General features: G+C 36.5%; 1 protein-coding gene across 1 annotated transcript; it reads left to right on the top strand.

The window, feature by feature from the left end:
- Positions 1 to 27,695: 27,695 nt before the first annotated feature.
- LOC150098426 (putative palmitoyltransferase ZDHHC24) lies at positions 27,696 to 68,593 on the top strand. Its single transcript, XM_090405305.1, has 2 exons — positions 27,696 to 27,778; positions 67,403 to 68,593. The coding sequence occupies exon 2, from the start codon at positions 67,445 to 67,447 to the stop codon at positions 68,285 to 68,287; it is 843 nt and encodes a 280-aa protein (XP_090261431.1). The 5' UTR covers positions 27,696 to 27,778; positions 67,403 to 67,444; the 3' UTR covers positions 68,288 to 68,593.
- Positions 68,594 to 72,089: the final 3,496 nt, after the last annotated feature.

Below are 72,089 nucleotides of genomic sequence, written 5' to 3'. Positions count from 1 at the left end.
GCCTAGTGGATATAAGGAAGAGGTGAGACATAAGTTGGTAAGGGGTAATTACCAGATGAACATGAATGAGATTTTTCATAGACTATCTGAAGATGGGAAGAACAAGAGGCCATCCCTGGAAGCTGTATAAAGTGAGTGTGAGCAGGGGGGGGGTAATTTTTTGCATGGAGAGTGGTGGGTGATTGGAATGCATTGTGAGAGTGGGACTTCTCACGATGAGTCTCCACGGAGGTCAGTCAATAATAATAATAACAATTTCCGTAGAGTCAGGAGAATAAACTGCATGGAAGTTAAATGGAAAGACTTTGAAGGGACATATGCATAAAAAAAAACAATTCTAGGATCCAATACTAAGAAAATTATGAACAAGTCCAGGAGCAATATTTAAAGAGCAGGCTACAAGAGTAACAGTTAAGGTAAGGCGAAATCAGACTGAAAAGAAGTTAGGCTTACAAAGGGAGGTCTTATAGAATTTTATTCCTATATGGCAAGTTAAAGGAAAAATGACCATAGAAAAACAACCATAAATGTGAAGGAAAGTGTGTTAAGAGCGTGTTGAAAAAAAAGTTCGGATGCTTTAGAAATAGCTGGGTTGTTGAATGATCACTTTAGAGAAGTATACATCACCAATAGGCTTATTATTTTTCTAGATAATGAGGTAAAACTGTATGACAGGATAGAAGTAGATGAACTTAAAGTATTAAAGTTGTTGCAAAAGGCTGATTCAAAAATGGCAGTCAGATTCGATCAAATATCTACAGTAGTGCTGAAGGAATGTGCAAGAAAATTAGCTAGACCTTGAACTTTGTTATTGAAATTAAGTCTCAACACAACCACAGTCCCTAATGAGTAGAAGGAAGACAAGATAATTCTCTTATACAAGCAACCAATTATAGATTAATCAGTATCTCAGAGTGGTCATTAAGATGTTGGAGAAGCTAACTTGTCCATATCCAGAGGCAATTAGCATCTTTATTGTCTCTAGACAGACAGCATAGCTTTGCTAAAGGTAGGCTTGCTTTCATAGTTTGCTCACATTTTATAGTAAAGTAACTATAGAGTTGGATAAGTAAAATGGATTTATCACAATAGTTTTGGATTTTGCCAAAGCACTTAGCAGGATTCCACATGGGAAGTTGTAATGTAAACTCAAAAGGATGTGAATTCGAAATAAGCTTGTGACATAGATATATCACAGAGTTTTGTACTTAGGCCATTGTCGTTTAACTAGCATTTTAATGATATTGAATATGCTCTGGATAGTAATAATAATAATTTTGGATAGAGCACAGTGTAAGTGGAATATTATATTAATGATGATTTGCTACAGAGTTAGGGCCACACTGCCAAAGTGGGTAAGTCATCACATCAAATAACTGGAATGTTGAAGAGAATGGGAAAAAATAGAAGCTAATCTTCCGCTCTACAACACTTAAGATCATGTGCTCAGATATGATCATCTGGATTTCGAGGTGATGAGGAAACAATGATCCAGCAGAGGGTAACCAAAATATCTGTCCTATGAAAAAAATTGTACATATGACAATAGGCTGAAAGAAATGATCTTTAAATTTTGAATAATAGAAAAGAGGAGATAAAAACATATCCCAAAAACTGAGTAAGGATATAGTTAAGAAGAATATGAGATAAGGTTCAAGTTATTCTTATGGTGTGTAATGAGTGTGTATGGAATAGATTACCAGTGGATGTTGCTGGTGGATCATTGGTGGAACCCACACAGAGGTGTGCTGGAGCTGGCTCACATGAGCCAATTGTAAAATTTTCAAGGATTTTGTGAACCGACTGTTAAACAGTCTATAAATTGTACAGTGGCATGCACTTCAATCCACAATGGCTAGTATCATTTGTATGATGATCTTGTATATATGACAAGGAAAATCCAGCCAGGACATGCTTATTTTTGTACCCCTCCCCTCTTCCCTATGTAACAGCTTGTGTAGAAATTATGTCCACTAGAAATTTTATAGGAATATTATTTTTTAAGAAACATCCACTTAATTTTGTCTTGAAGACTTCTTAAGATTCACGTTTTCTTAAAATTGTTAGCATTCTATTGCTCAGCGTTTGTCAAATATTTCAATTTTTTCTACACTTGATTAGTTTCTTGAAACTAATGAAATCATTGCCAGATTAAGCAGATATTTTCTGATGATAATGGAATTCATTTATACTTTCAAGGAGTTGTAATTTCCACAGAGGTTGTTAAAATTTTACCAGCACACCCTTGAGCCTACAAAATCTAGCCTGCAAAATTCCTATAAAATTTCTAGTGGACATAATTTCTACACAAGCTGTTACATAGGGAAGAGGGGAGGGGTACAAAAATCTATTCTTTTCTGTCTATAAGATCAAGAAACATTTTAAAGATTTTATATAATATTTTCCATAGTTTTATATAATAAAACTATGGAAATCCTGCACATCATGATATTAATTCCTATAATTTTAAATTGATTTTGTGCTATGCTCAGAAATTAGTTATTTTTGAAAATTAGTATTTGATACTGGATAATGTTAAAAGAACAGTGATGAGTGTAATTATGGAAACTCAAATTAATAAGTTTATTTTTTCTTTAAAAAAAATAAAAATAATTGTGTTTTAGGTACTAGTAAATAATGGTGTCACAGGCTTTTTTTTTTTTTTTTGATTCATCAGTAGAAGGCATGATAACCAGTCATATTAATACTCATGTATATATTGAATGCATATTATGTTATCCCTGATTGTTCTTCCTTTTTGATGCTTATAGGTTTGTTTTGGACTTAGCGTTTTTGTCTATATACAAATATTTTTGAGAGAAGTCTCTTTCAGTTTTTCTTGCTTTGTTTTTGTGATTGAAAAAAGGTCAAATTTGAAATTGCAATTGTATGTACTTTATCTATTTGTATCCATATACATTTAAACATGTGTTAAATGTAATGTAATTTTATTTTAAAGAAAGTGCACTTGCAAATGCTACTAGTTTTTCTTTGCCCATACTTTAAAACAGATTGAGAAAATATTAATGAGACACTTGGGGAAAAAAAAACATTTTCTATGATTCCTCTAAATCTAATTGCAATAAGGGGATTGCAGTACCAATGAGTTATGTTAGTAGTGCTTAGTAAGTTTTAATAAAATAATGGCAATCAGAAAGAAAACCATTATACAGCACAGTCCTTTATATTACATCACCAAACAGATGCTCCCAAACAAGAAGCCAAGGTGTGTGTAAGGGGTGGGGGGGTTGGAAAGACCTCTAACTATAGAAATGGCATTCCATCAAATTCAGATCACAGCTTTTTTTATGAGTGAACACCAATGTTTAATTATCCTAGATTTCATCAGCTTTTTTTTTAAGTTGCAAAATAACTTTCCAATCCTTCAATTAAACTTTCAACAGTTACCAGTTTCTGCATTCTGTGGCTATATTTGAAGCATAAATCTAGTGCAGCATTATAGAAAATGAATAACATGACAGCAACATATATTTCTGTGAGAGCCATCATCTGTGCCAGTTTCAACAAACCCTTTGGTTGGAAAGATCTAGGTTCAAGCCTAATTGAGGATGCGAAAACCTTTATTAGGACTTTTCAAATGAAGGGAAGTTACCTAGTCTCATACAGAGGGAGGTTTCCTCCATGCAGAAAGCCAGGTTTTTCAGCCCATAAAACAAACCAGCCAAGAGAACACATATGCAATCTGCATATAAAAACTACATTCATTTAGGCATAACACTACCTACCTTATTCTAATATGGTTATGAAAGCCATTCTGAGCATGTAAGGGACAGTAAGTACTGCAGATTATAAGGGTAGTATTATTATAAAGTATTAGAAAGATCAGTACCACTAGTCCTAAGCTCCAGCCTCAATTTATTGCAAAATTTCATGGAAATTTTACAGTAAATTGAAAATTTCAGGGTGATTTTGGAGAAAGTGCATGGTAGGTAACAGGTAATACCAGAATTACACAATGTTGGCTGGGCTAATGGAGTGTATTGCAAAGCTTGGTGATTAAATGGAAAACAGAGAATATAATTTAGATAGTAATATAGATAGAGATTTTATAAGATATCAAGGAGAAAGAATGAGGAATCATCTCTGGGAAATGTGTTGTTATCAAGGTAGGGAGGAGAAAATTTTTCTCTTGGTAAATGTAACATTTTTCTGGTAGAAATACAGAATACATAGACAGTGAATGAGTTTAAAAAAAAATTATGATAAACATAATGTAGTCTGAAGTAGGTTGCCTAAAAGGAGTCTAAACTTCATGCAACTCCATAATAACGAATGGAAAGATCTCTAATCTAACAAGATAAATGGATATTTGTCACTATTATTGGGACCCTATTTTATTACTCAGACTTTTTTTAAAATAAAGAATTCTTGGTGCATCACTTTTTATTCCTTATTTTTCTATATATCATATTTTTTAAAAAAAGCTAGTAATATAAGAAACAATGGAGTAGAATTTATTGCCTTAGTCAGTACATTGGGACCTCAGATTGCAGGCATTAGTGAGACCTGGCTACAGAGGTTGACATACCAACTGGTATTGAGTGTAACAGGTACAGTATTTTTAGGAAAGAAGGATAGGAGAGGAGGGATGTGCTGATAGTGATATTAAATTACTTTAATCCTGTTAGAGTTATGACCTATGATTGCAGGTAATAGTTTTGCAGTTTATTATTATTATTCAGGCCTCCAAGGAGTCAAAAGACTCTTCGAGGGAGGTCCTTCCTAAGACATAAAGTCTGTCAAGACTCATCGAGGGGAGGTCCCCCCCTGAGAAACACAAAGTCTATCATACCACTCTTTAAACTCACTGACCGTTCTCGCTCCCACCACTCCATCAGGCAATGCATTCCACAGTTCAACCACCCTCCACACAAAGAAACCACTCCTTACCCTCTTGCTCACAGTTTCCTTTCGTAACTTCCAGGGATGGCCTCTTGTTATCACACCTTCCCGCTGTTCAAGCAAGCGAAAGAACTCCCCAGTGTCAACCCTGTAACCACCTCTCAACAGTTTAAAAGTCTCAATCATATCACCTCTCCTTCTATCCACCAAACTCTGCAGTCCACATTCTCTCAGCCGATCCTCATAACTATCCTTGTACAGTCCTGAAACATATTTTCATCCGTCTTTGTATCCTTTCCACAGTTAATTTATCCCCTTCAAATCCTGGGGACCAAATCTGAGAACAATAGTCCAAGTGTGGTCTGATCAGACTTATACAACGGAATGATAACCCTCTTATCTCTGCAGGTCAGTGTCCTTCTCATAATAGCAGCAATCCTCTGTGTTACCTTCACCACCTTTGCAATATGTTCCCTAAACTTCAGGTTTCTATCAATCATCAACCCCAGATCTCTTGTCTCCCCTACTTCCTCCAGTATAACTCCTTCCATAGAGTATGCAGCATCCCATCGATGTTTCCCAAACCTCAAGACCTTACATTTTGCTGCATTAAACTGACACCCCCATTCATTTGCCCATCTATCTAACTTATTTAAATCCTCTTGCAGGGCTACCACATCTGCACTATTACTAATAATCCTTCCCAGCTTCGCATCATCCGCAAACAACTGAATATCCCCCTGCAATCCACTGGCTATGTCATTGATATAAAGGTTAAACAATATAGGTCCTAGTACTGAGCCCTGTGGGACCCCACTTGTAACCCTCTGCCTCCTGGAAACTGCTCCACCATACACAACTCTCTGATACCTATCAGACAGCCAATCCTGAATCCAGTTGACCAATCTGACATCCAGACCCATGTGCTGCAACTTAAATATCACCTTATCATGTGGCACCCTGTCAAATGCCTTTGCCAAGTCTAAGAAAATTGCAGTATATGCCTTTCCCTCATCTAATGTTCTTGTAACTTTATTATAAAAGGCTAGCATCTTGCTAAAACAAGAGCGTCCTTTCATAAATCCATGTTGATTCTCACAGATAACATTACCCTCATCTGCCCAATGCTGTATACGGTCCCTCACTACTTTCACCAAGATCTTAACAACTACTGATGACACACAGACTGGCCTATAATTAGACACTTCCAGTCTGTTACCACCCTTATGCAATGACACTATCTTACCTTCCTTCCATTCCCTGGGCACCTTTGCCAAAGCCAGACTTTCATTGAAAAGCCACGTTAAAGGTACTGTCAATTCCCTAGCACATTCTCTCAAAACTCGTGGTGAACTACCATCCAGTCCCACAGCTTTACTGACATCCAGAGAAATTTTATTATTATTATTCCTGATACCTCCAAGGAGTCCGAAGACTCATCGTGGGAGGACATCTACAACTGTCTCTACACCTGACCTCTACTACGAATCATCTCCATCAACGCTATCTACCGCCCAACTCCAACACCACCACAACTAGTAATTTTTGTCTGTAAATTGCGTGTGTTCTGAAGGGCCGATTTGTATGTATGCAGGAGAAAAAACCCTGCTACCTCCGTATGAGATCGGCTATCACCTTCTATTGAAATCGACCAGATAAAGATTCTTCCCGTCGCGACGAGAATCGAACTTAGGCCTATTTTAATCGAAGGGCGCAATGTACCGTCGTTCTTCCAATTGCGCTACGGAGGCGCTCATCGTCATCAACAATCCTATACAATTCTCTTATTTAGTAAAATAAATAATAAAAATCCATCTTGTAGCACTTAGGACGCTAGCAGCACAGTGTTTACCACAGTGTCATATTGCTACGCGCACAAGCATACATACATATAGTGAGATGCGAGCTATTAGCGTAATGCGGCACTGTCCGTCGCGCAGTTCCACTGTTGTTTATATGCAGTTTGCGCCAGTAGTAGTTTTCGTAGTGCTTATCGTGTTTACTCCGTCTCTTTAAATATTTGGACATAACATTTGTTATAGTTTTTATTTTAGAACATTATTGGAGTTGTGGTAATGGATTTTATTTTTAAGTAATTTTGAATTATATTAAACTATAATTTTATCGATAATAAACAATATTTTTCATGAAACAAAACAAGAAGAATATATTTTATTTTTAATTAATTTTGAATTCTACAAAACTATATAATTTTATCAATAATAAACAATATTTTTAATGTTTAATGGTTGTTTTTTTTTTTTTTTTACTATAATTTTGATATTTTATCCAACCACCCACGATTTCAAGCCACAAGCCGCCACTGTACACACACACACACACACACACACACACACACACACACAGGAGTTATCTAAAATGTCAGTTACGTTGATATCTTCGAGCTTAGACAAGAAGAAAATGTTTGCAACTGAGGCAGTAATTCATTACTCTCACTTAGTGTCTTAATTACATCACACACAACTTGAAAGTGATTTGAAATTATTTCCGTGACTGATTTCATATTTTCTTTAGCATTCTTTTTAATTTTCGCTATAATTTTGAATGCTTTGAGCATGGATTCCAGTTTCAATAAAAGTTGATCTTTTCATATTTCGTAGGAAAAATATTGAAAATGACCTCTCAAAACGAAAATAAACCTGTGTTCAAACCCACTTTTTATCATTTATTTTTTTTTTATGTTGCTCCCACCAACGAAAGGTTATTTTGTTATCCTATAGTAGTCTGGAAACCTTGCTCTAGAGGCCAGTGAAACTTTATCAAGCCACTTCAAGATAGCTGTTAAGATAGCTGTTGTTCTGGCTATTCTAATTTTTACCTCCTTTTTTGGGTTCAAGTCATGTGGCATGCAAGATATGTGAAGTGTTCCACATTTTCCAGTTGAAATCCTTCCATGGTAACTTTGTTCAGTAACTCCTGTTGTCTGAATATCATTGTTTTCTGTTATCTATCTATAAAATGCAACGGAAGAATCAATTCTGTTATCCATTATCCAGTCATGTTTAATGTATCACCTTCAATAAAAATTCTTCCCAAATAGCTAAAATATTTTGCTTATTCTACAGGTTCACCATTCAGGATACAGTTGATAACTTCAATTCTTCTGCCTATTTCAATATCCTTTATCTTTTTATTGCTGATTTTCATACCACATTTATAACAACAGTTATTTAATTCACTCAGGGATACTCTTGCAGACTTGTACTGGATTTATTCAGAAGTATGACATCATATGCATAAATAAGTAAGATTAACATCGCCAATTTTGACATCAGGCTTAACACCACTTTCCTTCATACTGTGATCCATATTGACAATGAATAACAGCGGAAAGAAAATGCTTTTAGGTCGCACACCTGATATATACCATCAAAGCATCTTCCTCTACCCCTTCAATTCAAACTGCTTGCTTACGGCTAATGAAAATCTTAAATAAATATTAATTATAAATATTATAAAATTATATTACTGATGATCTCTATTTGGCATGAATCCAGTTTCCTCTTCACCAGGCTTCTGTTCCACAATTTATTTTACTCGTTCTCAAGTATACTTGCATCAATCTTAAAAGGAATAATCAACACAGACACATCTATGTAATTTGCAAATTCAGTTTAATTTCCCTTCTTATAGATGTATACTATAAGTCTTCTGCTCCAGTCATCTCGAATACGATCCTATGACAAGTCCTGAATTGTACAGTGTTGAATGAATTCATCAATTCATTCTGCGTTCAGGAATGTGTTAGACTTCATGTGTACAGTCTAACACATTCATCAATGTGTTAGCAGAGCAAATCTCAGATGAGAAGGTTATTTAAAGTTCATGTTGGAGGATATGTTGAGGAGTATGCTGGATTCTGCGCCATGATCAGTTATCGTTTCGTTGGAGATTAACGAAACATCTTCAGGTAAGAGACTCAGAGGAAGACCAAAATGTAGGGGGGGGGGAGATTGACATAGATTAGAAGAGAGATATGTCTGATAACGTTCTAATCTTCATTGACAACACATTAATTTTAAGGAAAGTTGTTGCTCGGAAGTTTGTAATGTGTGGCTTTTTCATGTATTACTACCATAATATCCTTTATACCCCACCTGAGGGTAAATAGCAGGAATATCAAGATGATGATGATAACGTTATAAAGATAAAAAAAACAAAACTGACATTTTCTTGTGGAAAAGGAAGCATTCGACATGCAGAAATTGTCCAATTTTGACTGAACCAACTTCATTCTTATTATCTTTGCAGTTCATTTTATCGAAGTGAAATATTTAATATAATTATTATTAGCGAAGGAAGATGTATAAAGTATACTGTGTATGATCTCGATTTAGAAGAAAACATATTTCTCTAATTATAAAACAAACCAAGTATTTTTGCGAGTTGCTAGCCTTGTTACAATTACTGAACACACAGGACTTTCATTAAGATTTCAATATCCATTTTTAACATCATCACTAAATAACGCGAATAAAATTATTAAATTTCGAAGAGAATACATACCACTTACCCTCATTTAACACCAGTCAACAATTCTTAAAATTGATATTGATGTATTGTATCAAGTGAAAAGATGATATGATTATTATTTCCAGCAATTGTCTCTGATGCCAATAGCTGGCAACTCCACAAACACAAGCCTCTCCACCATTCCCTGTCATCACCTCCATTCTAGTTAGCAAAAAGACATTGCAGAAGATAGATCAGTCATCACATCCCACTCTTTAACAAATGTCAACGATCGTTTCTATCACTGATATTGTATCTAGTGAAAAGTTGATATGAATAATATGTCCTGTAATTTTCTTTGTCAATCTACGTCAACGATCCCTTCAGTACCATCGACAGGGTGTAGCATAGAGGCAGCCTGCCTCACGGCGCGGCTTAATAAAGGCGCTCGTTCAGTCATATTGCAGTAGGTGCGGTCGCTGCGCTAACAATTCCTTTAGTGTAGCAAGTGTGGAAAGAAGTTTTTCCAAGCTTAAATTGATTAAAATTTATTTGCGAAAAGCAATGACCCAAGAAAGATTGGTTGGTCTAGCAACTATATCGAATAGAGGCAGACATAGCTTATAATTTAAATTTCAAGTGCTTTTATAAACAGTTTTATTGTGCGATACCCCGTAGCCATTTAGTTAATATTATGATGTAATCAGAGGCCTGTGTAGCTCAATGGAAGTGGCGCTTGCGTCCTATGCCTTGGTCGGTCTAATTCAGACTTAAGGTCAAGTCTAGTTGCCGATTGGAGGAACTTTCTCGAGGCCTTTCTTCGACCAATTCGAGAGTTAGTCGATCTCTGGCATGGGCAAGCGGATTTTTTCTCCCCGAAACTCGGTTTTTTATCCCGTAAATCAGTGATGACCGGTGAAACTTTTAGGTGGAGGGTGCTGCATATACAAATTTTAAAAAATAAAAATTTAAAAAAATTATTTTTTTCCTAATCAGTAACCAATTTATTAATAAATAAATTTCAATATTAAAAAATTGCTTTATTAAAAATACTTCACCCTCACCACGAACACGCACCAATAATAAAAGTTTCGTATCTCATAGAAATTATGCGCCAAGGATACGATACACTGCTCAAACGAGCAGTGTCGGAATGACTTGTAACGTGCAATCACAAGCGCAAACGAATATCGGCGAGACTGGCTATGATTGGTCGAACGTGATAATATCGACACTGTGTTAGATAGCAGTGTATTTGTTTCGTAATCTAAAGCATCAATCGAACAATTCCAATTATTAACTATTCAATCACTATCGAAACATAAGCTGTAACCTTAAAAATGTTGTATTGCATTTATATAATGTAAGTATTATTATTTATAAACACAGACAAAATTTTAAATATTCATTTTTTTCCTTGGGGGTACTGCGGTGTCACAGTGCTTATGTACGGGCCGCAGTGGCGGCCCGTACATAAACTCAAAAAAAATCGATCGTACTACCCACATTATTTCAGACAGCGGTGGAGATTGAACTCTCCACTCAGTCTCCAAAATCTAGATAAGGCCTCGCCTTCTCCCTATAAGGGAATAAAAGGCGTTAGCTGATTTTCTTTATTATTTAATAGTTTTGCATTAATGGTTCTCTTGTAATAAAATCAAAATAGCAATTGAAGATTTTCTTCTATATTGTCTCATCTGGGGTGATATTTAATTGTTTGCCTCAGGGTGCGATCTAATCTGGCAATGGCCCTGGATCCCATAAATCACATCTAATTCATGTACAGGTGAAAAGAAGACATCATTATGATTAATATTTCAAGCAATTTTCTCTGATGCCAATAGCTGGCAACTCTGCTAACAGAAGACTCTCCACCATCCCCTGTGATCACCCCAATTCTAGTTAGCAGAAAAACATTAGTACATAGATCACTCACCATATACTCTTTGTAAGCATTCTCATGCAAATGTCTTTAAGACATGTGGTGTTCCTGATGTTAAACTTAGAATATGTTATTGGATTAAGAGGGAAATAATCATCTCATTAGTTGTTTGCATCTGCAGCGATAGAGCAAATATAAAGGAATGTTGTATTCGGTTCAATTTCTAATTAGAGGAACGTGTCTTAAATCTTTCTTCAACGTGTTTTAGGTTCAAATTAGTCGATATCTGTGACGTGGGCAAGTAGCGTTTTCTGACTCTCGAAATCCTGTTTTTTATTCCTTGTTACAAGAAAATGGATCCTAGATCTGTCTATTACTGAAGAATACAAGTAACTTTATCCATGAGATTCAAACATTGCCTGTCGAGTCAGGGGCACGCCAGTAGTGTCCGGCGCCTGTGTGCAAAACTTTAGTTGGCACCCCTATCCCCCCTCCAATAAAAAAAATCACTTAAAAAAAAACTTTTTTTTTTAAGTATTTCCTCCTCTTTGGCGTCTGTGTGCATCGCACACATTGCACATATGGCTGGCGCGCCCCTGCCTGTAGTAATCTTTAATCTCTATCTATCTTTTCACATTGGTCTAGGAGGTGGAGTTTAAATGTAGCCGCTTTGGTCTCTCTCTCTCTCCCTCTTTCTCTCTCGCTCGCATGTGTGTAACCTTATATCGTTATACCTTTATACTCTTTATAAGTATAAGGTCTAATGATATTTCCATAGATAGACTCATGGAGTTCCTTTTCGAGTTCCGTGTAACCGGCGCTAAACTATCGAGTTTATTACAGGACAGTTTATCTGATCGAAGTAGTGATTGTGTTGTGATCAAAGCAGTTAACTTTGTGTTGTACTCGTTATGAATATTGCCAGTTTTACAGCTATAGAGCCAATATAGGATAGAGACTTGAAAAGTTACCTTCCATGTCCTAGGAGGTGTGTTAATTGCATTGGTTGGCAAGTAATCTAAAGATGGTGCATTTATTATAGAGAAATATACGACTTCTGCATTAGTTCATCCTTGATATCTTAGTGGGTTTAATCCCACTGAATATACCTCCATAAAGGTAGAAGCAATCTGGGTATTAATCCTTCCTTGAAGCATAGCATTATGCACTTTTGAAAGAAGATCTGTTTTGCATTATAAGATAATAAGCAAATATAAAAACAACTTAGTGGTAAAGATACCTCACGAACAAACTAAACTTTCTCGGTTTAATTTTTTAACTTTAGCTAAAAAATCAGAGATAGCTGACCCATATCTATCACTAATTATAGGCGGCCACCGATGAAGAGGCTGGCAAACAAGTACTGCCATCTCTCAGTACCTAACCATAACAGGATATGTTATTGTCTGAAATAATGTGGGTATAGGAAGCCCACAGATTCGAGACCCTTCAACACTTCTGTGCATGTCAACAGGAGGAGAATCCATTCTGATAATAGGATAATCACTCCGTATTGTGGGATGAGTTGTTTATTATTAAACGTCGGAAAATTAACTTCTCTTTTATAATCATTGCAGTTAACTATGTTTCTTGTATAACAGTTGGAAAATTTTACCTATAAAGCACGTGATTTCGCGTATTGAAGACCAATTCGTACGTCTTTCATTTCTTTCTCCCCTTCAGCTTGAATCCACTATTCTTGGCAAGTCGCCAAGCAGAGATCTACAAACTGTGGGCGTACTTTACTACGGTCGATTTTCTTGAGTTTACGGCAGGAAAAACCCGCTTTCCCGTACCAGAGATCGACTAACTCGGGAACTGGTCGAAAATAGGCTTAGAAAAAGTTCCTCCAGTCGGCGACTAGTCTTGAACCTAAATCTACTTTCAAGCGCCACTTCTACTGAGCTACACAGGCCTCTGATTGGCTACCGGTGGAGATTGAACTACCCACTCTGTTTCCAAAAGCTAGATAGGGTATAAAAGCCTTGCTTACTCCCTATAAGGAAATAAAAGGCGTTAGCTTATTTATTTTATTTTTATAGTTAAATAATTAAACCGAGATTTAACTTTAGTTTTAGTTAAAGAATTAAACAGGAATGTTAACGTAAAACAGAAGTATGTTTTTCAAGAATATTTTAAGTCTCGTTATATGAAACATTTTTGGGTTTCATTTAAATACGTGATGATTCTGCCTGCTGTTGGTTATATTGCTCATTCCGCAAAGACCTTGGAAATAGCTGAGAAATATTTGGATGATCCATTCAGAAAACTTTTCACTCTGAACTTTAAAGCGTAGTTTGCTCCCTACGTATATCAGTTCCTTGATGGAAAGGACATTAGAAACACTAATATTGGAAAATTCGAAGAACAGATAGGGCAGAACTGCAATGGATCTGAAATATTACTAAAAATATTATCAACAAAAAAAGAAGAAAAACAATACTAATAGGGCTATAATAAAATCTACCAATTTTCTCTCGAATTTTTTGCCGTTTGTCCAACTTAAGTCACAACGACAATAATTTGGAAACTACAAAGAAAATCAGAAGAGTAACAAATATTGATAAGAGAGAGAGGTTTGGATATGAATGAAAAGTGGTTCTGCAATCTAAACATAACTCAATTGAATCCTCACGATTTGCTACTAGTATCGATGAATAAATGAGTGAAGCAAACAAATGAGAAAAATAAACTCAACAAATGATGCCTTTGTTTTGAGCTGTCATATTAGTGTACACAACAGCCATATTAATATTATCTCTCCGGTGGAACTAGAAATCGTAGTTTGTGAGGAAAATGTGCTGAAGCTGTATAAGAATTCGGCAATGGGGGTGGCTGAATATCCATTTCCTAGTTGATGAATAAGGATAGAGATAGCTTGCATCCTTATATCCATCTAAATTTAGTTTACACTTGGAGCAATTACTGCTCGTGGTGAGATTAGATTATCATTGAGAAATACTAGAGTAAGACAGACACGGATAATTTGAATTTTGATACGATTTTCAAGACAGCCATATAATACGCACAGAAATCGGAAAAAGTAATCATTTCAGAAATTATTATTTTTCCGGACTGAACCAAAGAAAGGTTGAAATAACGCGTTTTATTTACTTATTATGCACAGATAATTATACAATCCGCGAATTCTCTGGCAGAAAATAGGACCTTCAGTAGATCGTCAACACTGTTTCCCACTGTAAATAGGGCAAAAAAAACTAGGTAAATCGAGGTAATTCCCTCGAATTACCTAGAAAACTAAAAAAATCATCAGATGATCGAAGACAACAAAGTACTGTCACCGGGATTGTTGAAAGTAAGAACTATATCAAAAGATGTGTGGTTGAATAGAGCAAACCCTCCAAAGGAAGCAAGATGGATAAGGAATTATCTCGAAGAGCGGTAATTCCTTATTCATGGATGGATCTAATCTTATTTATCTTACTTGCAAAAGAGGTAAAATGGATTAGATCAGATACATAAAGGATTGCCTCCAAAGGTGGTAATTCTTTATGGATCTTTCCCTTTATGAACGTTATAAGCAGCAGGCTAGAATAGTCACAACTCATGTACGACAAGCAAAGTCTGAGTATGAAAAGAAACTGGTTCTGCGTACTAAAGATGACCCACAAGAATTCTATCGATATGCTGTAAGTAAAAAAAGAATGAATATGAAAGAATAGCTCTTCTAAATCCAGAGGCATAGCATGAGGGTTTCATATACAGAAGAGGTTGTTTAGTTAATGAGTGCCCATTTTATTAAAAGCTATCAACCTGGTGAACACAACATTGAGCTCACTGTTACCTCTTCACTAGATGAAGAAACACAGGTATATGTGGCCGATGTATTAGAGCGGTTGCACAAATTGAATAAGAATTCAGCAATAGGGACTGATGGAATAGCAGCACGTGTGCTAAAAGAGTGTTCAGCTGAACTGACCATTCCTTTGACTAGGCTGTTTAATATGAGTTTCAGAACAGGGAAGATTCCACAGGAATGTATGGTAATTCCATTGCACAACGGTGGTGCAAAGACCAATGTATCCAACCATCAACCACTTATTATCTCAGCAGTGGTGGTGAAGATTTTGGAAAAATTGGTTAAGGCATTCAGAAATGGGCTGACAGTGAATCCCTACTTTGTAATGAACAACATGGGTTTACTAAGGGGAGGTCATGTTTAAGCAACTTGCTCACATTCTATAACAATGTTGCCATTGAACTAGGCAAGGGGAATGGATACACACCATGATACTTTCGGGTTTTGCTAATGCTTTTGACAGAATACAGCATGGTAGACTGCTGCATAAATTGGAGAAAATGGGTTTGGGTTATAGAATATTAGCATGGATAAGGAAATGGGTGACTGACAGATATTAAAAAGTGGCATACGGGGGATCTGAGTCTGCAAGGCTTAAAGTAATAAGTGGTGAACTACAAGGATCAGTGCTTGGTCCGGTCCACTGTTATTCAGTGGACCAAGCACTGATAATTAATTATATTGAGAAGGATTTGACAGGCGACATACAGCTATTCGGTGAGGATGCAAACATAGTTAGGGTAATCAGGAATGATGCTGATGTGCAGTACTTGCAGAATGATTTGAATAGGCAATGGAAAATCGGTGTCAGTTCATTGTGAGTAAATATAAAGTCATTCACTTTGGCATGATTAGATATCCAAAGTCGTATTATATTGGTGGGATTAGCCTAGAAGAAACTGATGAGGCTAGGAATCTTGGAGTGTTACTCGATAGGAAGTTGAAGTTCAGTGTCCATGTAGCAAAGATTGCAAATACAACTTAAAAGATAATTGCAATGCTGAAACGACGTTCATATGTAAAAATAAGGATGTTATTTTGCCTCTTTACAAGGTCTTGATAAGACCTCACTTGGACTATTGTGCGCATGTCTTGTCTCCTGGTTTTCGTTGTGATTCTAATATATTGGAGAGAGTACAAAGAAGAGTGTTTAAAATGATATCAGGATTGTGGAATACTGATTATCAAAACAGGTTGAGAATTTGTAGACTGCAGACACTAGCAAAGAAAAGAAAGAGAGGTGATGTGATTGAGACTTACAAACTTCTCAACCTGTTTTGATAATCAGTATTCCACAATCCTGATAATCAGTATTCCACAAGGTCTTGATAAGACCTCACTTGGATTTCAATTGATTGAATTTTTCAACTTATGGAGAGTGGAATGGAATTTCAACTTATGGAGGGAGGGTGGAAAGGTGGGGAATGGACGCATCCTTGGAAGCTGAGAATAAAGGTTGCCATGAAGGGTATGAGGACTAGACTTTTTTTCTCAGAGGGTGTTGCATGATTGGAATAGATTGCCTTTGGATGTTGTGAGTGCAAGCAGTGTGAATGAATTCAAGAATAAGTATGATAGCTGGTGTGTGTAGTATGTGGCCTCCCTCAATGAGCCTCTGACTCCCTGGAGGTCTCTCTTCATAATAGTAACAATAATAATAATTCCTTATAGATATGACTTGGAAGAGAAGAAGATGCTCCACTCATCGTCTATCTAGCAAAATCTATTCCGAACGCTTACTCTTTGGACAGAGACTTTCAGTTTAATAAAGAGAATCCAGGCGGTATACTGTTACTCAGAAAGAAGACTGCTGTCCTTCAAATACCCTTTCCATTGAATGACATTCTGATAATTTTTATTAAAAGCTTATGTTTATAATGAGTGAAAAGAAGTTGAGTGAAATGTTCCGACTTTTAGGTGAAGGAACTGAATTGTACGACTTTTAACTTCTTCCACTGGATGGTAACTGGGAAGGTTACAGCCTAAGACATGAGGTAGTACAAGAGTATTGTACTACCCAGAGAGAGAGAGAGAGAGATGTTCTAACATAAGGGCTGCATGCTAAATATAAATTAGCATTACACCTGGGTGAACTAAGGGACTGATACTCCAATAACTGTTCCAGAGGCCATGCATAGAACTATATGCAGAAGTTTAGATTGTGGTTTCACACTCTAAGCAATGAAATTTATCTAAATTATACAAGACGAGAAATTATATTCATATCTTTATCCTTGACCCGAGGGTGAGAAACAAACGAATATTTGCACTTGATGTAATGACTTGGTCACATGCATTTGGAGATTGTTCACTGAACATCAAATTGCATCATTATCCCATAATGTACAATAGACACTTCTTTGGGAACGTGTATGCCATGAATTATGGGAAGAGTTACGACCTGGACTGGTTTCCTTCCTCTATTGAAATGCGCTCAGTGATAACTTAACCTTGAAAATATTAAGAGCTAAATCAGTATAGAAATCACATTTTCAATAATTCAGTAGCAGAATTGTGTATTACTATAAACATCAGTTTCCTAATATGTACCAGCAAGAGATGTACAGGTTACTTATGACAGTATTATATATATGTTTGTGCTTACACTATGACTAATTGATCAATAATTTTATGTCAAATTAGTCTGTTATTTATCAGCACTCTGATATTATTATATCTAATATTTCAGTCTTCTAGGGCGCTTATGACTGAATTAATTTATCAAGATCTTGATGTTTCCCTGATCAGTTTTCTACTATCTGTCATCAAACATCTAGTTTGATGATCTTTCCTCTTCCATTCTGTTTACATAACCATAATACATTAGATTTGCATTGCGCACATATTCTTGAATGCTAACAATCATCATTTATAATATGATTCTGCCATTGATAGCATTTGTTTAGACCAGTGTTTCTTAACGTCGGGTGTACGCCCCACAGGGGGGTAAATTTGAATATTTGGGGGGGAAATTAGAAAATGATGTTGCATTCTTCACTCATTACTGATATACTCAAAAAACTCACCATTGTAGGCGAAGGGTACATCAATATTTTTGAGGCGTTGAGGTGGGGGCATGATCCAAAAAACGTTGGGAAACACAGGATTAGACCCTTAATTTTTCTCATACACTTCGGATCAGTGTTCTCTAATCTCTGATGAAGTCTCCATATGCTTTATTTCTAACTCGACTCTCAGATAACTTTAAATTTTTTGATTATATAAAGAAACCTGTGGAGAATTCATGACTATATGACTAAAATACCTGTCTGCCCATAGTACGACAGTTTACAAGAGCATGGTACCTCGTACACGCCAGGTAGTAACAGAGGTGGGAGTTTGTCTTTAGGCGAAGGTAACAAGTTGTAGATCTGGTTGATGGGTTTGTAGGTCGCAGCAAGATTGTATTTTTTCATAATTTTTGAGCGTAGCTCTGAGATGCCTTTGACATAAGGTATGGGAATCCTATGGGCTTGTTCTTGTCTAGGTTGATGTGTGGAGAAGTGGCTGATGATTTTTTGAGTAACTTTAGAATTTTATTCATTTAGAATGGCTGTGTTTTTGATTATTTCCAATTCTTGTTTGAGAGATTCCTCAGAGGAGTAAAATCTATGTGCTATGGTTACCAGTGATTTCATGATGCCAAATTTTTGAGAAGGATGATGAGCAAAAGAATTGTGGATGTAGTGACCTGAAAAGGTCGGATTTTGATAGACAGAACTTTAAATTTGTTTGAATACTGTCAAACGTTGGCTAATTTCTCTTATTATTATTATTATTATTATTATTATTATTATTATTATTATTATTATTATTATTATTATTATTATTATTATTATTATTATTATTATTATTATTATGTTAAGTATGTTAAGTCTGTAGTCTGCGCAGACTACAGACTTAACAGGCTACAATGGTTGCAAGATAAAATGATAAAACTGATATTCTGGGAACAACCCACTCTTATGCAGGAACCACGGACAAAACACAAAATATTTAAGGTGAAACACTTACGCCACTACACAGTCATGTTAAAACACTACTACAGCCCAACATATAGAGTAACCAGAACAACATATCAAATAACAAGACCACAGTCAACAAACTACATAACATATAAGTACAACAATCACCACGGCAAGGCCACCCGAAACTTCTACGTACCTGACATGATAAACAAACTGCCGTTCGACAACAGAAACCTAGGAACATACAGAGAGCTGAAACAGGCACTATATAAATATTATAGCGAGAATGAAAATTAGAGCAATTCCTGTTTCTCTCTCCCCCACCACACATACACACACACACCTATGACAATCCCCCCCTCTCAAAAACTATCACTACAAGAACACAAAGAAACAAACACACCATGTCTAAATCCAACCCTATTTGCACAAAACTGTAATAGCAGTCGAAGTCTTTCAAGCACGTACCAACAAACAGTAAAATCAACACCTGGCTTGTGACCAGTATAGGAACACAACCATGAAACCACCACCCTCTGTCATCTATTATCTTCCTCAGATAAGCTCTGCTAAGCTTCGAGGAAGAAAATTACTAAGTTGCAAGTATCTGTTATACACACTTGTAATGCGTTATAAATATTATATATATATAATTACTACAGCAACTATGTATGCAATTCATCTGAGACATACAAAAAAAAAAAAATCAGCTAACGCCTTTTTATTCCCGTATATACGGGAGTAGGCGAGGCCATTTAGCCCTATCTAACTTTTTGGAGACTGAGTGGGCAGTTCAATCTCCACTGGTACCCAATCAGAGACAGATGGCCCAAGGCTATCACTAATTAAGCGGTACGCAGTGAAGAGAGACGGCTCAAATGTGCCGCCATCTCGTGGTCTCTAACCCTAACACAATATATTTTAATGTCTGAAATAATGTGGGTTCTACGGTCGATTTTCTTGAGTTTACAGGACGAAAAACCCGAGTTTCCAGGAGAAAAAACCTGCTTGCCCGTGCCAGAGATCGACTAACTCGGGATCCGGTCGAAAAAAGGTTTAGAAAAATTTCCTCTAGTCGCCGACTAGACTCGAAACCAAGACTTCCTTCGTGCGGCCTAGCGCGATGGTGTGCAAACGCCACATCCACTGAGCTACACATACAAAAAAAAAAAAAATTCTGTATAATCCTTATTGTAAATACTGTAAATATTATTATTGTATGTAACTTATACTGAGACATAATAAAATGTTTTAAAAAAAAAAAAAATTATTATTATTATTATTACGTGTAACTCCAAGGACTCATCGAGGTAGGCCCTAAACATCATATCAAGAACAACTATTCGGCATTCGCACAGTATCTATCATACTTTGCTTTGAACTCATTTACAGTCATGGCACTTATAACAAACTCTGGCAGCTTATTCCATTCATTCACCACTCTCCTGTTAAAAACCTAGTTCTAACACCCTTGCTAACTACACTCTTGCTCAGTTTCCATGAATAGCTCTGTAATATTTTCTCTACTGCTGCATCTCGCCTTTGTAATATCTTTCTATTAATGTATATTGTAATATATCTTCTCTATTAACAGTTCTCTATTATATTATTATTATTATCCTCTACTCTTTATCCTCTACTACTTATATTAATTTTTCTACTCTACTACGTTATCTTTACTTTCTCCATCTTCTATGTTTCTCTTACTTTATCCTTCTATATCCTTTATTAACTCTACTCTACGCATTAGTAACTTTCCGATACCAAGAGAATTCTGGAAGTTTATTTAGATTTTATCGACTGCGCCACCAGTATTCTCCTAATGGTATTAGATATAATTATACTTCCAGTAGAGTATCTTCTGAAACTATCCTAAAGCTTAATTAAACAGTCGCGGCTAATAGTTAAGTATTTCTAATCCGGTATTTATTTGGAAACAGCATTGCATAAAGATCAGGTGGCACACTTTATAAACAAAACAAACATGTTTATTTAAACTAAACTGCAATTATATTATATCATACATTAAAAAGGGGTTCTCTCTCAACATTACTCTAAACATAAAATTTCAGCAATTAAACATTAGTATATGCACAGAGTCATGCAACATACTATATTGACACTCAAAGAAAACTATCAGCGCTTCTGATTTCTAGGATTATCATGCTTTATAATTTGTAACAAGTATTTCCAACTATATTAGTGAACAATTTATTCTTAGATTAATTTTCCAGTCCTGAAGTATAAACAATATTAAGCACAATAAATGTCCCGTGGACTCTTGGACAATTTCACATATCTTAAGCAATCCCCACAAACTGCTGTACTCACATATCTTCTTTAACGTTACTTTACACCCGTTCCTAGGTTCCTAGAAACATAGAAGGTTTCGTAGGTTCCTTTGGTTTCTATCCGTTTCAGGTTTTGAAATGCACGCAAAGATTCCGTCGACTCACGTGGATGACTCCCGAGGCTTGAAGCACAATTTTACCGGTGTTACTGAATCGACCGAAGGGGTACGACGTTCGAGGAACTTAGCAGACAGTCCTACTGTCAATGCATGCTGGTCCTGCTTGTCTTCTGCTTCGGTGGCTTCACGGATCCCGTGACTATTCCTCGCTGCTTCAACGGGCCGACGACGCACGGCGAATGGACTGGATCTCAAGCTCTCTCTCTCTTCTCTTCTTTTCCTCCTCTCTTCCCTTCTTTTTCTTAGATGACCTCCTTTTTACGATTTCACGGTACCCTAAACTGAGGGTCGAGGCCCCCGAACATTCCCGCGCAAACGACCTTGACCTTCACTTTGATGTTCACTTTTAGTTCTAATGGGATACAAACACATAATCATTTTCAAAAAGCAGAACTGCTTCAGAACTAAACCGCCTTTTCCTTGCATCTGGTATCTGTCAGGTCCTGAGCATGTCCAAAATTACTTACATTGCATACTATTCCTACATAAATACTATGCCGATTTCTAAGGCTTTGCCCTTGAATCTTAAAATCTAAACATTTACTGTTTTACACAAACTTGTATGAAAATTTCTTGGAGTTAAATACATGGGCTTTTATAATATTTACAATGTTAATACAAAAATTGTTTAGCTTGTTTACGAGTTGCGATCTCTGTAAAAGCCATGCAAAAAGAGGAAAAATCCTACTGCATCGAATTTCACAGTCCCTAGTTGTCCCATCACCTGACCTTCTGAAAAATTTCCTCTGAATTAATCTTGTAAAAACTCTTCACTAATTTCAGTGTCTCAATCATATCATCCCTTTTCAGCCTATCAACCAATTTCTGTAAACCAAAGATCTTCAACCTGTTCTTGTAATAGACCAGCTATCATCTTGGTCACTAGCATCTGGATCCTCTCAATCTCCTCCTCATCAAGAAGAAACCCAGGGCCCAGATCTTGGCACAGTAGTCAGGATGGGGTCTTATCAAGGCTTGATAAAGAGGAACAATAACTTGCTTATCTCTGCTCGTCAAAGTATTCTTCAGTAACCAAGTGATCTGATAAGCTGTTTTAGCCAATTTTGCTATGTGGCCGCAAAACTTCAACTCCCTCTCCACCAACACACCCAAATATCTGACTTCGTCAACCTCCTGGATTAGAATTCTGCCAATGTGATATGCTGCTGCTATTTTTTTCACCCCAAAATGCATAACCGTACACTTTGCTACATTATATTGACATCCATTCTCATTAGCCCAGACTGCCAATGTCCAAATCATCCTGCAAAATTGTGACATCATGTCATTCACTATTTCTCTACCCAACTTTGCATCATTAGCAAATAAATGAACAGTTCCTCTCAGATCCTTTCCTATATCATTAATGAACAAATTAAATAGCAGTGGTCCAAGAATAGAACCCTGTGGCACACCACTAGTAACAGGCCTTCTTTTGGACTCCACTCCTGAAAAAACTATTCTCTGATATCTCCCCATCAACCAACCTCCTATCCATCTCACCAACCCTATATCTATCCCCATGTCTGCAGTTTACTGATTAGAATTCCATGTGGTATCCTGTAAAAGGCCTTAGCAAAGTCCAGCAGTATCACTGTAAATCCATTACCCTTATCCAGTTCAGCCATCACTGTATTATAAAATAGTGAGCAAGTCACTGAGGCATGATCTATCCTTTACAAAACCATGCTGTCCTTCATACAGTGATGAAAATGGATATGAAGTGTCCTTCATATCCATTTTCATCTATCCATTCCTGTATTTTGCCCTTTACTAATATCTCCAAATCCTTGACAACGATTCCTGATATGCTGATCAGTCGGTAATTTGCAACAGCATTCTTGAACCTCCTTTCTGCAATGGAACTATTTTCCTCTCTTTCCACCCCCTCGGGACTAACCCAGAGCTGAGACTTAACAAATATGATCAAGGAACTGACACTTCCTTTGCCGCTTCACGTAAGACTCAAGCTGGTATACCATCCAATCCCACAGATGTATTTACATGAAGGTTCTGTAATATACTATTCACTTCCATTTCATTCACTTTAATTCCTGTATCAGCCATTCGTTCTCTCATTCCTGCAATGCCACAGCCTAGATGATTTACTCTTGCAAAGTGTTCACTTAGTAATTCTACTGTTTCAGCTGATTCAATTGCCTCCCTGCCATCGGCATTCCTTAGAATTATTTTGCTGTATAAATTTTTTCTTTTACTTGCAGCATTACAGCGCTTGACCGCACGAAGAAAGGGTTTGGTGGTTCAAATCTAGTCGCCGACTAGAGGAAATTTTTCTAAGCCTTTTTTCGACCGGTTCCCGAGTTAGTCGATCTCTGGCACGGGCAAGCGGGTTTTTCCTCCCGGAAACTCGGGTTTTTCGTCCCGTAAACTCAAGAAAATCGGCCGTAGAACCCACATTATTTTCAGAGATTAAATATATTCTGTTAAGGTTAGGGACCACGAGATGGCGGCACATTTGAGCCGTCTCTCTTCACTGTGTACCGCTTAATTAGTGATAGCCTTGGGCCATCTATCTCCGATTGGTACCAGTGGAGATTGAACTGCCCACTCAGTCTCCAAAAGTTAGATAGGGCTAAATGGCCTCGCCTACTCCCGTATACGGGAATAAAAAGGCGTTAGCTAATTTTTTTTTTTTTTTAATATCGAGAGAACTGTTTGGAATTCACTTTAGCTTGCATTGCTAATTTCCTTTCATAATCTGCTTTTGCTTTTGACCACACTAGTTATCTTTCTTACCTGTGCTATTACTGTTCGTGTGCCTGCAGGTAACCTTTTTCCTTAAATTTCATCTACAATTATTTCTTTTTTTGCAGCTCAACCTTAATGGTGTTATTCATCCATTTAACTCCCACTTGTTTTACTCTCTGGAGTCTAGGTATGCAGTCAGCCATTTCCTCCCTAAAACGCTCGTTAACCATTTCCCACACACTCAACATCCAGCCCTTGCAGTTTAACATGCCATGACACTGAATCAAGCAATCTCTTAAGCTTGTCATACTTACCAGCCGTGTAATTCCACATGCACCCTGTCTTAATTGAAAATTCCACACATTTAGCCACTTCCCAGGTCAAGACCTTATGATCACTCCCACCAGTTGGTGGCAATATGGTCATATTCATAATAGTCAATTTCTCAGATGCAATTATAGGTCAAGCACTCTCAAACCTCTAGTATATTCCATTATATGCTGTCTCAGGTAGTTATCCCTTAGTAACTGTAAAATTCATTTCCTTCCTCCCATTGGTTCCCTCCTCCCTTTAATCAGTGTTACCATAGTTGAAATCCCCAATGATAATTACTTGTCCTCCACTCATTGAGTCTATTTGCCTATGTATACCATCTCCATCATCTATTCCATCGCCTGATCTATAGCAGTACCCAACTGTTAATTTTGTTCTGCAGACCTCAATCTCACACCAGATATCTCAAATGCTATTTTCACTATCCAGAAATTGAACTTCTATTCTCTTTGGTGGCAGTTCAGAAGTTATCATTAATAACACTCCTCCCCCATTCTTTTCTCTCCATCTTTCCTGAACAAACTATACCCCACATTCTATCCCACTAACTATATCATATTCTGTTAGCTATGTCTCACTAATGCCAATAACCTGTGGCCAGAAAGAACTATCCAAGACCAAAACTTCCTTCTTATTCCGAATAATCCTGGCATTAGTGTACATAAAGTGCAGAAGTCCCCTTGCCCCACCCCTATTTTGACACCTTATACTAACTTCCCCATTTTAGTTTGTTATCGTTGTTTCTAACTCAGGCATATTATACACGTTCTTACACTAAACTGCCTCACTGATGTCTGCATATCCACTTAACAGCTTCTCACCCTCCCTAAAAGCTCTACTTTCCCTGATTCTATACATCCACTTTCACTTTATTCAGCAACAATTTTTCCAGTCTCCAAACACCAAATCCATCCAGATGCAAACCATCCTTCTTGTATAAGTCGTTTCGTCCGTCGAACTTACTCAACACTCCTCCTGCATAACCTATGCATAGAGTCATTCGCAATTATGGCATTCCTTCTCAACTCTACTCTGTCATACTGCGGCAACAGACTATCTTGATGTTTTCTATACTCCTGCCTATTTTCATAGTTTTTGTTTTTATTGCTGATTTTCACCATATTTGTTACATTTATAACAAATTGGTAGTTAACCAACAAATTGTCTTCTCTGGCGAATTAAACCAGAAATACACACATAATGGTGTATCACAATATTATCAAATTACCATGACGGTTGATGTAGCAAATAGAATGTAATTTTTAGGTGTTAATTTCGCTTGATCAAAAAAAGTAATGCTTGATAAGAAATTACATTATCTTATTGTCTTTTACCTAAGTCTGCAAATCTTTGTTTGTTGATCTTCATTTATGGATAAAATCAACAATATACTACTCATGATTCAAAGCATTATGACCAATGCGCCTGCCCCCATCCAACCAGACTGCCCAGTTGGCTGGAAACAGGAAAAGGAAAATCAACTAGAGAACGCTGTTGTTTCAGACAATAATGAATAGTTCACTGGCTGCGAGCAGATCACATCTTTTTGCGAGTTTAACTGTTGTATTTTCTCTTGGGATTATTGAGGGTGGAGGTGAGGAATCGATCGTGATATGCGATGATTAATGCCTTTGGAAAGTTTTTTTTTTTTTTTTAAGCGCTTCCGTAGCGCAATTGGAAGAACAGCGGTACATTGCGCCCTTCAATTGGAACAGGCCTAAGTTCGATTCTCGTCGCGACGGGAGAAATCTTTATCTGGACGATTTTCAATCGAAGGTGAGTTAGTCGATCTCATACGGAGGTAGCAGGGTTTTTTCTCCCAGAAATTCGGGTTTTTCATCCCGCATACAGACATATCGGCCCTTCAGAACACACGCAATTTACAGACATAGAATACTAATTGAGGTGGAGGTGGGCGGTAGATGTCGTTGATGGAGATAATTTGTAGTAGAGGTTCGGTGTAGTGGTTGAGACAGTTGTATCAGTTGAGAAAGTTGTAGGTGTCCTCCCGCGATGAGTCTTTGGACTCCTTGGAGGTGTCAGGAATAATAATAATAATAATAATAATAATAATAATCTATATTGTGGTAAGGTTAGAGACTACGAGATGGCAGCAGTCGTTAGCCATACTCTCCTCCACGGATGCTTATTAAAAACCATTCATATCCTTGGGAAAGGTATCTGTAATTGCCTATCCACCAGTCCTCAAAAATTAAATAAGGCTCAACGGCTTCGATTACACATTTCAGTGAATAAAAGACCGATAAAATATAAATACAAGTTGAATAAATGGCGTTCTTTTTCTTTTTCTTGTGTGTTTGCGCGCGCTTAAGGAATTATCACTCAGTTGTTCCATAAATTTCAGTTCTTCGTTCTTCCAACCTTTCTGAATCTCGTCTAGGGATGCGAAGAACCTTTATCGATGCTTTTTCACTGAAGATGAGTTTTTCCGGTCTGATACAGGATAACATGGTTTTCCTCCCCGAAATTCACATTTTTCCTCAGCAAAGCAAGTAAACTGGCTATTAGAACAAATGCAATTTACATAATACACTGGCCTCATAGCTTGAGTTTCTTTGGCTTTAAATTCAAATAAACCCAAGCCAATTCTCCCTTTCTTCCTTGAAGTACCGTAGTTAAAGTTGGCACCAGACTATATATTTAATATGATGTGGAAAACAACTGCTGAATGAAACTGACAAATAAACTAAAAAATAAACTTAGGCAGACGGTTGCCATTATTGCGCTATTTTAAAGAAGGAATCTCATTCCTCGTTTGTTAGAGAAAAGATTTTGACAGTAGTTACGCACATGGCGCTTCAATATTTTCGAAAAACGGGAAGGGAGGGGTAATATATTCAATTTCGGAAATTATTATGTGAAACCTCCAGAGAGTCAAAAGACTCATCGAGGGAATAATTATTATTATTATGTTATGTGAACTTAATTGACTGCTAAATAACTGATCGTGTTATTCATTTATAGCTTACTTATGTGGTATGTTTTGCCAAAAAAAAATAATTAATAAATTTTTCTATATCAAGTTGTTTCTTTTTGAAAGTACCAGGTATAATTATAATCTAGCAAGAGGCTTTAAAGCTCTAAATTTGAATTATTTGTTAGTGATGTCGCTAGGTGTATGAAGCGCGCATTGATCAATTCCTCCGAAATTTGATTTGGGCGTCTAATGTTTAGTTTGCTTTTAGCAGTTGTATTAATTTGTGAGGAAAAATAAACAATAGCCTGCAGATAATCTAAAGGTACGTTTATCCTGTATTAAAATAATACTTTTCTAGAAACATTGTTAAGGATGTAGCTTTAAAATGGTTGTTTTGCAGACTGACTGGTAGATAGTGCACCGAACTGAACCTGATTCCCTTTAATTTGGTTGTTTCCAGGTGTACTTGAGTCAGGGTGACTACCCAGCAAAAATATTTAGTACCAACTTATGCAGGAAAAAGGTACTAAATCTGAAAAAAAAAAAAAAAGTACTAAATTTTTATTTGTTTCTGTTTCACTATATTTAGGGCATTTCACGATATTACTACCTTATTATCATAGATGAACTCAATGTAAAACTGTTAAATTAACACATGTATGATAAATATGAAAACAAAAAAACCAAAACACACCTTACTGTAGTCATCTATGAGTCCAAGAGCAGCAGTTGTCAATCATAATAGAAGTCCCAATTGTAACTAGCACTTAACATGTGTATTAATTTACTATATAATTTTAATCTCAATTTAGTGTTTAAAATAATGTGACATTAAATTTTCTGTTATTTAATATGCTATTTACATATACCGAGGTTCCCACTCACAAGAGAAATGCTGGAAGTATTTATTCATTATTTTTAGCAGATTTTGCTAAATTAACTCTTCAGAAATAGTGAAATCTGTAGCTGATGAATGTTTCAATTTTTCTTTTGTCAAAAGCAGTCCATTCATCAAGGAGTTTGTACAGCATTTTTCATTTCAAAAACTTTATTCCAAAAAAACCATAAATTCCTGACTTTTTTCAATGCTTCTACAGTCTTCTATAGTTGCCATTCTCTATCAAGCTCTTCATAATGCCCCTATATACACATTTTCTATGTCTAAAAACTGACCACTGTCAGCTGGATTTATCTTTCAATGGGGTTCAAATTACACTGTGCATCAATAAAAGGTGGTTACTCATATTAAAATATTTACTTTTCCACTTGTTTTCATTGTTGTAATGATCTTATAACATGCAAGAAGTGTTTGGATAGCAAAGAATATATTTTCATTGGCTAATGGCAGTCGTATTGTGTTAGTATGGGATTGGGGGGGGGGGGGGGAGAGAATGTTCGGGAACAGTGGGGGGGGACAAAAAGAGAAATCATGCTTGTGTCACTGAATATGACATATGGGGAGGTGGGAGAATAGAAAAATATTAAACTCATATGTCTAACTCTCATGTTGTTGTTGTTGTTATTATTTGGAAGGAAGAAAGTACTAGATGTTGGCGAATGTATTAGAACACTAAAAATTTATAAAAAAAAAAGTACCAGATCTAGTATGAAAGTACTAATGGTGGTCACCCTGACTTCAGTTTGAATAGGGGAACGTAGATGGGGGACTGCTGAAGCCTCAATTCGCTGAGGGTTGGGTAAATTCTCTTTGTATAGAGCTTAGTAAGGAATCTATTACTATAAATTCCATGTCTCTCCAAATTTCAACTTAACTAAAAACAGTAACTATAAAAAGGCAAGAAAAGAGAAATAGTGTGCATGTAGATAACCAAAGCCTTCACATCACAAATATATATGGTCTTAATTACATCAGCGACATTAATTTCCACCTCCACCTTAGAAAACCTCCCATACTTTAAACACTGCTCACCTATGTTGTTCTCAATTACATTTTCTTTGGTTCTTTTCATCTTGAGGTGGTATTTGTGCATATGTTCACTTGGACATACCATGATAGAGTTTGCAACTTAAAATCTGATTTTGGTCTTGTAGCTAAAATTGTCTCAGCCCATTCTGACAGATTTATTGGTTGTCTCTATCATTCTTCTTGTGATACCAACTATTCTGAACTTATGAATTCTTTTAAATGTTGATTTTCTTCAGTCTAGCTATCTTAATAGTAAGATCTTCTTTGAAGATTTTGGCTTTTCTTTTCCATCTGTACAGATCAAGCAGGTAGAGATCCTGGTAAATTTCTATCACCAGTGAGCTTGCATAAATTGCTCACATGCCTACCAGAATACCTAACCAGTCTCCAGACATTCTTGATTTCTTCTTCACTAGTGATCCTTCTCGATACACATACACTTGATGTTTTGTCCTGTGCATAATGCAGATCACAGCTTCTTCCATAGAGCTTGGATAGTAGATTAGTGCTTTGAATTGGAGATTGGCTGTGTGATAGGTATCAACAGGTTGTGTATGGGGGAGTGATATCCAAGAAGAGGAAAGTCACTGGTGGTATGCCCCAGGAATCTGTTTTGGGGCCATTGTTGTTGTTTAATTTGTGTGTGAATGACATTGGAAAGGACTTAAATGATATACAGTTGTTTGTAGATGATGCAAAGTTGGGGAGAGTTAGGAGAAGTAGAGCAGATAAAACTTTGCAAGAGGACCTAAATAGACTCTCTGAATGGGCAAGTGTGTAGGGATACTGTTTAATGTTGCAAAGTGTAAATTTTTAAAATTTGGGAAGCAAAGATGGGATGCAGAGTATAGGATTAGTGGGGATATTTTGGTGGATAGGGACATTAAATTTTGTGGAACGTTTTGCTAAAATTATGAGGACAATGCAGCAGATTACGGGAATTATGCAGAGAACACTGACATTTAGAAGTAAGGATGTTTTGATTCTATTGTACAAAATCTGGATTAGGCCGCATATGGATTACTGTGCACAGATTTGGTTGCCAGGTTTTCAAAAGGATGATGAGATGCTGAAGAGAGAGTCCAAGTTGGTTTCTGGTCTCTGAAATGTGGAATATGAGGACAGATTGAGAGAATGCAGATTACAGAGCCTAGGGGATAGAAGGAAGAGGGGAGACATGATTGAGACGTATAAGTTGATAGGAGTAATCACTAGTTAGTATGGATGAGATTTTTCTTAGAATATCTGCAGGTGGGGGAGAATGAGAGGCCATCCCTGGAAGCTGTATAAGGTGGGTATGAACAGAGAGGAGAGGTTTTTTGTAAGGAGAGTGGTGGGTGATTGGAATGCATTGCCTGAGAATATGGTGAGTGCTGGGACAGTGAATGCATTTAAGTTGAGGTATGATGAGCTGTGAATGTGAGAGTGGGACTTCCCATGATGAGTCTCTTGACTCCATGGAGATTTGTTGATAATAATAATAATAATAGAGCAACATTCACCTAGTTGCTCTCATCCATGTGTTGTATGGCATTATAAGAATGTCATTTGGGATGAACATTGGGCTTTCTGTGCCTCATTTGCTTAGTTGGATTATTATGATTAGTTTTATGATCAAAACATTTTCACTGAATGCATGAAGGATGCAATATTTATTCCCATTCCACTTTAAAATCTTCTCCTTTATATAAATCTTGGTTCTCCAAGAAGTGTGCCAAGGCTATATAAGAGAACTGGTTTTCATTGAAATCATCTTCCTTTTTGTATATATTAATGCCCAAAATAGTCACAAACAAACATTGAAAACTGATTGCATTTATAATTAGATCTCATTTATATTTTGAATAAGAGAAAAAAATAAAAATAAAATACACTTCTCCTTGGTGTTCTAATATCTTGATCCAATCATCTAAATATTGAAAGTTTATTTTTCACTTGGTCAGACTATAATAAATTTAGTTTAATCCTTTATCCAAGTGTGTGCAAACAAAGTTTGCTCCTGAAAGTATCTTCAGGACTGGGATAAAGTGGTACAACACCTTGTAAAGGTGGAGCAAGCTACCAACACTCCTATCTCAGTATCTCCCATATCCCATAATGCAAAACATATCTCCTTGCGGATATGTATAATGTTATGCATTAAGGGAAGGGCCACCACCCAGACTAGTTTCGACCTTTGTTGAGGTCTCTTTAGTGGGAGCCAGGCCCAAGTGGAGATACCAAGGCAAAAGCATTAACAAGGTCACCTCCTATAGGAGCTGCCAAACGGTGTGCCACCTTTTTATTAAATTACTCTGGATTTAGAAAGATGTTGAAAGTTTATTTTTCACTTGGTCAGACTATAATAAATTTAGTTTAATCAATTAATTACAATTAATTGATTTAGGACATTAAAGTGTCTCAGTTTTCTCTCAACTGTAAGTTTAGAATATCTAAGTTCATTTGAAAAAAATTTCTGTTTTTCTGTATAATTATTTTTATATTATAGAAAACTTTCTTAAAAATAAATTTCGTTAAATTTTTGTTTTATGCTATACCTTTTTTTAATTTTGTTAATACTCTACGTACATTTTTCCAACTGTTATACAAGCAAAATAGTTACACTTTAAAAACTACAATGTTCGTAAAAGAAAAGCTAAATTTTCTGACCTGTAATAATAAACAAACTCATCCCAAAAGACAGATTGATTACCCTATTATCGGAATGGATTCTCCTTTTTGGGACATGCACAGAAGTGTCGAAGGGTCTCTAATTGGTGGGCGAACTGTAACCAGACTCGTTCCAAACAGTATGGAGAATCAGGGACTCTCTCTCAATCTCAGTTAGAAATGCATTCTGGTAGTTTAGCTACTGCAGGCATTGAAGTCATTGGTGCATGCAAGCCTCCTTACCATTTCAAGGTGGGGATAAAGGTAGATGAATTTCTTTCTATACATGAAACTTTAAAGCAATGTGTCACTCTGAGATTATATAACTAATATATCATTCTAATACATTTATAAGCAAAACAGCACAGTTATCCCTTGCTTAATGCAGTTTTGCTTAATGTGGGATTTGATTAATGCAGCGAAAGTAATTGCGACAATCTCTTGATATATGTGGCAAGAGTTTTGATTAACGCACCTTTAAAATTACCTCTCAAAAACATGCAAGCCTCTAGGATGTTTCCTGGCCGAGAGAAAGAAAGTCGTAAGCGGATGACGTCATTCCTCCATAAAAAACACAGCAGAACTTTGCATTTAGATAATGCACCTGGTCATCCAAATTCTCTTAATGATCTGTGTGATGTGAAAATTTTATTTTTTCTACCAAGTATGACATCATTGCTACAACCCATGGATATGGGTTTCAATGCAACTTTCAAAGCCTATTTTCTTAAAAAGACATTCTTAAAGGCTGTAGAAACAACAACAGGAGAAAATGCGATTAAGCTACAAGAATTTTTAAAAAATTTTTAACATTAAACATGCAATTGAAAACATTCATGATTCTTAGGAGCAAGTGTCTTTTAGCTGCATGAGAGCTGTTTGGAAAAACCTTTTGCCAGAATGTGCTAATGACTTAGGTGGTTCTCAAAATCCTGTGAACAACGTGGTTGAAGAAATCGTTCCAATTGGTGAAGACTTTGGTTTTGATGCAGAAGATGTTAGAGAATTATTGGATTCAAACTCAAAAGATTTCAGCGACAACGATCTTCTTGAAATTGAACAACAACGTACATATGAAGACACCGAACAAATGAAATGTAAAGATGAAGTTCCAAAGGAGATAACAATCAAAGAACTGGATGGAATATTTCACATTTTAGAATTGCTTAAGAAGCAAGTAATGGATACAGATTCAGATGTGAATTGAAGAACACTTCTTTGCCGAGGTCTAGAGAGTCATTTTGCTTATCGTAGAATTTATGCTGATAAGAAAAAAACTAAAACTGTTCTAACGACTCCTGATAACTTTTTTTGATAAAAAAATTGTAACTAACGTAGGTACAAGTATTCATTAAACATTTTCTTTCCTTTACTTTTCTTCGTTTTTTATCTTTCCTAAAAGAGTACCATATAAATCTAATCATTAATACAGTAATCGATCATGGACAAATTGTAATTTTTACCATTGATTATTATATTTGATTAACACGATTTTGATATACGTGGTAACATCGAGGGATTAATTAACCGCATTAATCGAAGGATAATACCTGTATTTGTTTTCTAGGAAATTGACATTTCTAATGAAGGTATTACTGAATGTGCCAGAGTGCAAGCTACCATTGTTAGCCCTACTTTGGAGTGGTGCATGTTGAGAACTGGAAAAAGTGTTCAGCCATCTGTTGTAAACATTAGTTATATATATATATATATATATATATATATTTTTTTTTTTTTTTTTCTGTTTTAGCTGTAAACAAGATGGCTTTTGTTTTAAATAAAAAAATTACACTTTAAAGGGGTCATATTTTGAGGGGGAAAATGTTAAAAATTGACTGAATTATTAAAACAAAATGTAAAGTACTAACTGTTCATCTTGGATGCTCTGCATGGGTTCTGTTCCGCTCTACTGGCATCAATCTTCCTTTGCTTTTTTTTTTCCTTCTTAATCTTATAAAATCTTAATCTTATAATCTTTCCAATCCTATAAAAATATAAGCAACAGCTACACAAGCATCCAATCAGTTCTGCTTCACAACCACCAAACTAACCTCTCCTCTTTCATTCTGTTGCTATTTGTTTACTACTTGATATGTTGTAGGGAAAACCTCTTATTTAAATGTTGAATTAACATTACTAAAAAATCAGTTGTAATAAAATGAAGTGAAAGTTAGAGAAAAATCACTTTGCTTACAAGAGATTGTGTAGACTTTCTCAGTGCAACATTCCTTTTATTATGTTCACCACAAAAGGACTCAGTGAATTTAAATAAAGAAATGTTTTTTAAGGGAACCGATATCAAGTAAATTATTATTATCTTTGACCTCAGACTCATTAAGGGAGGTTATACGTTGCCCAAACCAGCTGTCATACCTTTCCTTAAACTCATTCACATTAGATGCACTCACCACTTCAAGAGGCAGTTCCACTCACACACTGCTCTATGAGAGAAAAATCTAGGTCTTACTCCTTCCTTAACTGTTAACAAACTTAACTTCTATGGATGCCCACATGCTCTCTCACCGCATTCTATATAATGGAAATATTTTTCAGACAATATCCAATCACACCCATTCAGAAGTACATAGGCCTCTATCCAATCGACCCTCTTTCTCCTGTTAACTAGAATCTGTGACCACATACTCTTAATCTCTCCTCAAAATTTACACCCTTGCATCCTTTCCTCTGCTTCTGTATCCTCTGGGAATCCAGAGACCAAATCTGTACATAGGTCCAGGTGCTGTCTTATCAAGGCCTTGTAAAGAGGCAAAATGAATTCCTTATCCTTACATGTCAAGGTTCACTTCAACATTGCCATTATCCTCTGTGGTATTTGTACAAACATCCAATTAGCTTTTGCTATAGCAAAAACTGATTGGATGACCGTTGAACTTCAAATTCCTATCCACTATAATGCCAAGATCCCTAGTATCATCCATTCTTATAGCATTACTCTACTAATATGGAAGCTGAGAATGAATGCTGCTAAAAAGGGAGTGAGGACTACATTTTTTTCTCATAGTGTGGTGCATGATTGGAATGTATTGCCATTGGATGCGGTGTGTGTACAAGCAGTGAATGAATTCAAGAATAAGTATGATAGTTGGTGCATGTAGTATATGGCCTCCCTCGATGAGTCTAATAATATTATTATTATATGCTGTTGGAAATTTCATCACACCAAAGTGCATAACTAACATTGAACTGAATAGCCATTATCATTTGCTCTGATTTCCATCCTATTCAAATCATTCTGCAAGTACTGAATGTCAGTAGAATTCCTGATTGTTCTATCTTCACATCATCAGCAAACAATTGCACATCTCCTGGTAGACACTTCCTAATGTCATTAATGTATAGATTGAATAACAGTGGCCCAAGGACTGAGCCCTGAGATACACCACTGGTCATTTTTTTAAATTTTTTTATTTTTTATTAATCTTTGTACTGGTTATGGGCAGTACTACCCTTACATCACGTCCAGACTTGATATAAGCCTAAGCCTTTACAAGCGTTTTACCCTATACCTGTTCTAGTTATCATTGTAGTCATTCTCTGGTGGCAATGCCATGCCACCAGTGTCCCTAGGGTCCTCAAGGAAAGAACTTTTATATCCTTTTGCGTAAGCCCAAGCTGTTTTAAGTCCTTATAACTATCTGCTCTCCATATGCCATGTAAAGAGATGGTGGCACTGGTAAACCTCGGAGTTGCCCCATGCTCCTCCCGAATCTTACTAATTAGACCATGGTTATTTTTATAGTAGTTCACTTTATCATTATGGCTATAGGCTAGTGGATGCCCTGTTCCCACCACCTGGGCATCAACTACCCAAATGTCACCATCTCTTTTAATCACTAAGTCTGGCTTACGCAAACCCGCAGAGGTCCTATAATGTGGTTCCACTGCAGTCTCCCAACTTTTGTTCTTAAAGCGGTTGTTCAGAACGGAGACCATGGCATCATGCCCCCTCACACGGACCCCATGGGTGCAGAAGCAACACTGGACTTTATGAGACAATGTCTCACTGTAGTGGCAGCCAGCCCTAAAGTTGGAGTTGTCACTACCCCATTGAGCTGTGCGGGCTCAAGTAGGCAGGGCATTGATCCTCGTCCTGATAAGGTCAATATACTCGAACCCAGGGAGGAGTCTGGTGCCATCCCTTACCCAATCATGCTGTTGAGGCACCAGATATGACTCTTTTAAAGGAGCACCATCTACAGAACAGTGCAACAGAGATGCCCACCTCTTGTGTTCTGCGGGTGCTGACTCAATTAAAGTACCTTGATAATGGGACCAGCCTTTAGTCCACCTAAAGTCTTCTTGTATTAATGGGCCATAGAAAGCCTCTCTGCAGATGGGGGAAGAAGATAGTTCTAACTGCGCGATTCTTGACAGCCACAGGCGTGAGATCAGCCATCTAAGTGATGGAACCCCAAGCCCACCATCCTTCACCCTTGCAGTAGGAGTGTCAAGTGGCAGTCTGAGCCATGATCTCACGGCTGAACGGATAGCCCTGTCCATTCAGGACAGTACTGAGATATATGTCCTACCAAGCACCAACTTGTGGTAAAAGCGAGGTAGGAGATTGTAGGAAAGGAGAAACAGTCTTTGCTGGGGCTTGAGAGGTACTTTCCTCAAAGAAGTGATCCCAGCTTCTAGGATAGAAGGGACAGAAGACCTTCCCTTTGGGGTGAACATGATACCAAGGTATCTCCACTCTTCCAGGATGGTCAAAGCATGCAACGGCCTCCCTTGCAGGGATAACTCTATAGTCTCCACCTTACGCTTCTTGTCACGACCAGAGGGGACAAGAGCTAAAGAGCAGGACTTCTCTACATTAATAGAAAGGCCTCGAATAGAGAAGTCAACTGCCTGGCAAGGAGTTCATGCAAGCCTTTCTTAGTAGAGGCTACGAGAATAAGATCATCCGCAAAGACCATAGCATTAAAGGAAGAAGCGCCTAGAGAGTAGCCTATATGGCTAGGAAGAGAATGAAGAAACTCATGTATGATGCAGTTAAAGAAAAGGGGAGATAGAGGATCCCTGGCGAACACCCCGCACTGCGGGAATAGAAGTTGCACGGGACCCTGTAGTGATAGTGATGGAGCTACCCAAGTATAGCTCCATAACATTGGAAAGAAAGGGTTCTGGACATCCAGCAATAGACAGCGCTCGAAGGAGAGTAGGAAGGGAGATGCTATCAAAGGCCTTTTGGAGGTCCAGCAATGTCATACATAGAGGCTTAAGGTGGAATCAGAGAGAAGAAAGAAGATATATATTCTTGGCACAGCCGTCCAAAGGGACAAAAGCTCTCTGTCTATCTATAATCATGCTGTATGTGTTGCTGAAGTCGTTTAACTAATATTTTATGATAATAAAATCTGTCAGATTTGCAGCCACCATATACCACTTTTTGATACCTCTGTCTATTATCTACATATCCAAGTTTGTATTCCAAACCCATATTCTCTAATTTATGGAACAGTCTTTCATGTAGTATCCTATCAAATGTCTTCGCAAAATCCAACAGTGTCATGTTGTATCTTTTCCCTTTATTCAGCTCAGCTGTAACATAGTTATAAAATATGAGTAAATTGCTAAAGAATGACCTCCCTTTAATAAACCCATGCTATTCCTTGCAGAGTATAGTAGCTTATCTGTCAACCCATTTCTATATGCTAGTTCTTACCAACTTCTCAAAAATCTTCACCACCACACCAAAGATCCTGCTAGGTCGGTAGTGAGACACATTTGTTTTTGCACTACCCATTTGTAAAGTGAAATTGTTGTACATTCTTTCCATTCCTGTGATATCTTTCCTGAGCTGAGACTCAAGTTATACAAACATGTCAAAGTCCTAGCCAGTTTGGTTGAATGTTTCTTTAGCAAACATGTTGATTTTCCATCTGTCCCTATTGCCAAATTCTTATCCAGATGATCAACAGCTCTTCAGCCTTATTCTCATACACCTCTTTCTTCATCCAATATAGTAATAGCCCTGTGCACCATGGTACATGCACTTGGTTAACATATCTAAGCAAAGTGAGCACTTATTAATTTAACAATCTTTATAGCTTCTGATACAAGAGTACCCTCTGCATTCAGTAAAGTTATTCTTCCATATTCATCTTTCTGTTACTTGCAGCATAATGATAAAATTCTTTTGGATTGCCTTTAGTCAATTTCTTTTCATACTTCGATTTAGTTTTCTGCACAATACTCATTACTTTTCTGGCCAATGTTTTATATATTTTATAACTCCTCTCACTCTTATTTATGCAATATTCTTTTCACATCATCTTCTTAGTATGAATTTCTTGCTTAATAAAGTTGCACATCTGTTTCATTCCCACCCTATTTGTTATTTGAACTCTGGGGATATATACTACCTGATTTAAGCACTTTTCAAGGATTCCCATTACTGATATCTTTCCCATTCAGTAAATGATACAATGGGACTTCCCAGCTTTGTAGTTTGGCTATATAACTTGCCATTTTTTTATGATGACCCCACACATGAAAGTTCACAGGACCTATAAAACCACAGTGCTGTGTGTTTTATAGGTCCTGTGAATAGGTGATTAAGGAGAAAGAGGTAGCTTATTGATATTTTCTTAAAGAGTTAGAGGTTGTATTCAGTAGGATAAACAGTAAGGGGAGATTGTTCCAAAAAAAAAAAAAAAAAAAAGAGGTGGATGGAATGAAAGAAGATAAGGGAAAGACTCTTTATCTGCTCAACCAGAGACCAGCCACTTCCCCTAGACCTATCTGGAGTATGCCAGGTCCCTTGCAGTTGCAAACTCCTACTACAGCCAAACAGGCAGGACAGCCAATATCAGGATATCGGAACACAAGGACTATATCCAGTTCCACCAATACAGCCACTCAGGACTGCCTGACCATGCATTATACACCCACCGCAGAAAATGCTGGATGATGGCCACTTTATTACACTGCAGCAAGTACAAGTACGAAAGATTATTCCTTGAATCAGCCTCAGATCTGAAAAACTTACCCAAACCTCGACAAATTTAGGTGCATGAGACTGCTCCAAATCTGGAAGGTATACATTCTAAGATCGTCAGCCCAATGGCCAAGACAACCCAATTTAGCCCATTAATTAGGGGGCACCTTTTAGGACTCTAGGACTGACTTCACTTGCCTTTCTTTTGCTTAGGGTGAGTACCTACGTGCACATATTATTTTGTGATCCCTGAAGATGGCAATGTAACATTGGCGAAATATAGGTACTGTAGTTATTAAAGTTTTTATAATTAATGATTTAGTTTACGTTGTCATTTCCTAAAAATTTAGTTCAATACCTTAAGTGCCTTTTTAATACATTCTGTTCATCATCAAATTCCTGACATTTATCCTCAAGGGGCATCCAGGATATAATAGTACATGAAAAATTTACATCATTACTAACTTCCTATCTACAATTTTCCTCCAAATCAATCTATTACCTGTCAAGGCATCAACATTGTCAGATCTTATATTTCTATCTTCAAAGGCACTTTTTACTGTATCAATCCACCTATATCTGGTTGGCTGAGTGGTTAGCATATCCACTCTCCAGCCAAAAGGCTGTGGATTCAAATCCCGCTGTGGGCATAAATGTTTGTGATTGTCTGTGAAAGTACTAGTGGTGGTAGTCGGGGGTACATGATGTTAGTGTTAGATGATGAAGGTTGGTGGAGTGGTGAGACGAGGAGTCTGGAGTGGATGCCCTCCCTCGATGAGTCTTTGGACTCCCTGGAGGTGTGATGTAATAATAATAATATCTTGGTTTTCCTCTGGGTCTTTTTCCTGCCAACCTGGCAGAGAACACAGTTTTGCTAATCTTTCCTCTCCCATTCTGTTTAAGTGACAATACCACCTGAGATTTTATCTGCTAACACATTCCTTGATGCTAACAATATTAAGTTCTTTCCTAATATCCTTGTTTTTGATATGATATTGCCATTGATGCCATCTGTTCACACCCCTAATCTTTCTCAAGACTCTCATATCTGTGGTCTCTAGTCTTTGGTCGAGTGTTTTACTTCTGACCCAGCTCTCAGATCCATAAGTTAAAACTGGTTTGAACACTGTCTTGTATACAGCTAATTTAGTGTTCTGACTAATTTCGCTCTTGTTCCATATGAATTTATTCAATTGACTTCCTACCATACCAGCTTGTCTATTTCCATATTTAATTTACCATCTTCACTAAAAATCGTGCCTAAGTAGCTGAAATGTTTTACTTATTCCAAAAGTTCTCCATTCACAACACAGTTGACATATTAAATGATTCTGCCTATTTTCATTGTCTTTGTCTTGTTATTGCTGACCTTCATACCATATCTATTACAACAGTTATTCAATTTAGTCAGGGAATCTTGCAGACTTGTAGCAGATTTATTTAGAAGTATAACATCTGCATAAAGCAAAGAGCTGACGTTAACATCTCCAGTTTTAATAATAGATTTAATACCACTTTCTTTCATAATGTGATCCATATAGATAATGAATAACAGAGGAGATAGTGTACATCCTTGTCTGACACCAGATTTAATATTAAACCATCTTCCTGTACTTCAATTGTAGCTGCTGACTTACAACTCAAATAAAGACTAAGTATTGCTTGATATTATACCCCATTGACACCATACAACTGTAGCATTTTGAATAGCTTCTTTGTTGGCACCTTGTTATATGCTTTTTCTAGATCTACTAAACTTAAATACAGATCCTTCTTATATTCCCATTATTTCTCAACTATTTGTCTTAAAGTGAAAATCTGATCCTGAGAGCCTCTATTTGGCCTGAATCCAGCTTGTTCTTCATCAAGCTTATCTTCCATAATCCTTCTCAACCGTTTCTCAAGTATACTGGCATCAATCTTACCAGGAACACTCAGTAGAGAAATACCTCTGTAATTCTCGCATTCAGTTTTATTTCCCTTTTTATATATGAGTACTATGAGAGCTCTACTCCAATCATCTGGAATTCGTCCCTCTGAACTATGCAGTGCAGCCACTGTAAGACTTTTATACCTCCATACTTGAGCATTTCTGGCCGAATATCATCCACATTTCAGACTTTTGATGGCTTTTTCTACTTCAAGTATGGATATGTTTTCCTGATTGCATGCCTGGTCATTGTTTTTTTTATCACTGGGCTGTCATCACTGCTGGTTTCATTTCGCAATTTTTCAAAGGAATTACTCCTTATGTCAAGGATATCTTTTTCTCCAGTTTTCATATCACCTTTATCATCTCTGATTCCTTTTATAGCACTCTTTCCTCCATTTCTGAGCTTCTTCGACAACCTCCAGAATATCTTGCCATCTTCTTGATATTTATTTTCTGTTCTTACATTTGTTTTTGTATTTTCTAAGAGCACAATCAGACTTATTTGCCTGGAACTTTTGATGTGCTTTCTTCTTTTCCTTCGCTGCCTCTAACTTCCTGTGTCCACTATAGAGTTCTGATTTTTCTATCCTTGCAGTCAACCTCACCACATGCCTCTTTGGCTGAATCAATCAGTGTTTCTTTCAGGGCTTCACTGAATCTCCAGGTTTGGTTCCTGTTCTCAAACTCTTTCATTTTTTCTTGAATAATCTTTGTGTATTTTAGTCTACAGTTCACATCTGGGAGCTGTTCAACTTTTATTCACTTTAAAATTTTCTTACGTGTTCTTCTTTTCAATATAAAATTCAATTTTATCCTGCTCAAGACTAAATGGTGATCACTTCCAATTTCTAATCCTCTGTACACTCTAGTGTCCCACACCAGAGAAAAAACATCACTATTAACAATAACATAGTCAGTGAGACTTTTCTTATTCCTTGTGTCTTCTCTCCATGTGAATTTGTGCACATTTTTATGTTGGAACATGCTATTAGTAATAACCAGTCCATGTCCTGAGCAGAAATTCAACAAGTATTTGTCATTATTATTAGCTTTGCTCTTTTCTCCAAATTTTCCCAAAATATTTTTGTATGTCTGACAATCATTTCCTACTCTGCTATTTAGATCCCCAACAAGGACCAACTTTTCATTGTATCAGTTGCTTTCTCTAAAGCATCAAAAATTCCTCCACGTCTACCTTAGTAGAACTTTCTCTGGCACCATAGGCACATATAAGTCTCATTGTCCAGTTCCCCATTCTGATATTTTCCCACATCACTCTACTTGAAATTGCCTGACATTTAAGAAGATTAGCCTCGTATTTAGTGTTGTATACTATGGCTACTCCTTTTTCTTGATTGTCATTCCCTGAATATAACATTTTGTATTTATTGCTCAGAAAGATCTCACCAGTTTTTGCTTTTTTTGTTTCAGTCATCCCTATTATATCGATCTGGTACTTATCCAGTTCCTCAGCTAGCTCCATTTCTTTGCCATTCTGGCTTCTTATGTTGATAGTACCGATCAGTGAACTCTGGTGATATTGAGTTGGGGTGTGTTAGGGTGTATTAATTCCATTATCTGACTTTTTGCTGTTTGACGTGGTTCCCTGGTGAAAACAACATTCTGTTATACATACATTCTTTTATATAGCTAAATTCAATAAACTGTTTACTGATCCCAAAAACTTGACAGACTTGCTGAATAAGCATGATATAGATATAAGTTCAGTAGAACAGTACCAGAATGTTATGAAATGTAGAGAATTTGTCAGTTAATGCTGATGTAATTAAACAAGAATTAGTTAAGGAAATCAAAGAATCCAACAGCGTGATTCTTTGATTTCCTTAATCTTCTTTTAGATGCTTCTACAGATATTTCAAATGAGGAAGAACTTGTTCTTTCTATGAGATACATAAATAAAAATAGAAACTGAAGAGGTATTTGTTTCCATAATTCCTCTTCAAAACTCAATAGCTATTTTTTATTCAGATATTTTGATATATTAGATTGTTAAATGAATAAGTTATTCTTGCTTCGGTTTAATCCTTTATCCTAGTGCAAGCAAACAAAGCTTGACCTGAAGTATTTTTGTCAGGACTGGGACAACTTGTGGTTAAGGTGGTATAAGTTCTCATCACTTGCTTGCCTATCTCCCAATTGTGTAAACTGGAGAATATGGAACTAAAACATAATCTATTAACTTGGATCAGGGGATGGTTGATAGACAGATATCAAAAAGTGGTATACAGTGAGTGTAAATCTGCCAGATTTAAGGTAACCAGTGGTGTACCTCAGGGTTCAGTCCTTGAGCCATTATTGTTCAATCTATACATTAATGACATCAAGTGGGGGGGGGTTTATCATTAGATTTTCAATTGTTTGCTGATGATGCAAAGATAGGCAAGGCAATCAGGGATGCTACTGATATTCAGAAATTACAAAATGATTTGAATAGACTGGAAATCTGGGCTAATGAAAATGGCTGTCAATTTAATGTTAGTAAGTGTAAAGTTATGCACTTTGGCGTGATTAGAGTTCCAGCAGCATATTATATTAGTGGGGTTATGCTACAAGAAACTGAAGAGGCAAGGGATCTTGGTGTATTGATGGATAAGAATTTAAAGTTCAAAGGTCACATAGCAAAAGTTGCAAATACAACTCAGAGGATAATTGGTATGTTGAAGCAAACCTTGATATGTAAGGATAAAGAAGTAATTTTGCCTCTTTATAAGGCTTTGATAAGACTACACTTGGATTACTGTGCACAGATTTGGTCTCCTGGGTTCCAAGGGGATAAAGAAGCTGTGGAAAGGGTACAAAGATTATATCCAGATTGTGGGATTTAGATTATGAGGACAGATTACGAGTATGTGGATTACAGACTCTGGTTAACAGAAGAAAGAGAGGTGATATGTTGAGGTCTATAAACTTTTGAATGGGTGTTATAGCATTTCAACTGATGAAATTTTTCGTTATATTGAAGGCAGGGAGAGAACACGGGGGCATCCATGGAAGTTAAATTTATTTGCAGTCAAGAAAGGGGTAAGAGCTAGTTTTTTCTTCCAGAGAGCAGTGAGTGAGTGGAATAATTTGCCCTTATGGGTAGTGAGTGCATCTAGTGTGAATGAATTCAAGGGTATGTATGAGAGCTAGGTTGGGTAATTTACAGCCTCCCTCGATGAGTCCTAGACTCCCTGGAGGTTTTAGATAATAATAATAAATAATAATAATGCAAAGCACATCTCCTTGTGGACATGTATAATGCTATGCATTAAGACACAGACCGATTTCGATCTTTATTGAGGTGCTGTTTAAGTAACGACCTCTCTAAAAATTAGACAATTCCGCCAGACCACTCCCTACAAGTGACAAAAGGACCGTCCAACTCAGCGGTGGCTCCACTCAGTGACATGCTCACCCCACCACCAAGCTGATCCATAATCTCAGCAGTGGCCTCACTCAGAGATAGGCAAAAACCTACCCCCTAGTAAAACCTCTCACATATCAGGTAAAGCAACCACTTCTGCACAAATGCACATCAGTGGGAGCCAGATCCAGAGGTGGTGATACCGAGGTAGAAGTAATGGAGAAGTCATGTTTACCTATACCAGTTGCCAAAAGGTTCACACCTTATTATTAAAATTCTCTGAATTAGAGATAAGTTGATGAAAGTTTTTTCACTTGGCTATGCTACATTATATATTTGGTTTAATCCTTTATCCAAGTGTAGGCAAACAAAGTTTGCGCCTGAAGTATTTTCAGGACTGGGGAAACTCATGGTAAAGGTGGTATAAGTTCTCATCACTTGCTTTAGTATCTCCCATAAGGTGTGACACCTTTTGGCAACTGGTATAGGTAAATATGACTTCTCCATTACTTCCACCTTAGTATCACCACCTCTGGGTCTGGCTTTACTGATGAGACCTCAATAACGGTTGAAACCAGTCTGGGTAGTGGCCCTTCCCTTAATATATAGCATTATACATGTCTGCAAGGAGATGTGCTTTGCATTATGGGAGATACTAAGGCAGGTGATGAGAACTTATACCACCTTTACCATGAGTTGTCCCAGTCCTGAAAATACTTCAGGTGCAAACTTTGTTTGTTTGCACTTGGATAAAGGACTAAACCAAATATATAATTGGTAGCATAGCCAAGTGAAAAAACTTTCAAGTTATTCTTGGCATGGAAGGGTGGTAATTGGTTAGTAGACATTGGTACAGATGGAACAGGAAACATGCTATAAAAACAATGGGCAAGTGGCAAAATTAGAGAGAAAGAGAGAGAGATGTGCTAGATCTTATATTAACACAATGTACTGGACATAATTTGAATATGGCTGTTTTAAATTCTATTAAAGACATTTCCTTTATTTCTAACATTCAAATGGTAGTAAAAAATTATATACTTTTTACCAGAATTTATCAAGAATTGGAAAAAGCAGCAGATTGTTAGAAGCAAAAATTCTGAAGTTCAAGTATCTGCATTCAATAAGATGGGTATGTAATAGAATGGAGCACTGACTGCACTTGTTAACAACTGCTCTGCAATGATATGCATGTAGAGGAAATATGCAATTGGAAAAGGGGATGATGCTGCAATATTAAAAGACCTGTTAAAGAAAATAAAGACATACTGCCTTTCAAAAAGAATTTGTTTTCTCTCAGATTTTTAAGATTTATTCAAACAACTATCACTGATTTTTCAAGAATCAGTGATAGTTGCTGATTTTATTATTATTAGGGCAAATTTTATTATTTAAGTTAAGGGATATTACATCCCATATTGTTTCTTAGCCGAAAAAGAAACTCAAAGAGTTTCATGCCGAATATAGAAACTATATAAAGTTCGGTGATTCCAAGCGTAAGCAAATACCTGGATAGCAGCAACTGACCCTTAAAGTAGTGCAAGCTGAGGCAACTCATAGCAAAGGTGGAGCAAGCTCTGATCACTATTCTTGATATTTACCCATAATGTGAACTTACCTCCTAGGAGCTGTATTACTGTTCTACATTATGAGAGAAGGTCACTACCCAGACTGGTTTCAACCTTTATTGAGGTCTCATCAGTGAGTAGGTAGACCTAGTTAATAATACCAAGTTTGTAGCAAACAGAACTTACATCCCTTCTATGAGGATTGCCAAGAGGTGTCTTAATAAATTACTAAATATATGAAGAGCCAAAGGCTTCAATTCTGCGACATAACTTATTTATGTCGTAAAATATTCTTATTCAGCTAAGAAACAATATGGGATGTAACATCCCTTAACTTAAATAAGTTGTCGCCGAATTGAAGCCTTTGGCTCTTCATATATTTAGAAATTTTATTATTATTATACTGCATCTCCATGGAGTCTGGAAACTCCTTGTGGGAAACCCACCTTAATATTTATAAACACAAAACCAATTATTCCTCTCCTTAAAACTCCTTTACTGTCGTGCACTCACAACTAATTCTAACAATTCATTCCACTCATTCACCACTCTCCAGGCAAAAATTCTAGTTCACACACACACACTGACCATAAGTCAAACAAAATTCTATGTGGACAGTACCTTAAAAGCGCATATAAAAATGAAAGAAGCCCCACAACTTCTTTAAGAGAAATTTTTAGATTACATAAATAATATAAGTGTATATAATGGTATATTCATGAATATTATTTCTGGGAAAACTCCCATGTTACTCCTCTTAACAAACTATTATATTTACAGCTATTTTGCCTGCTTCTGTTTAGGAGTGCCCCTGTTTAAATGTCATTGGCTTTTTACTCACGGATTCTTAGGGCATTGTAGATGTATATTTACCAATCTACCCTATATATATAAAATGATAAGCCTTTTTATGTAATGTTTTTTGTCAAGTTATTTGAAACATTTTGAAACTCAGGGGCTACCCTGAGTGTCGAGTCATCAGAATTCAAGGAGAACCAGCCTACCAGTCTGGAACCTGGGGGGATTGGGTGCTGTAGGTGCCAGGGGGCGGAACCTCCCTTTCGAAGACTCGACACTCAGGATATCCCCTGAGTGTCGAGTCTTTGAAATTCGAGTCATCAGAATTCAAGGGGAACCGGCCTACCAGTTCTGAACACAAAGGGGTTGGGTGCCACCTCCAAGGGATGGAGTCCCCTAGTAAATATATGTAGCATAAAGGAAGAGAAATTTACACATACCTTTTTTTGGGTGTTGTGGCTTTTCTTCTTTCTGCGATGTGCAAACTACTGCAGTTAGGGTGTTTTAGAAGGAAGTGTGTATGTGGTGGGGGGGGAATTTAGGCAATGTGAGAGAATTAAAATAGAAAATGGAAAAAAACAGGGTTTTTTTTGTATAATATATATATTATATTATTAGGGATGGGTGGAGCATTTTTTTATATAGGGTAGGAAAAGGTGAAAGGGGTTGAAAACAGCAACTGATTTTTAGAGGGAGGGGTGGGAAAAGGGGATTGACGGGAGTGCGGTCCGTTTCGACTATGCTTGGTCATCTGAACAAGACGTGTGTTCAGACGACAACCAAGCATAGTCGAAACGGACCGCACCCCTTCAACCCCCTTTTCCCACCCCTCCCTCTAAAAATCAGTTGCTGTTTTCAACCCCTTTCACCTTTTCCTACCCTATATAAAAAAACACTCCTCCCATCCCTAATAATATGATATATATATATATATATATTATACAAAAAAAAACAGGTTTGTATATTATTTCTGGGAAAACTCCCATGTTACTCCTCTTTATAAACTATTATAATTACAGCTATTTTGCCTGCTTCAGTTTAGGAGTACCCCTGTTTAAATGTCATTGGCTATTTACTCATGGATTCTTAGGGCATTATGAGTGTAGATGTACTAAAAAGTATATGTAGCCTAAGGAATAGAAAATTGCACATACCTTTTTCTGGGTGTTGTGGCTTTTCCTCTGTCTGCGATGTCGAGAACTGCAGAGTGTGTGTGGGGGGGGGGGCATCAGTAGGGCATCATAATGCCCTACAGGTTTTTTCCATTTTCTATTTTAATTCTCCCACATTGCCTCCCCCCCCCCCCCGACACACACACTTCCAAAACACCCTAACTGCAGTAGTTTGCACATAGCAGAAAGAAGAAAAGCCACAACACCCAGAAAAAGGTATGTGTAAATTTCTCTTCCTTTATGCTACATATATTTATTGATAAATATACATCTACAATGCTCTAAGAATCCATGAGTAAAAAGCCAATGACATTTAAACGGCACTCCTAAACAGAAGCAGGCAAAATAGCCGTAAATATAATAATGGTATATTCAGATAATGCATGCAGAGAACTATTTGAATGTTGAACATAAAATATTAAATAGATGAAGGAATAATGTATTTGATAAAAAGATTTAGTGAAAATGAATCAGAAATTGCCAAAGCTGTCTCAGTATTTTGGGTAAACATTTCAGGAATGATAATTAGAATTATCATTCCTGAAATATCAATAGAATTGATAGTTGTGGTTGGTACGAATGAATTGAAAGGAGATAAATTTTTTATGAGAGAGGACTTGAAAGTTTTGTTAAAGGTAGCGAAAGAAAAGAGTGACAGAGTTAGGATGGTGAGTCTGTTGCCACGGTACGACAGAGAGGAGTTTAGAAGGAGGGCCATAATCGCAAATGACTTTATGCGCAGGTTATGCAGATGGTGTGGAATGAGTTTGATGGGGGAAAGGATTTATACAAGAAGAATGGCCTGCATTTGAATGGATTTGGTGTGCTGAGACTGGAAAAAGTGTTGCTGAATGAAGTGAAAATGGATGTGCAGAACCAGGGAAACTAGAACTACCAAAGAGGGGACGGAAGTGGATATGCGGACATCAGTGAGAAGTTAAGTGTAAGAATGTATATAATGTACCCGAGCCATTACTAAGGACAAGTAATCAGAATGGGATAGTTAGAATAATGCATCAAGATAAGTGGGACAAAGGGACCACTACATTTCATGTATGCCAATGCCAGGGGTATTAGGAACAAGAAGGAAGAATTTTCGGCCTTGGTTGGCTCTTCGGGCCACAGGTTATTGGCATTAGTGAAACATGGCTGACGGAAGATGATATAGTTAGTGGGATAGAATGTGTAGGTTATAGTGTGTTTAGGAGGGACAGAGAAAATAAAATGGGGGGAGGAGTGTTATTGATGATAGCTGATGAACTGCAGCCAAGGAGAATTGAAGTTGTATTGCAGGATTGTGAAAAGACCTCATTTGAGACTATTTGATGTGAGATTGAGACTGGCAGAACAAAATATATAGTGGGTGCTGCTATAGACCAGGTGATGGAATAGATGGTGGAGATAGTATGCATAAACAAATTGATGAAATGAGTGGATGGAGAGTAATTATTATGGGGGATTTCAACTATGGTAACATTGATTGGAAGGAGGAGAGGACACATGTGAGGAAGAAAATGAATTTTATTCAATTATTAAGGGATAACTCTCTGAGACAGCATGTAAGTGAAAATACTAGGGGTTTGAGAGAGCTTGACTTGGTAATAGCATCTGAGAATTTGACTGTAATGAATATGACCATGTTGCCATGTATTTGTGAGAGTGATCATAAGGTCTTGACCTGGGAGGTGGCTAAAGGTGTGGAATTTTCGATTAAGACAGTGGAATTACCGTGCTGGCAAGTATGACAAGCTTAGGAGATTGCTTGGATCAGTGCCATGGCATGCAAGGGCTGGATGTCGATAGAGCATGGGAAGTGGTCAAGGAGAATTTACAAGAGGTTATGGCTGATTGTATACCTAGGGTCCGAATAGTAAAACAAGTAGTGGTTAAATGGATGAATAACACCATTAAGCTTAAGCTGCAAAAAAAAGAAACAACTGTGGAGGGCATTTAAAGAGAAAGGTGGCCTGCAGGCACATTGAACGGTATAAAGTGCAGGCCAGAAGGGTAACGAGCTTGGTAAAAGAAGCAAAAGCAGATTATGAAAGGAAACTAGCTATGTAAGCTAAAGAGAATCCCAAACAGTTCTTTAAATATGCTGCAAGCACAAAAAAAAAAAAAAAACTGTACACGGCAGAATGATTTTAAGGAATGCCGATGGTAAGGAGGTCACTGAATCAGTCGATATAGTGGAATTACTGAGCAAGCACTTTGCAAGAGTATATCATCCAGGTGGTGACATTGAAAAAATGAAGGAACCATTAGTTTATACGGGAATTGTGATGAATGAAGTGGAGGCGAATAGTCTATTACAGAACCTTAATGTGAATACATCTGTGGGATTGGATGGTATACCGTCACGGGTCTTACGTGAAGCGGCTGAAGAATTATCAGTGCCCTTGACCATGTTGTTTAATCTGAGTGTCAGGTCTGGTTTGGTCCTGAAGGTGTGGAAAGAGGGGAAAATAGTTCTACTGCATAAAGGAGGATCCAAGACTACTGTTGCAAATTACCGACCAATCAGCATATCAGGAATCGTTGTCAAGGTCTTGGAGAAAGTAGTCAAGGGAAAAATACAGATATGGATTGATGAAAATGAGATACTGTATGGGGGGACAGCATGGCTTTGTAAAGGGTAGATCATGCCTCAGTAACTTGCTCAAGTTTTATAACACAGTGATGGCTGAATTGGATAAGGGTAATGGGTTTATAGTGATACTGCTGAACCTGGCTAAGGCATTTGACAGGATACCACATGGAATTCTAATCTGTAAACGGCAACATATGGGAATGGATATAGGGGTGGTGAGATGGATAGGTGGGTGGTTGATGGAGAGATATCAGAGAGTAGTTTATTCAGGAGTAGAGTCCAAAAGATGGCCTGTGACTAGTGGTGTGCCACAGGGTTCTGTTCTTGAACCACTGCTGTTTAATTTGTTCATTAATGATATAGGGAAGGATCACCTAGGTTTCTTCTTGATGGGGAGGAGGTGGAGAGGATCCAGAGGCGAGTAACCAACATGATAGCAGGTCTATGGAATGAGCCTTATGAGAACAGGTTGAAGATTTGTGGGTTGCGGAAATTGGTTGATAGGCGAAAAAGAGGAGATATAATTGTGATATTCAAATTGCTTGCTAAAGGGTTTGTATAGGATTAATTCAGAGGATTTTTTTGCGATCAGGACTGGTGGCGGTGGGAGAACTAGGGGACATCTATGGAAGCTGGGCAAGAGTGTGGTTAGCAAGGGTGTTGGAACTGGGTTCTTTGCTTTTAGAGTGGTAAATGAGTTGAATAAGCTGCCAGAATCTGTTGTGGGTGCTATGACAGTGAGTGAGTTCAAGGCAAGGTATGATAAATACTGTGAGAATGTCGTATAGTTGTGTGGCCATGATGTTTAGGCCCTCCCTCGATGAGTCTAAGGACTTCCTGGAGTCACCTGTAATAATAATGAAAAAATAGTGTCAACAAATTCGGTGAATGTGAGTGGTAAGGAAGGATTTAAACATGCAAGACCTTTTTTGAAAAGATCAGTGAATAATAAGGACAGGTTTCCATTTCTCTCAAAACTGCTTGAAATTATAGCCATTATACCAACAAGTATATATCATACTGCTTCTCCATGGAGTCTGGAGACTCATCATGGGAGACCTATCCTAACATTTATAAACACAAAACCTATTATTCCTCTCCTTAAACTGCTGGTCTGGTTAGCCTAATGTTTAGCTTATTCGCTCTCCAGCCAAAAGGCTGTTGGTTCAAATCCTGCCATGGGCATGGATTGTTTGTGAAAATATTAGTGGTGGTGGTGGTGATGGGCAATAGATGGCGTTTGTGTAGGTGATGCAGTTCCCTGTAGTTGGTGGATTGAGTGGTGGAGGCTGAAAGTAGATGCACTCCCTCTCCTTGGATGTGTCACGTTAATAATAAAGTAGACATTGTATGAATGAGGTTTCAGTTAAATGAATCTAGTAAAAGGGAAGCTGAGATCATCAATGAATCTCTCCACCCTTCATGACTTATTGATCATACATATGTTTAGCCTTCTGTGCAACATTTTGTGGCAGATAAGTCAGTTAAGTGGTATTTTGCAACCAAGAAAATTCAAAATGGGGGCTATATGAAGCCCTTATGTAAATGAACTGTGTTTTTGGCAGCCTGTGTAGCTCAGTGGAAGTGGCGTTTGCATTCTCTATGCCAGCACTTCCCAAACTGTGGGCCGCAGCCCCCTTGGGGGCCATAAGTTATGTTGGGGGGGACCGTGAAATAATGAAAACAATTTAAAATGTTTTAAGACTAAGTTGATTTTTTTTTCATCTTAAAAGAAACGTATTTTAGTTTTATTATTTCTTTTTTGTTCTTTTTTATATTTTAATGGAAAAAAATCACACATTGGTGTTGGTTCACAAATTTTGCTTCTTGCGTATTTCGGTGATTAATGAATATTAGTAAATATATGCAAATTCATATAAGTTTCATTTCAAAGGTATTGATAAGAAACACAAAAAAGATTACAAACTCAAAATCTTGAATATAACCTTCTAACCTTCATCCAATGCCCACTGATACAACACTGCATTCATTCATACAATAGTTTTAGCAACATAATGGTCCTAAATCAATCAATACAGTGTTCGTAGGAACTGTTTATTTATAACATTTGCTCACTTGCATCGCTTTGTGTTTTGGTATTTTACTGTCGATTATACTGTTTATTAAGTAGCATTTTATTTTATTCTTGTCAATAATGGCAGAAAGGGTACTGCTGCTTCCAGCGTACAGGTAAAGATGCATTAACCTATTATAATAGATACTAATATTAAATTTAGTGACAGTAGTATACTGAACACTGAGATAGGCTATCTTAGTGCAAGTATGTCTAACCAATGTATAAGCTTATCTACAAGAATCAAGGTGTTCAGATATTTGAGACTCCAGTCTGCTTTGACAAGCAGCAAGGTGTGTTTTCTGAGTGATTTTATATCATATCATTTTCATGAATGCTTCATGAAACCTAATGTCTCCACTTTGAAAGGTCTTCGAAGACCCTGTAGCAGTCTAGAATTGTTGTCAGCAGCCCCAGGATATTTTTACAGGTATTACAAAATACAACTTTGTCTTTGTAGCACAATCACATGAATTCCTTGAGCCATTTGTCTTGAAAGGTATGTCACACCAGATTGTAAAAACAATCTGGTGTGACATACCTTGCATAAAGATGCATAAACCTGTTATATAAGATAGTAATATTAAAATTATTAAATTTAGTGACAATAGTGTCACTGAACACTGAGATAGGCTGCAGGATATCTTAGTGCAAGTATGTCTAACCAATGTATAAGCTTATCTACAAGAATTAAGGTGTTCAGATATTTGAGAATCTAGTTTGCTTTGGCAAGCAGCAAGGTGTGTGACATACCAGAAATTTAGTTTCTGGTATGTCACACCGGAAACTAAATTTCTGGTGTGACATACCTTTCAAGACAAATGCCAGATGGTATAACAGAATTCCTTCCTCCAGTGTTTTTAACACTTTCTGGTCTGTTCAATTCGCCCTCAGTTTTGCATCATTTCACAAAACGTATAGTTTTTCTTTTGTTTATTGTTCATATTGAAGCGTGAATTTATATAAATCCATAGATCATTTAATAGGAAATACAAGTAATAAAATTCACAAAAACAACAAGACTGTAGCACTCGTTGTGTAGCCAGACCCACTTTTCACAATGTACTCGACCACATGATCCAATCTTTGACTTGTCTTTGAAAAATAGTTTCATTTTTTAAATAAAAGTGTTAAAAAGACTTGCAATTATGTAAAATGTTCAAGTATTTAATTATACTTAAATTCATGTTGTGAACTGTGAAAATAAGCTAAGACTAATGCTGTATTATAATTGTGCACCTAGATCTATTATAGTATTTAATTAATTCGTGTGTAGAGGCTTAAGTGCTGTGAGGACATAATGTTGGAGGCTTAATGGATTTTTTACAACACTCAGAAAGGATTAAAAAAGAATTTAATACTTCCTACGAAAGATCAGCTCCCTCCTCTCTCTCTGCCTGGGGTTTACAAAGTGCCCTGTTCCTCTAAGCTGGCATACTTTGGACAGACAGGCAGATCAGCATCCATCCGCCTAGAGGAACACAAGTCTTACATCTCGTAGACAGGCTTATACGTTGGTTATGCATTATTAAAACACTTAAGGAATTGAACAACGTAGTTAAGGATATAAATTAAATTAAACTTTAATAAATATTTTCTGATATTTTGGCAACGTCACGTTGCCATCTTCTAAAGGAACTTACAAAAAAGTTACGTGCACGTAGGCACTACAACACAGAAACTGGTAATGAAGAGATGAAGCTATTGTTCTCCTAACAGTCCTGATGGTGCCCTCTAGCGGGCTAAGTAGGTGTTCTTGGCCGTTGGGCTGAAGGTCTGCTGATGTAGGCCTCCCAAATTTGGGGCAGTCGCATACAACCAAATTTGTTGAGGTTTGGAGAATTTCTTAGGGCTGAGGCTGATTCCATAAAGAGTCTTTCAAATTTGTATTTGCTACGGTGTATCACTGTAGCTTTCTTCCACCATATTCTGTGGCGTGTATCCAGAGCATGGTCCGCAAGCCCAGAATGACTGTATTTGTGAAAACGGATGTAGTCCTTGTGTTCCGAAATTCTGATATTTGCTGTCCTGCCTGTTTGGCCAAAGTAAGACAGTTTACAACTGCAAGGGACCTGGTAAACACCAGGTAGGTCTAGGGGAAGTGGTTGGTCTTTAGTGGAGCGGATAAGGGATGCCAATTTTCTGTAAGGTTTGTAACAGGAGGTCAGGTCATGTTTTTTTAAGATCTTGGTAATCTTTTCCGAGGTGCCTCGGATGTAGGGAATGGTGATGGATTTAGAGTAATCCTTCATCTCTTCATTACCAGTTTCTGTGTTGTAGTGCCTACGTGCACGTAACTTTTTTTGTAAGTTCCTTTAGAAGATGGCAACGTGACGTTGCCGAAATATCGGAAAATATTTATTAAAGTTTAATTTAATTTATATCCTTAACTACGTTGTTCAATTCCTTAAGTGTTTTAATAAAGTCTTACATCTGTAAACACAACTATGGTCATTCAGGCTTGGGTTGACCATGTCTTGGACACCACCCACAGGGTATCATGGAAGAAAACCACCATGCTCCATCACAGCAAATTCAAGAAAGAGAGACTATTCTTAGAAGCAGCAGCAGCTCTTAGAAATCAACCAAATCTTAATAAATATTTAATAAATAATTATTCAGTTGCATTAAGCTTCCGAAGATTTGGGAAACACTCATCACCAGAGATCCCACCTTACATTCCAGGCCACCTACAACCGCCCTTAGAGGGCGCTCCACCTAGATAGGACTTTAGTGTCACCCACGTGGTTGGGCTTAGTATTGTATGATATTTGTGTTCATGTTACATTAGTTATTTTTGTAATCCCCGTAGATGTCCTAGTGACTAGGACGAAATATAGGAAGTATTAAATTCTTTTTTAATCCTTTCTGAGTGTTATAAAAAATCCATTAATCCTCCAACATTAAGTATTTAATTAAATTGTGCCAATTTTGATTTTTATAGTATTATTATTATTATTTGACGACTCCAGGGAAAGAGGCAGGTGCCTTCTCTCTCATTGAGGGGAGGGCACCTGCTCTACAACTCTGTCTCCACTACTAACTACACCAACTGACTGCAACTATACCAACATCATCTACCGCCGACCACCACCACTGGTATTTCCCCAGACGCTCACAAATATCTATGCCCACGGCGGGATTCGAACCCGGCTGGAGAGCGGATATGTTAACCACTTCAGCAGCCAGGCCGGCTAAAATGTATTATTTTGTTAATGAAATATAGTGAGAAAAGCACTTTTTTTAATAATGTATTACATATATCATACATGCAAGTTGGCTGTGAGAACACATGCAATTTCCAGATAAAATTCTATTGGTGACACTGGTGTTGATATTGTGTGTGTGTGCGTGTTGATGGTAGTAGTGTAGTTATGTAGTTGAGGATTAAATAAAGGAGACATTGACTTGCATAATAAATCTTTGGAGGTATCGCATAATAATAATATGTGTATACTGCAACCACGGTTAATATTGAACTAAATTAATGTCTTGATTTGAATATAAAATTTATTTATTGGAAATGATAACTGTAATTTAATTTAAATTAATACATGATATAAAATTGTTTTACTTGAAGTATGTGAGATTTACTGTTTTCAATAAGGTGTGTAATGGCAGCTCATAGTCACTACTTCATGACTGAAATGAAAACCAGAAGTATGATGAGTAAGGAGTATGTATAGAATGGGAAAAACACTGGCTTGGAGAGAAATAAGGGATTATTTGGAACTCTATAATGGATATTATGAAGCCTTTTATATAGAAAGAAAAATGTTTAAATTATCAATTATGTTATGGCAATGACAACAGAGCAGCAGACACAGGGGGGAGAAGTACTGCGGTTGAGATTTTAATGACTGTTTTACTAGCTATCTCCTGGTTGGAAATAAAATTTCTTTAATAAATTCATTGGCATCTACCTGTGATCAAATAACTTGATGAATGAGATGTTTTAAACTGAAAAAAAAAGTGTAAATTATGACAAGAATAATATTTTGAATACAATTGGGACTGAAATTTCACTCGCCACTTGTCTTTACTAATTTGATAGTGGTGGAGCTGTGTGTGTCTGTTATATTCACAAGGGTGGTGCAAAGACCAATGTATCCAACTATCGACCAATTAGTATCTCAGAAGTGGTGGTGAGGATTTTGGAAAAATTGGTTAGGGCCTGCATTCAGAAATGGGTTGACAATAAATATCTACTTTGCAATGAACAACATGGGTTTTAAGGGAAAGTCATGTTTTAGCAACTTGCTCACATTCTATAACAATGTTACCATTGAACTAGAGAAGGGGAATGGATACATGATACTTTTGGATTTTGCTAAGGCTTTTGACAGAATATAGCATGTCAGACTGCTGCATAAATTGGATAAAATGGGTTTGGGTTATACAATATTAGCATGGATAAGAGGATGGCTGACTGAGAGATATCAAAACATGGTATACAGGGGATCTGAGTCTGCAAAGTTTAAGGTAACAAGTGGTGTACTACAAGGATCAGTGCTTGGTCCACTGTTATTCAATCTGTATATTAATATGATACTGGGAAGGATTTGACAAGTGACATACAGTTATTTGCTGATGATGCAAAGATAGGTAGGGCAGTGGTGCACCCAGGGAGGAGGCCAAGGGTCCCCCCCCCAAAAAAAAGAAAAAGTTAAAAAACACTAGAAAAATTTCCAAATTACTTTTCCTAATTAAAATTCGTTTTTTATTTATGTTTTGTAATGTCTTCTATTTTTATACTACTTATGAATGAAGGGTCACAATAAGATGAGAAAATCCTATAGCAGTGTTTCTCAACCTATGGTCTGCGGACCATAGGTGGTTGGTGCGCGACGATGGGACATGTAGTCTACAGGATTAAATTAACCAAATAAATCTATATATTTTAATTATCCAAACAAAACAAATTAAAATTGAATAAGTAAGTAAAAATTATTAAAATAAAATGAATACTTAAAAAAAAAAAAATAGTGGCAGCATGTTCATTCCATGAAAATGCTGCCACTATTTTAATTTGCAGTGGCAGAATGATGAGTAATAAAAGAGGGGTAAAGTGAAAAACAATATAGTTTTATTGCTTCCACCTTCCCTAACAGTTTTGTCAGATTTGAAGTGAACATATGTTATCCACATCTCAACCAATTGCCTGTTGTTTATTGATTAAATTAACCAAAAAAAAAAAAAAAACCTTCAGTTCATTTTTATTGTTGAAGGTTTTTCTCCTTCAACCAAGGCTCAATATATCTTTAGAAGTGCTAAGTAATACTTAGACAAAATGTGTTGTGAGTTAATCCCAGTATTTATATATATTTTTGAAAATCGCGCGAAGGAAAGATAAAAGCAAGCTGACAAATGAGTTGAAATGCTAACTCTCTTCAACCGAATTCCAATAACATGTGAAACTGCCATAACAGCATTCACTATATATATATATATCATAGTTTTAACACATTTACGAATTTTAACACTTTCAGTTGAATTTTATTGCTGTCGAGCGAACTCACACAATCTAATTAATAACAATGGTTTTTAGTTAGATATTGTGTTTGCCGGTGCATATGGTTTTGCTTGAGTCTATATATATAGCATAGTTTCTGTATGAGGGGACATGTGATTTATTAATTAGTGTCGTTTTTATTTCAGTTGTCTCTAATTGCACTATTTGTTGAGAAATATATTACACAGACTGCTTATACCTCATTCATTGACATAATAAAAGTACTTGTTTTTCTTGCCTCTGTAATATAGTAACTATTGGGGAGTGCTTGTTGTTTACCGTGGGAGCAAGTTACTATCGCCCCGCTCTAAACATGTTTCAACTTTTTTCATTTGTGAGGTATATGCGAAACTTTTCAATTTCTTTTTTCAAAAAGTGAAATCTGGGGTGAGAGTTATATGCGAGTAATTGCGGTATTTCAATTATGGATAAGTACATTGGCACCTTCTTTAAAAGGAAAAATAGCTAGGATGACAGTGATAATACAAATCGAGTTTGTAATGACAGTTTGTGTGTAGTTTCTGAAGAGAAAGATGTCTATAACGAATCCACAGAAACACAGAATTCCCATCAGTTGCAATGCGATAATATTAATACGCTTAACAAAAGGAAAGATTTGCTGACTTGCTGGACACTCGACCTGTGGATCGCATTCAAAGATAAATACAATTGGTTATTTTGTAGGAACATTTTTCTGTTTTGTGACTTTTCTCCCTTTACGGATTATGCCTACATTATTGTGTTATTATTCAACAATTGTTTACAGTTTTGAATGTATATATAAAGTCAATATCAACAGTCGCCTGATTACGAATGTGTGATGAAAGGGACGGGGAGGTTTGGAGCTTCCCAGGATAGTATTCAAAAGGTAAATACAATTGGTTATTTTGTATAGGGCTCCGAAACTTATTAGTTTAGAATTTAACCACTGGGAAAGGGTTTGTGTCCACCTCAAAACTCTGAAACAGAATTTGGAAACATTTTCCGAATAACTTTTTATAAGAAATTTCTGTGATTTCACGATCCATTTCAGGCTTGCAGTCACGAGAACGACCTTTCGTTATTATTATTATCTCGGACAACTCCAAGGAGTCGACAGACTCATCGAGGGAGGCCCCTAACATCATGTCAAGAGCAACTATTCGACATTCACACAGTATCTATCATACCTCACCTTGAACTCATTCACGGTCATAGCACCCACAACAGACTCTGGCAGCTTATTCCACTCATTCACCACTCTCCAAGTAAAAAAACCTAGTTCTAACAAACCTGCTAACCACACTCTTGCCCAGCTTCCATGTATGGCCCCTAGTCCTCCCACCACCAATCCTATTCTCAAAAATATCTTCTGGATTAATCCTATAGAAACCCATCAGTAATTGGAATGTCGACCTATCAACCAATTTTTGCAACCCACAAATCTTCAATCTGTTCTCATAAGGTTCATTCCACAGACCTCTCCCCATCAAGAAGAAACCCTGGCGCCCATATCTGGGCACAGTAGTCTAGATGGGGTCTTATCAAGGCTCGATATAGAGGAACAGTAACTTCTTTGTCTCTGATTGTTAAAGTATTTTTCAGCAACCAAGTGATTTGATGAGCTGTTTTGGCCACTTTTGCAATGTGTCCCCCTAAACTTCAACTCCCTATCCACCAACACTCCCAAATCTCTGGCCTCATCAATCTCCTGGAGTACGGTTCCACCAATGTGATATACTGCTGCTAATCTTTTCACTCCAAATGCATAACCTTACACTTTGCCACATTAAATTGACATCCATTTTCCCTAGCCCAGTCCTCTAAACTATCCAAATCATCCTGCAAAATTTTGACATCCTGTGCACTCACAATTGCTCTACCCAACTTTGCATCATCAGCAAACAAGTGAACACTTCCTGTCAGATCCTTTCCTATATCGTTAATGAACAAATTGAAAAGTAGTGGTCCAAGAACAGAACCCTGTGGCACACCACTAATCACAAGCCGTCTTTTGGACTCCACTCCTGAATAAACCACTCTCTGATATCTCTCCATCAACCTCCCTCCTATCCATCTCACCAACCCTATATCCATCCCCATATTCACCAGTTTACTGATTAGAGTAACATGTGGTATCCTGTCAAAGGCCTTGGCAAGGTCCAGTAGAATCACTGTAAACTCATTACCCTTATCCAGTTCGGCCGTCACCGTGTTATAAAACGTGAGCAAGTTACTGAGGCATGATCTACCCTTCACAAAACCATGTTGTCCCCCATACAGTATCCCATTTTCATCTATCCAGTCCTGTATTCTTGTCTTGACTAATTTCTCCAAGATCTTGACAGCGATTCCTGATATGCTAATCAGTCGGTAATTTACAGCAGTCTTGGAACCTCCTTTATGCAGTGGAACTATTTTCCCCTCTTTCCAGCCCCCTCAGGACTCACCCAGACCTGATACTCAAATTAAACAAAATGGTCAAGGGTACTGACAATTCTTTAGCTGCTTCACGTACAACACGAGCTGGTATACCATCCAATCCCACAGATGTATTGACATTGAAGTTTTGCAATAGACTACTCACATTCACCACAATACCTGTATAATCTATTGGTTCATTCATTTCTGCAATATCACCACCTGGAAGATATATTCTTGTAAAGTGCTCGCTCAGTAATTCAACTATATCAGCTGATTCGGTTACCTCCCTACCATCGGCATTCTTTAAAATCATTCTGCCATATACATTTTTTCTTTTACTTACAACATATCAAAAAAACTGTTTAGGATTCTCTTTAGCCTGCATGGCCAATGTTCTTTCATATTCCTTTTTTGCTTTTCTTACCACACTCGTTACCCTTCTGGCCTGCGCTTTATACCGTTCATGTGCCTGCTGGTCACCTTTCTCCTTAAATTCCCTCCATAGTTGTTTCTTTTTTTTGCAGCTCAAGCTTAATGGTGTTATTCATCCATTTAACCCCTACTTGATTTATTATTCGGACTCTAGGTATACAGTCAGCCATTGCTTCTTGCAAACACTTCTTTACTGCCTCCCATGCACTATCAACTTCTAGCCCTTGCAGTTGTACATGCCATGGCACTGAACCAATCAATCTCCTAAACTTGTCATACTTACCAGCCCAATATTTCCACATGTTCCCCGTCTTAATTATAAAATCCACACCTTTAGCCACCTCCCAAGTCAAGACCCTATGATCACTCTCACCAATTGGTGGCAACGTGGTCATATTCGTTACAGTCGAATTCTCAGATGCAATTACCAGGTCAAGCACTCTCTGACCCCTATTATTTTCCATTACATGCTGTCACAGATAGTTATCCTTTAATAACCTCATAAAATCCAATTCCTTCCTCCCATGTGTCCTCTCCTCCTCCCAATCAATGTTACCATAGTTGAAATCTCCCATAATAATTACCCTCCTTCCACTCATTTCTTCTATTTGCTTATGCATACTATCTGCACCATCTATTCCATCACCTGGTCTATAGCAGCCCAACTGTATATTTAGTTCTGCTAATTTCAATCTCACACCAAATAGCCTCAAATGTGCTCTTTTCTCTATCCTGCAGTTCCACTTCTATTCTTCTTGGCTGTAGCTCATCAGCTATCATCAATAACACTCCTTCCCCCCATTTTATTCTCCTTGTCACTCCTGGACACACCATACCCCTCACATTCAATCCCACTAGCTGTGTCATCTTCTGTCAGCCATGTTTCACTAATGCCAATAACCTGTGGTCTGGAAGTGCCAACCAAGGCCAAAAATTCTTCCCTCTTTTTCCTAATACTTCTGGCATTTGTATACATGAATTGAAGAAGCCGATTTGTCCCATTCCTATTTTGATGCCTTATACTAACTATCCCATTCTGATTCATGGTCCTTCCTACTCGCTTGGGCATATTACACACATTCACACACTCTACTGTCTCCCTAAAATCTGCAAATCGGCTCCCCCCCCTTAATAACTCTAGTTTCCCTGGTTCTGTAACTTCACTTCCACCACATTCGACAACACCTTTTCAAGTCTCCGCACACCAAATCCATTCAGATGTAATCCATCCATTTTATATAAATCCTTTCGCCCATCGAACTCATTCCACACATCCACAAATTCCACACCACTCATCAAACATAATTCACGCATAAAGTCATTAGCAATTATGATCCTCCTCCTATACTCTTCACTGTCATGCCGTGGCAACAGACTCGCCATCCTAACTCTCTTACTCTTTTCTTTTGCTACCTCAAGCAATTCCTTCACATTCTCACTCATAGCCTTTTTATTTCCTTTCAAATCATTTGTATTCACTACTACTATCAATTCCTTCACCCGCTGTTTTTGCATCCTTTTGTATACACTCACTATCATACCCTTATTTTTTCTATCGTACTTTTGCCAATTATTAGTCAGTATGCTTGTTAAAGATTTTTGCCAACGTTCCAGTTGCTGGTTTACACTATGTATCATTCCACATAATAGAGCTATTTCACTCATTGCGTCAGTGTCGGCATTTTTATTTTCCGACGATTCATTCAATCGTTCTGTATGCTTAACTTCATTCACTCTATCAACGTTACTCTCACAGCTATCAGGTACTACCTCGCAAATATCCTCGTTCATACCTCGAATATCACTGTTATCCAGATTCTCACTTTCAACAATATCATTCACACGACCTGAAACATTCTTTAAATCCTCATATTCTTTACACTTTTTGTACACATTCACTCCACCATCGTTGTTTAACCAGACTCCAACTGCTCTCTTCGATGCATACATTTTGCAAACGGAACACTAAATCAAGTCTTTTAAATTAAGATTTTTTGACAGATATGGCAACCTGGATGCCATCTTTATGTTCCTCTTTATGGGAGCCATGAGCACAGATAATTGATCTATCAGTTTACTGTTAAAATATTCAAAAAACACCCAGGCACGTTAAACTACTAAAGGAAACAATATTATGTACTATGTAATACTTAATATATACTTAGTTATTCCTAGAATAACTTATCTCAATCAGGAGCTCTTCTTAAACACGTCTACAGTTATTGAAAAAAGAGCAGCTAATTGAGCTTTCAAGTGACAGTGGGCTTAAAATGCAATGTGTGCCGATCTTCGACTGAAGTTGACCAATATTGAGCCAGATATCCAGCAGCTCTGCAAGGCCGAGAAGCTCATCCATCTCATTAAAAGTAAATAGTAACATAATTATATCATATTATTTATTTGTTTAATAAAAATTAAAACTTTTAATTTTTATCCACAAAATTTAATTTTTTATCTATATATCCAGCCTAGTTGGCCTACTCTCCAGCCAAAAAGGCTGTGGGTTCGAATCCTGCCGTGGGCATGGATGTTTGTGATTGTCTGTGAAAATACTAGTGGTAGTGGTCGGCGGTAGATAGCATTGGTGTAGATCATAGGTTCCTAAACTTTTTCGGCCACCGTCCCCTCGAATCCATAAACTCATCGTCAGTGCCCCCCCCGGTCTTACCTTAGCCTACCCTACATTCAGAAAAGCGATTCACACAACCCACAAGGAACAGTAATAACATTTTTAAAAATAATTATTAATTTATAATTTAAATTTATTTTAAATCCAAAAAAAAAAACAAAAAAAAGAAACATTTAACTTTAATAACAACTTTGCATTAAAATCTAATAAAACATTGTATAATAAGGCTATTCAATAGCAGCTATTGACTTGATGTTCTGAAAATCCTTAATGTGATGATGGGCTTCATGGTGTGATACCAGTTTTCCTATGTCTAGTTTAATATCATTTAGCAGGCGTCTTAAATCTCCATGTTGAGTTATCTGGAGTCTTATTCAAATTAAGTTGATATTGAATCCAACATTATTTCAAAGCCGAATATAGAAACTATAAAAGTTTCGGTGGATTCAAGCGTAAGCAAACCTTTCATGACAGGTTCAACTCGTAGTAAAAGCGGAGTAATACTGATTACTATCCTTAGTATTTCCCATAATGTAAAAGACATCTCCTAGTGGACACGCATAACATCATACATGTCCACTTGGAGATGTGTTTTATATTATGGGAAATACTAAGGATAGTGATCAGAGCTTACTTCATCTTTACTACGAGTTGCCCCTGTCATGAAAGGTTTGCTTAAGCTTGGATCTGCCGAAACTTTTATAGTTTCTATATTCGGCATGAAACTCTTGTAATTTCTCTATTCGGCTTTGAAATCTCTTTGCAGAAAGAGCAGAGATCTCTTTCTGCAACCAAAACTTTTCATAAGATTTTAAGATTTCTTAAATTTTGGCTTCAGCTCAAAGTCATTTTGTAGCTCAATTAGTTCTTACTCCATGGCTCCCACTACCTCAGTATCGGAAAATGGATTTATTACCTAATCTGGAACTTCCAACTAAAGTAAATCCTTGATCTACTTGCCTTGTCAGGATGTACTTTTTGAAATGTTCAATTATTCTGGACGGCTTCGTTGCCTCATTAGAGAAGACCCTTTCACAAATTGGCACATTGGCAGCTGCTGGTTTGTTGGTGCTGGTATGCATCCGTATTTTAGGTATTCAATGCTATACTGCCTACATTTCTTCTTTGACGTATCTGCATCTGCCATTTCTATTCTGGAACATGCAGAAATAAGCGTACTTACATATTTGAAAGCAGTTTTTGTAAATAATAATCTTTATCTTTATATCCTCACAATATAACAGAACCTATAATTTGTCAAGCTGTGACACAACACTTACATAGCTAAAAGCTTCACATTTTTGTTCAGTAAATACGAATATCGGAAAATACATTATAACACACTCAGTACTATTAAGATAAAAAAGGACCACTTCAGAAATTACCAACAAAAAACTCAAAAAATGTTTTGGAAAACAACAAAAAATGTCTTGGAAACAATAATAATAATCAAACACCAGCAATTAATTATTGCATTTTGCAGCACACCTTCAGCGCCTTCCTGCTTGCCTCTTGCCGCCCCCTTAAGTAATCCCACCGCCCACTTTGGTGTAGACGATGATTGTAGTTGTGGTTGGTGAAGATGGAAAATTGTAGAGTAGGTGCCCTTCCTTGATGTGTCTTTGGACTACCTGGAGGTGTTATGTAATAATAATATCCACAAGCTTTATATGTTCATCGTGCATCACATAGTTTGAATTTGGCACTTGAAAATGCCTGTGACAAATAAGAAATTGCATTGGCATAATTGAAAAGGGACACCATTTCTTCAGTACCCCTAAAAGACAGGACATCCTTGTTGCTTATAATACAGGGTGTTTCAAACAGAATGTCTGATTTGAAAATTGTATATTCGAAAATTGTAATTGTAATTGCACATTGAGCATTTGTAATTGTGATGAGTGAAACTTTAGGCCTTATTTCATACTTGACATTTTCATTATTAAATATAATTATTTGAAATCGGGTCATTCTTTTTGAGACACCCATTCTCTTTGAAAAACCCTGTATTATAATATTAATATCTTTTAAGATTTATAATATCTTTATTTAGCTTGCAAAAAATATTTGCATACACCTTACCATTGTCTAAAATAATGCAAAAATCTTATTGACCTCTTGATTGCTCTAAATTTTGTTGATGATGTTGTGGCCCAATTAAATACCATTCGTGAAACACCAGATTCTTCATTTAAAGATATTTACGATGAAGCATGTATAAAAGCCAATAATTTTAATATTGACATTAAAAAGCCAAGGACTTCATCAAAACAAACATTAAGATCCAATGTTCCAGCCGATTCTGTAGAAGAGTATTTCAGGAGAACTATTTCATTCCATTTATTGATCAAATATTGACTCAACTTCATGAACGTTTCACTCGGCACTTCAACATTTTGAAATACTGTATATTTTTTTCTCTTCTACCAAATGGAAAAGATGCTCCAACAGCAAGTGCAATGGAAGATTTTCGTTAGTTGTGTGAATTTTATGCTAGTGATATGCTTTATACAAATCCAGCAATTTTGAATGCCGTATTCAAGTTGTGGTATAAGAAATTCGAAAAACTGTTTGCAATAGCTCCATGCAAAAATGCCGTTGATGCAGTTTCAAAGTGACAAAATGATATATCTTAACATCTATAACTTATTAAAAATATTTGCAACGCTTCCAGTAACAACATGCATCAGTGAAAGGTCATTTTCTAACTTACGCCTTTTAAAAACCTATTTAAGATCTACCATGACACAATTACGATTGAACAGACTGGCTTTGCTATATATACACACAGAGAGAGATTAATGTAACCACGACTGAAATAATTCAAGAGCTTTGTAAAAAGAAAAGAAAACTGGATTTTATTCTTTAAATAAATTTTTTTAATCACCTAATGAATTTTATTGAATGGATGAAATTTAACGAATTTTAGTTGAATGGATAAAAATATTTTTAATGCAAATTCATTGCATTAAATATTTTTATCCGTTCAACTCGTGCCCCCCCCCCCCAAGATTAAATCCTGGGTGCGCCACTGAGGTAGGGTAATCAGGAATGCTGTTGATATGCAGTCTTTGCAGAATGATTTGAATAGGCTGGAACTGTGGGCATGGGAAAATGAGTGTCAGTTCAATGTTAGTAAATGTAAAGTCATTCACTTCAGCATGATTAGATATCCAATGTTGTATTATATTTGTGGGATTAGGCTAGAAGAAACTGACGAGGCTAGGGATCTTGGAGTGTTAATAGATAGGAAGTTTAGGGCCATGTGGCAAAGATTTTAAATAGGACTCAAAAGATAATTGCAATGCTGAAACCAACGTTCACATGTAAAGATAAGGATGTTATTTTGCCTCTTTACAAGGCCTTGATAAGACCTCACTTGGACTATTGTGCACAGGTCTGGGCTCCTGGTTTCCATTGTGATACTGATATATATTGGAGAGAGTACAAAGGAGAGTGCTAAAAATGATATCAGGATTGTGGAATACTGATTATGAAGACAGATTGAGAATTTGTAGACTACAGACACTAGCAAACAGGAGAAAGAGGGGTGATATGATTGAGACTTACAAACTTCTGAAAGGGTTTCAATTGATGGGATTTTTCAATTTATGGAGGGTGGGGAAAGGACAAGAGGCATCCTTGGAAGCTGAGAATGAAGGCCACCAAGAAGGGTGAAGTCTAGATTTTTCTCTCATAGGGTGGTGCATGATTGGAATGGATTGCCATTAGATGGTGTGAGTGCAAGCAGTGTGAATGAATTCAAGAATAAGTATGATAGCTGGTGTGTGTAGTATGCGGCCTCCCTCGATGAGTCTCTGACTCCCTGGAGGTCTCTCTTAATAATATTATATATATATATATATATGTATATATTGAGTTTGAACTATTTCATAATTGTTCAATGTGTTATTTTTTATTTTTCCAGCGAATGTTAAACTGAAATGCAGAAGAACAACAACTAAGAATTATGAACAAGAAAGGCATATTACCTCGTCTGCTTTCTGACTGGTTTGCTTTTATTTTTGTTGTGAGTGCTGTTAATAGTGTGTTTTTCTTTGAGCTTTTTTGGGTATCACCTTCAGTACATAAAGCAACACCATTTCTGTATTATGTTGATGCTGTGTGTGGCTCTTTTATCTTTTGTAATATATTGGGAAATTTATACAAAATGATGGCAACAGATACTACTAGTGAAAATATTATATTACCAGCCCTTCTGAAACCAAAATGGCGTTTCTGTCCTGTTTGTGAAATGAATTCGCCCCCAAGATCATTTCATTGTAATACCTGTGATATGTGTGTACTTAAACGGGATCATCATTGCCTTTTTGCAGGTTGTTGTGTTGGGCATAAAAACTTTCGTTACTTTTATATGTTTCTTCTTTATCTTTCACTTGGATCACTTTATGCCACAATTTTAAACATGTTTTATATTTGGAATCTGCTGGGAGGATTTAATTTAAAATCTGTTATTGCACATATTGTTCCCTTTTTTTATTGGATTTTTGGCTATTATGATGCAGGTACAATGTTTGCAACCTTACTATCAGTGATGTCCTTCACTGGATTTCTATTTGTGGCCAGTTTATTATCCTTACACAGCAAACAAATGGCAAGAAATCAGACATCATTCGAAAAAAATCATGGAATTTTTGACTATGACCTTGGACTGCAGCAAAATATTATTGAATGCTTAGGAGAAAGGTGGTATATAATATGGTTATTTCCATCAGTTACTTCTTGTCTCCCCAGCAATGGAATAGAGTTCATGAAAAAGGAAAATTTCTTTTCTTCAGGAAAATCAAAATAAATAATGTGTAAAATATATAATTTTGGACATTATTTTGCACATCATTTTACACATTTGAAGTTGCACAAATTTAATTTAAAAAATACCTATGTATGTAGATAATTTTATTTTATTTTTTTCCTCCCAAATTTTGGAAGTGGAAGATTTCTTTTCTTCAGGAAAATCAAAATAAATAATGTGTAAAATATATCATTTTGCACATTATTTTACACATTTGAGGTTGCACAAATTTAATTGAAAAAATACCTATGTATGTAGATAATTTTATTTTATTTTTTTTCCTCCCAATTTTTGGAACACTAAGCAAGAAAGAATGCAAAATTTTATTGTGTTAAAATTTTTTTAACACAATAAAAAAATTTTATTTTCTGTATAATTTGTCCCTGACAAAAAAAAAAAAAAAAAAAAAAAAAAAAAAAAAAAAAAGAGAGAGGGGGGGGGATTTTAATTTTCTTAGCCAATGCTTATAAATGTGAATATCATGCTGAAAAGGAATACAATAATTGGCTTTTTATTATCACAAGCAAAAAATGCCATGACAGCTCTTAATTCAGAAATAAACAGTAGTGAAATCATAATTTAAAATCAAACAGTAGCAACTAATAGAAACTGACATGCAGATATAACTAAAAACATGTTCTAAAAAAAATCTGTAATGCCTTTTATTCCCATAGGGAGTAGACAAGAAACAGTACAACTTCCATTAACCAGCTATATGGTTAATGGAAGTTGTACTGTTTTTACAGTGATGGTCTTGGGCCAGCTATAGCTGGCCCAAGACCATCACTAATTTTAACGACATCTTGGTGAAAAGAGTATAGCAGATAAGTGCCGTAATCTTGTGGTCCCTAACACAATATATTATTTTGTATGTTAAATAAAGTGCTGGGAGAAACTCGTGTTAGAGGCTTAATGGAATGAAGCAGCACCAAGAAAGGATTAAAAAATGTTATTTAATTCTTCCAGTATTTCATCTCAGTCATTGAAAAATCATCAGGGATTACAAAATGAGACTTGTAACACAAGTTTGTTATTATACACTAATATGTCGAGATCCCAGTTTACATCTTAGGCCACCAACAAGGTGCCCAAAGAGTATCCCACATAGTTAGGACTCTAGTCTTTCATCCACATGTTTCACTTAGTTTAGTGTTGCCTCTGTGTGTTATAAGTCTCGTTTTGTAATTCCTGACAGTGTCTCAGTGACAGATGAATTATTGAAAGAATTAAATAACATTTTCAGTCCTTTCTTAGTGCTCTTTCACTCCATTAAGCTTTTAACATGAGAGTATATTATTGTTTGAAATAGTGTGGGTTCTGTGGTCAATTTTCTTGAGTTTACATGGCCAGAGATCAAGTAACTCAGGAAGTGGTCGAAGAAAGGGTTAGAAAAAAATTCCTCTAGCTGACTAGAATCAAACTTAGAACTGTTTCTTCAGGTAGCCTAGCACTATGGATGCAAACATCACTTCCACAGGGCTACACAGGCATATAAAATTCTAAATTAGCATTGTAAATATTGTGACCTAATTTACTTGATTGAGTAGTGAATGGTAAAACATTGACATTTACATGCTGTTTATCACAGTTTGTTTTTGGGAAATGAATTTATCTGTGAGATCATATCATTGTATACCTCTCAGGTGTTCTGAAATTGCAATACCAAAGGTTTTTGTACAGTTTGTTGCTGATCTCATAATCATAATTATTTTCGTCAGAATTTTTAAGAAAATTTTGTTTCTGAGTGCCAAAAATTAGTGTAGTATGTATGAATATGAAATATTTATTTATAATCATATAGTTTATATGTATATATTGGACCTTGAAAAAAATGAAAAAAGGAATTTTATCCGAACATTAAAAATAATATATACATCATATTATGTAAATGGCTGACCTAAAGTAGAAATGATTTTTATAAAATTGCAACTCTGTGCCATGCTTTGCTAATATTTTGCATGAAGATCATTAACTTTTAAACAGTAAGCTAAATTATGGTATTATTATATCTAATGAAGATTGCATCTTTATAGCTGTATAACAGGATTGTGTATATGCAACTTTTTTCACATATACAGTATTTTGAATAACCCACATGATAGGCACATTTTATACTGAGCATGTATTCTACAAGTGATGATGGAATTCCCTTCCATAAGTCACTCATGTTTAATTTATAGCAATGAATAAGAGCAATTCCATTAAATGATTTATTTAATAATTGATATATATGATGTATTAAATGTGTTTATTTTCTGCCAACCTACTTGGTTGGTCAAGAAGTGAAAAACACATGTACCACCTAATGACACATTCAAATCATTGAATGTGTTATTTATTAGGCAGCAGATGAACTTCATTTCCCAGTGTGAGATTGCCACCTTGCATTTGGTGGAAGCTTGACATTGGTTTGTAACACAGTTTTGTTTCTCTACAGCAGAGAAATTAGGTTATTTATCCTTAGCATATACACATGGTACTAATCTACAATTGGAACCCAACCCTTTCATAGGTGGGATATCTCTTTCTTTCCCTTTTCTTTGAAAAAAAAAAAAAAAAATATATATATATATATATATATATATATAATAATAACAAGGGCAGTTTGTTACATCACTGAACTACTGAATTGCTGCCTTATTGATCTGCTTTCACCTTTTAGCAAAATTTAAATTTCATGCTAATGAAAACATGATAAAGCTCTTACATAAATTGTCCAGCCTCTGATAAGCTTTTGAAAGATTATTTTTATTATTATTATTATTCGTGACACCTCCAAGGAGTCCGAAGACTCATCACGGGAGGACACTTACAACTGTATACCTAATAAATTTCCATAATACTTCTATGCTAAGAGCCTCCATAGTTCAGTCAGAATCTGTGTGCTGGCCTTTTTGGTTAGAAAGATGTGGGTTTGAATGGGACATGTAGGGGGGCTTTTCATTCTCATTCTACAAAACAAGCCAGCCAGGAAAACATACACAATTAGGACATGCCTCATAGACTTAGCTGCTTCTATGTAATTCCAAAACAACAATAATCTGCTATGCTTGGAATAGGTCTTCTATTGAAGTCCATCACATGCATAATCCAAAAGTAATTGTCCATGCTGATGTTTCACTGTCCCTGGTATCTTATCTTCTGTCCATTTTGTTGATGAAAGCTTTCCCCTTTTGAGATGTTCACGAAAAATAATTTAAATAAATGTAAAGGAATGAATTTTCAATTAATATAATTAGGGATGTGTTGAACCACAATTTGGCCGAATACCAAATATTCAGTTTGAAATTTGGCCAAAGCACTAAATGTTTAGCCAAAATGTACTGAATTAAAAAAAAAAAAAAATCGACTGGATTAGATAAATACAGACCATTGGAAATATGGCATAAAATATTTACATCAAAGATTCTTAAAGTTAATAAATATTGGAGGAAATGTGAGGTTCCACTAGATTAATGAAAAGCTAAGGTTATATCTATATTTAAAAAAAAAGGAGATAGAGAGGATTGTGGAAATTACAAAGAAATAAGTTTATTAAATACAGTTTACAAAATATATAATAAAATTTTGAATAAAAGACTTAGAAATATTGCACACAATATTGGGGAAAAAAGACAAGAATTTAATTTGAAGACTCATTTGGCTTTTACAGATTATGAGAAAGCTTTTGATAAAATATATAGAGCAAAATTATGAAGTATAAGGAAAAAACAAAGATATCCATTACATTTGTTACAAGCTATACAAAATTTATATAAAGAGACTGAAATTAATCAAGATGTAAGACAGAGATGTAGTTTAT

This window comes from Typopeltis vanoorti, chromosome 15 (genome assembly GCF_054136105.1).
Source record: "Typopeltis vanoorti isolate ZY-2024b chromosome 15, IOZ_Tvanoo_1.0, whole genome shotgun sequence".
Classification (NCBI taxonomy): Eukaryota; Metazoa; Arthropoda; class Arachnida; order Uropygi; family Thelyphonidae; genus Typopeltis; species Typopeltis vanoorti.
The sequence above is the reverse complement of the archived record's forward strand: the minus strand, read 5'-3'. Positions and strand labels throughout refer to the sequence as shown.

Excerpts from the sequence above, each read along its gene's own strand:
- LOC150098426 (XM_090405305.1), top strand. The coding sequence starts at position 67,445 with ATGAACAAGAAAGGCATATTACCTCGTCTGCTTTCTGACTGGTTTGCT.